Genomic DNA, 72089 nt, shown 5'->3' on the forward strand with positions numbered 1-72089 from the left:
GCAAGATAAGCAAGACAAGCACAGCACTTACACAAATGACTGATGATTGGCTGAGAGATAGTGATGATAAAATTATTGTGGGGGCTGTCTTGTTAGACTTCATTGCAGCTTTTGAAATTATTGATCATAGTCTGCTGCTGGAAGAACTTATGTGTTATGGCTTTACACCCCCTTCTATAATGTGGATAAAGAGTTACTTGTCTAACAGAACACAGGGGGTGTTATTTAATGGAAGCCTATCAAATATAATCCTGTTAGAATCAGGAATTCCCCAGGGTAGCTGTTCAGGCTCCTTGCTTAATTTTGTTTTTACTATCGACATGCCACTGACTTTGAGTAAAGCCAGAGTTTCTATGTATGCGGATGACTCAACACTATACACGTCAGCTACTACAGTGACTGAAATAACTGCAACACTCAACAAAGAGCTGCATTTAGTTTCAGAGTGGGTGGCAAGGAATAAGTTAGCCCTAAATATTTATAAAACTAAAAGCATGTTATTCGGAACAAAACACTCCCCAAACCTCAACTAAATATTGTAATAAATAATGTGGAAATTGAGCAAGTTGAGATGACTAAACTGCTTGGAGTAACACTAGAATGTAAACTGTCATGGTCAAAACATATTGATGCAGTAGTAGCTAAGATGAGATGAGTCTTAACAACACTATCAACAAGGCTGGTCCTACAGGCCCAAGTTTTGTCGCACCTTGACTATTGTTCAGTCGTGTGGTCAGGTGCCACAAAAAAGGACTTGGCTCAGAACAATTGGCTCAGAACAAGGCAGCACGGCTGGCCCTTGGATGTACACAGAGAGCTAATATTAATAATATGCATGTTAATCTCTCCTGGCTGAGAGTGGATGAGAGATTGACTTCACTACTTTTACTTATGAGAGGTATTGAATTGTTGAATTCACCGAGCTGTCTGTCTAAACTACTGGCACACAGCTCAGACACCTATATATACCCCACAATACATGCCACAAGAGGTCTCTTCACAGTCCCCAAGTCCAGAACAGACTATGGGAGGCACACAGTACTACATAGAGCCATGACTACATAGAACTCTATTCCACATCAAGTAACTGACGCAAGCAGTAAAATTAGATTTAAAAAACAGATAAAAAAACACCTTATGGAACATCGGGGACTGTGAAGCAACACAAACATTGGCACAGACACATGCATACACAAACATACGATAACATACGCACTATGGATTTAGTACTGTAGATATGTGGTAGTGGTAGAGTAGGGGTCTGAGAGCACACAGTGTGTTGTGAAATCTGTGAATGTTTTGTAATGTTTTAAAATGAATTAATTTAGCTGGATCCCAGAAAGAGTAGCTGAATGGGATCCATAATATATACAAATATAACCCCCCCCAAAAAAAAAATAGTCTATAAAGTTTTGCATATGCTACACATAAATGAATGAATAGTGTTTTTGTCATTTGTTTCTAGGATATTTTTAAGGACACGTAAATGTGGCTCATTTGGCCAACATCCCTCGTTTATTGATCTGGTTGGATCTGAATGCATATGGATGTCCATTACATTTCTCGAATGTCCAGTAAATTTAAATTTGTGTTTTCCAGTGCCAAATTTTCCTAAAGAAAACTTTGTTTTATGAAGATTTTAGAATATTCACATGAAAAGACATCTTCAATTGGATGAAAACCTTGCTATAGACACCCTAAAGACTCTGGGAAGTGCGCTATTCCAGTGTCACTTTGATTATGCCTGCTCATCATGGTTCACCATCAGGCCCAAACATCTAAAGAATAAGCTACCAACCAAACAAGCTTGTAAGAATTGTACTTTAACCCCCCCCATACTCCTCTGGAGGTTGAGCAGTTTTTCATCTCTATCTCTGTAATGTGTCTGTATCTATGTAATTGTATATGTATTTACGTAAAAATAAAATAGGGACCACAACGGAAATAAGTCCCTGAATGTATTGTGCAATCCTGGTCACTTAAAAAAATCTTGGGTGTATATATATATATATATATATATTTATTTACTGACAAGTAGAATGAATCAATGAATCAATCCAAACTGTGCAGCGCCCAATTGATGAATGGAACTAGGCATCTAAAAAGGTGAATGTCATTCGGAGATTGTCAAGCCAAGCCTTCAGTACTGGGTAAGCCTACAAGGTAGGGAGGGATGTATTTTCTGTTTCTCGAGACTTCCATATTGTGGTCTTGAAAACGCAAACCATGATATTGAAGTGCCCGAAGTCGGTATGCTTTGTTTATTGGTTGTGTGGTGCACTGGCACAGAAAGACATCAAAGTTGATATCCACGTTTACAAACACAGGGTCCCTACAGTTGTCATTTGTGGTCGTAAACATGCTTTGTTAATTATATGAGGGGGGGACGGTGTTCAATGTTTTTAACAGTACAAGATGGTCACGTGAAAATATTTTCAACTTTGAGGAGTGGGGGTGCATTTTTTCTTTTAGGACACCTTGAGTTGGATCAACCCTGTACATTTCGATCTGTCCCTTAGAGACTTACCCAGAAAGACTCACAGATGTAATCGCTGCCAATGATGACTCTAACATCTATTGACTCAAGGATGTGAATCCTTATGTTAATGAGGTATTTCTTTATTTCATTTTCAATACATTTGCAAACGTTTTCACTTTGTCATTATGGGGTATTGTGTGTAGTTTGGTGAGAATGCATTTCATTTAGTCCATTTAGAATTCAGGCCGTAACACAACAAAATGTGGAATAAGTCAAGTGGTATGAATACTTTCTGAAGGCACTGTACACAATGCCAAGGTCACAATGACGTGATTTCTCCACCATCCTATACAACAGGCAGCTTATCATAATTGGCAATTTCATGTCTGATGGCCAATTCTCTAATGTTCTTCAACAGCCCCTTTAACCTTGCTCTCCCCTCACTCCCTTCCGCTCTTTTTCCCTCGGTGTGCAGGTATAGGCGGTGGAGCCCTGAGGGAGCCTGCCTCTGTCACCAGCTCCAGATAAGACTGTTGCCATGGGGACAGAGTCAATGGCTCAGAGAGGGGAGACTCGGGGGCAGACATAAACACTGTTTGATTTCACCAGCTGTGAGACACTGGGAGAGATGCACAGGGGGAATTCACAAAGGAGACAAGCTGTAGATGGGAGCAGGGGGCAATTTCTGTTCTGTCACAAAGTCAGATGAGAGAGGTCAAAGAGAACCAGAGAGGGGAGAGAGACAAAAGACAAGAGGGCTTCTTGATCTCTGCTAACTTCTACAAAAAGCAGGTGGAGAGAGGCTGAGGAAGACAGGGGAGGAGAGAAAGAGATGGGCAGCAGTCAAATAGAGCAAAAAAAATCAAATCAAATCTCATATTGAAACGCTGGCTAACGACAGTGACAAGATATGGAGTGTGTGCGCACAATGACTGTGTTCAAAAGCATCAACATGCTGGATCACAGCTGTAGTGTGACTGACTGATCTAGAAATAATATTTAGTGGTCATCTATAATGAAAGGTGATTTGTAGATCCGTCAGTCTCTACAAGCCTTTAAAGTCGGCTGAAATGGCGAAAGCGGCCAGTGATTCACAGGAGCTCAGGCTGTAAAATGAGTGACTGAGCTAGAGATGACGTCACTTTAAAGAGCACAGGGAGAATGATCAGTTTGAGAGTAAAGTAGCAGCCTGAGGGAGCTTGTGATGCGGGCAGCTTCAGTCTAGGAGATCAGATCAATCAGGAAATGAGACACAGAAAAAAGGTGCTTTATTGAAAACAAAAATATCTCAAAAAAGATTTACAAAATAATGCTTGTTGTCGTAGATGATACAGCATGTGATTATTTTCAATTTTTTCTTGCATTATTATTTATTTTCCTTTTCTTACATTAGCTCTTCTCTTGTATACAAAACAAACATGAATAACATGAAGGTGCTTGCAAGGAGAATGTGAAATACGGTTGGAGATCAACCCTGGTGAGGTGCACTAGTGCGCTTCACTCTCCGTTCTCTCACTTTGTACAAGAACTAAACAAAACATTCTGGAATCTGGAAATCCCCACCGTTATTTTCTTATATACCATGCTGCCCTAACCGAAAACGGACATATAGGAACTGTGCAATAATTAAATTATCGCTCTTTTAGCTTACATCAGCTTTGTTCAGGTGTTTTGCAACTTGAAGATGTTGCAAATGTCATTTATTATGTGAGCAAAAATAATGCTATCGTCAAACTTCATGGCTTAGAGACAGAAAACAGAAAAGAGGATATGGCACAAAAAGAATCCCTCAATCAAAAGTGAAAAAAAGTAGAAAACAAAGGCAACAAACAAATCTCTCAAAAGAGGACCAAACAGACCTTGCACTTGTCTGTAAAAATAACATTATCATTGTTTTTTAAATTACTTTACTACTCTTCTGGGATAAGGCACCGGTCACATAACTGAACCCAGAGCAGTGAGTAACAGAGGAAATTTCACTAGACGACAGAGAACCATGAATAATCTCCATTTACTTCACTGTATTACAGAGGAAATAACAAAACTGAAGCAACAATTATTATGCCCCATTCACTGTTTTCTAGACGGCCATAAATATAAAAAAGTCTACATTTGACATTTTTTTGTCATTTAGCAGACGATCTTATACAGAGTGACTTACAGTAGTGAGTGCATATATTTTCATACGGGTCCCCAGTGGGAATATAGAACCCACAACACTGGCGTTGTAAGCACCATGCTCTACCAACTGAGCCACACGGAACCCTGCAGTCTACTAATCGTATTCTATTACTACGGGCATTTCAGATGATAAATTAATGCATACTAAAGCACAAATAATTAAAGAGGAGAGGGTGCGTACAGAATGCATGCAACTCCTCTTACAATATACAGCCGTCCCCTCATCTGTCATATTTTTTAAATATTCTATATAGGGCTGAAAATCACTGCATGAAAAAATGAGAAAGATGAACTAAAACCCAGTTCTAACTCATTAGTTATCATTATGGTACCGCTATCTGAGAAAGTGAGACAGACCACCACACTGATACATAACATTGCAGACTTAGTTCTAGCCTATGACATCCTGCTGCAATGACAGCATCTACTGACAAAGTTGGCACTGGTACTCAACACACACACACACACACACACACACACACACACACAATGGGTATAATGTTGTGTGATTTGTAGCCATGCTATCCACGTACTGTACCAAATAATATTGTATGTGCCAGAAATACTCTCCCCTTTTTTAAATTTCTCTCTTCCCTTCCTACTTAATCTTTCTTTGGGGAAAGCCTCCCCTCCCCACTTTAGCTAGTAAACACAGATTTGCCCTCTAGTGCAGAATGAAGGCATGTCCACAGTATGGCTAGGCAATTCACACACCTTCCATGATGACGATCAAAATCAAGGGAAAATAACTGAGAAATGACAAACCATGTTGAAAAAGAGAGGGAACTAAGGATATGATGCCAAAATGTATGACAGCTTGAGAGAGAGAGGCAGAACGTGTGAGTATTCTCTTTTGTTGAATAATGTATGAAATCCTCCTGTGATTTCTGCAGCGTTGTCTCTCTTCTCTCTGGTGGCAGAGTCTGTTGGCAGGGTAGCGTGCCTGGTGGTGGTGGTGGGGTCAGACGTACCACTCCCTGCGTGAGATCACGGAGCCGTCCATATGAGAGACATAGTCCCCCTCGGCCCCACTGTCATAGCAGTCATCCGACAAGTAGGGGGAACCGTTGCTCAGCGGGTGTGGTGGGGCAGTGTATCTGGCATGGCTACTCTGGTGGGGGCTGGGGTAGCTACGCAGGTGGTCGTGGTCATGGTGTTCTCCATTTCTCGTCGCCCTCGTGCGGCCATTGGACTGGCGCTCTGGCTCTCTGTGGTTGTGGCTGTTCATGATGGTTGTTGATGTTGGATGCAGGTGGAGGCGCTCGCGGTCCCGCTCGTGGTTGCGTTCGCGGTCGCCCCACTCCTCGCGGTCCTTGTCTACAAAAACGTTATTGGCAGGCTTGGAGGGGTGGAGCTCGTGCTGTGGAGGAGCCTTCTGCATGTCTGAAGGCCCTAGGTACTGCTTGGTGTAGTAGTCCCCACGGAAGGTCTGTCGTTGTCGGAGGTAACAGACCCCGCCCAGCACTAGCAGCAGCAGGAGGAACAAGGCTCCGCCCACAGCTCCGCCCACGATGGTGCCCAGTTGGTTGGCAGGGGGCAGGGCTGCCAGGGTGGGGGAGGTGAAGAGGACCCGTTGCTTGTCTCCCACAGAGGTGGAGGAGGAGGCAGAGCCAGTTAGGACAGGCGCAGGGGTGGTGGAGGGCATGGAGGTGGTGGGAGGATCTAATGGAGGGAGGCAGGGAGGAGGGAAGTAGAGAGTCAGGGAGGGAGGGATGGACAGACAGAAAAGTAGAGAATGTCAATGCCAACTACATCAGCATATTACTGAAAGGGGATAGGTAGACATGAGAAAACTACAAAACAGTTCTACATCTAAAACAACGTGCTCATAACAGCCTCAGGTTTGCATTGACATGTTATCTGAACAAAGTATGTTATTGTTGTTAGATCTCTTGACAGACCACTTGAGGTTAGAAGTAACCTTTAAAACGTATAGATGTGGTAAATTAAGTTTTGATGTTTCGGGATTGAGGTAATGTATACAAATTGACAATAAAGACTAAAAAAAACATGCAGTTTAGAGCATCCAAATGGACGGTAGCCTGATCGGTAGAAAACCAGAGACTGTGAGAGTGAGCATTACACTAATCACAAAAGAATGGAAAGGCAAGGTAAGGCAGAGGGATGTAGATGTTACTAGTTTAGGAACCAGAGATGGGTGATTAGGAACTAAGCCCTCTACAAAGCAAAAACAAATTCTTAAAACAATCATGAATTGAACTCAATGCTGACTAGCTTTTGTCAGTAACACCTTATTTGAAGTGGTATAAGCTGTTCATAATGCCCACATATAACTTATGCTGACAACTTTAGGCACTGCATGACATACACACTGTCAACTGTAAGTCATGGACCCTCAACACTATTTTCCTTGCCATGTAAATCTTTGCAAGAAGGAAGAGAAGACTTGTTCCGTATTGCAGAGATCAGCTTTAGAGGGACAATCAATCACAACATTCTGTAGCTACCGCCATTCAAATCAGGTCAAATTAACTGATGAACACTTTTATGATTATTATGTGCCTGTTATGGGTGCTTATAAAGACTATGGAGAGCTTATGCTGAGCATTTCAAATAAAGAGAAACAGGTCTTTGTCATTGAGAATGTTGTAAGGCACTGATACGTAGGAGGGAAGGGATGTCTAGAATAGAATCAGCACTAATGTTAGGGGACTTGGAGAGATGGGAAGGACTACTAAGACGGTAGGGGACTTGGAGAGATGGGAAGGACTACCAAGACGGTAGGGGACTTGGAGAGATGGGAAGAACTACTAAAATGTCAGGTAGTGGTTCAGGGAAAAGAAATGGGCAAAATGGCGAATCACTCCTTTACAGTTCAGTCAGTTTGAAAAAGTGATTTGGACACTCTCTGTGTTGACTTGATCCAGATCTTCACATGCTCCCTATAATGTTCTTTAGGGCAGATGAACCATGATCAAGCACCTTACATCAACAGATGAGACATGCTGCTCTCCTTATTCCATCCGCTGGTATTTCTGTCCAGACTTGCTGAGTCTGTATTTAACTGCTGTGGTCAGGGTTGCAAAGCTACCGGTAATTTACCAAAGTTACCGGAATCTTCAGTAAATTTGGCAATTAACAGAAAATATATGGCACTATCATAACTTTGGTGATTTATACTTGAATAACTTTATTAAACATGTATAGTATTCATTTATTATATCTGTGTCCATATTGTCCATGAGTAGATAATGTAGATATTTTCTCTTAAACCATATGGTTCAAGAGAAAATAGCTTAATTAATGAAAAAAAGCATCTAATCAACAATGGCATTACTTTGAACTATTTACTTTTTCACATACATACATACTTACATAGTAAAACTAATACATAATGCTGAAACCCTCATATTAAAACATCAAATGTATTCACTAAATTGATGGTTTTTATTTAGCATAATGTTTTACAGCTTTGTCATTCATTTTTGTATTTTGAAATAATCTTATTCAATGATTTAATATAATTTTACATGTGATTAGGCCATGCAGAAGACCAGAGATAATTAGATGCCTGTGATAACCTGAAGTACCCAAAAGGGCCACTAGATGTCTTGTGAGAGATTACATAAAATCCATGAAAGATACCAACATTCTGGTTAAACTTAGAAATGTTCCAGTGATATATACCCTCCCTTTGCAACCCTAGCTGTGGTTGTGATTGGATTAGGACTGCACATGTGTGAAAGGTTTCCCCTAAAAGTGTTCAGTGATGTGGTGAAGTTCATAAAACAGCAACATAAAATAACACTCCAGTCCTGGTTCCAGGTCCGATATCTGTAGAGATATCAGACTCTCAGATCCAACAGAATGACGTTGTCCCGACTCCATGCAGAGAAACTGCACGAACGTGTGGGCGAGCACACACACAAGAGCGAAACACATTACCCAGAAGCGCGCACACAGAGAACACACAAAACCACAGAGCTCCCCCTCAAAGGGAAAAGCAAAAAAATATATATGTTTAATAAATAAGAGTTGAAAAGAGCTGGTGAATATTTTATGAATCTGGGACATCTCAGTCAAGGCTGCACGCCTCTGCCTTTCACTGCGTCACACACACACAGAGACAGAGACAGAGACAGAGAGAGAGAGAAAAAGAGTAACAAAAAAGAGGGATGGAGAGAGATGTACAGTAGTCATACTGAAAGCTTAATTCAGGAAGAGAAGAAAGGTTTATGAGCCGAGGGAGGTGAGGGGGTTAACAAAACCTCAGGGACATGGTGCTCATATTGCACAGAAGAGACAGACACATGCCAGGCCAGGGGAACAACAGGGGACAGGCGACAAAGCCTGGAGTGAGTTAGTGGTCTGAGATGATGATTAGGGATGAGCAGACAGACAGATGGGGTTTGGCCAGAGAACTAGGGAGCTCTCCTCTCCTGTTGAACATCTGGAGACCTAATCAAGACTAATCAGGCTCCAATTAAGACTCTTACATCTGAGGACCAGAAATAATCTGCACTAATACAGCGTGGCAGCTCGCTTCAATTCAAACACTGACACACCCTCAAGCTTAGATGGATTAAGGTTTAGAATGACGAAATGCTGGATGAACCATGTGTGTTTCTGTGTGTGTTTAAATGTGATTCATCCTCGGAAAAATATACCATTGTTTCAAAACCATAAAAAAAATTATAAGTGAAGTGTTTAATAGTGAGAGCCATAGAGACACAGAGATAGTATTGTCCATTGAGATAAATCAAGACTCATCTCCATGGTATTATCTCTACACTGAAAGCTTTAAGTTCTCCCCAAAAGAAACAGGGAGAATGTGTGCAATAGCAATCTGTGTGCATATTCAGCAGCGTTTCCCCTCTCACCTTGTATGCGTATCCGCAGGTCCCTGCTGCGTAGGTTGATGGCATTGGCAACCTCACACCTGTAGACTCCAGAGTCATTCCTTTGGAGGGGCCTCAGAAACAGCAATGTGCTGTTCACTATCTCCACCCCCTCTGGCATGTCCCCGTCCAGTCTGGGATGCACACACACATACAAGAACACAAAATGAAAGACGGACACAATTATACACAAACACTGGTTCAATGTTCAATCTGCAGTGTGAACAAATTTGTGCACACATAAAAACCCGATCGCACACGCTCACAAACCTGATCCATCTGAAGTGGTGGGCTGGTGGGTTTGCCTTGGCTTTGCAGGTCAGCAGGACGCTCTCGCGGCCCACGTGCCAGTCACCATCATAACCTACCACCACAATGTCTGGGGCATCTGCAGAGACAAGACACAGGAGGATTAACATATATAGCAACAGGAAAAGCATAAACCCCCTCCCCACAAAAAGAGAAAAATGGTGTGAAATGACATGTGAATCAGTTAAATCAATCAAATCTGTCTAAATTCCATCATTATAGACATGACTAATCTGTGAATGATTGTGAACAAAAAAGGCAGTCTTGTGGGACTCGTGTTCAATCACGCACGCACACAGACAGAGAGAGACTCACACTCCACATTGAGCTGGTAGGGGATCCTAAAGTCCGTGTGCAGGGCAGGATGGCGCACCACACAGGTGAGGGCTTGACCCTGGACGTGGCGGGTCGGCTGCCACAGGTAGTGCACTTGGGTGCTGGTGGTGCCGTTGGCCTCGTCCTGCATCGTCACCTCTGAATGGCCAAACAGGTCCGTCTCCCAGGAGACTTCGGCAGGGGGGAGGGCCCGCTCAGCGATGCAGGTAGCCACCACCGTCTCATTGCCCTCATCGATCAGAGCCACCGAGCCAGCCGACACATACACCTTGGGCTCCACTGAGAGAGAGGAGAGAGAGAAATGGAGAGAAAGAGCTGTAGTGTTTAGTCAGAGTTCCAGTAGCCTCTAGGGAAGTAGAGTTGAGTTCCTGAGTCTGGGAGAGCTTCCAAACACACACCCTCTTTCAGTCATTCACCAAGCTCTTGTTAATTTCTGTCCACCTCTGCCACTCTCTCCATCTCCCTAGTTTCCCCCCTTTCCTACTATGCAGTAGCAGCTCAGGGATATCCTGTAACCTTTCCAAAAGTGTGTGCGTGTGTGTATATATATATATATAAAGCCATGGCTTTGCCTGGAATGATAGATCTATCCATCTATCCAACCCCAGCCCCTCCCAGGAGATCCCTTAAAATAGAGGGACGTTTCAACTGTGCAACACACATACACACACCGCACGCCTTATTGCCCACCACATTTCTCTAGCTCTAATTATAGCACCCTGTTCTTCTACACCCCTCCCTTGCTCCCTCGTTCCCATTCCTCCACCCCTCCTCTCATTCTTGCAACTGTACCCAACTGTCATACCGTTTACCCCACAGCAAATCTCCATGACACTTCTCACTGCAACACCACTTCATCGACCAACCCTTATTCCAATCTCTCGTTCTCACCACTTTCCTTCCTCACTCTCCCCCTTCTCTTTTTTCCTCTTCCACTTTGTCTTACCACTTTCCCTCCGGCTCAGTGACGTGAGTAGGATGTCTCTCCCCCAGAATATTGGTATGCATTATTCATTCAATTTACAAGAGGCATTTTACTAAGATACAGAATTACATTTCAGAATCTTACAAGCACACTATTAGCCAGACAAACACACACATGCATTTGCAAAAGGTGTGTTGCACACAGACACACATACAAGCAAACACATGCAGCACATTCTTACCAAGTACGCTGACAGTGGTGGAGGCCTGTGTGTTGCCCAGGGGGAAGGTGGCCACCTTGCAGGTGTACACTCCAATGTCTGTGAAGCTCACGTCCTCCAGTACGATGGTGGCGTCATGGGAGGAGGGTGAGCGGAAGGACAGGCGGCGAACGTAGTCCGGGGGGATGGAGATACCGAACACAGGGTTGTACACCGCCACCGTCACTGAGCCTGTGGGCAGCCGGCGCTCCCAGGAACTCTGGGTAAAACTCAGGTTGGCCTCCACCTCCACACTACAGCCCAACGTCACATTCTTCCCCAATACAGCACTCACCTTCTGGGGCACCAACACCTGACTGCCCCCCACACCTGGAGCCAGGGAGAGAAACAAAGAATGAATAGTTTCACCATCAAAGATCAGTTCATTCCAATTATTTCTAAAGAACTACTGTTAGCAGTAAAATTGAGAGAAAAGCAGTGGGGAATATGTTAAATTATTAAGTATAATCCTAACAGTTGTACTTGGGCAGTGAAACATAAGCCTGTAAGTGGGTGTGTGTAATGTGTATGGCTGTATATTCAATATGCCCACTGATGATGGCAATAAAGGACCTCCATCGGTCTCTCAGAATCACATCATTTACCATAATAACAATAAAACTGAAACACATGCACAGCTTGTGAATATGTGTGTGTTAAAGTTTGTGAATAGGTAAGGAGGACATGTGAGGACAACCTGCTAGTACTACAACAACAGCAGCAGGTGCGGTATCTCTTACAAACACACAGGAGTACACATACACGCGGAGCCACGCATAAACCTAGTCATATAATCATGGATGAAACTCAATCACCATTCATTACAGCTGGACTCTCTTTTATAAAGTCCTCAAACCATATATAAGCCCATGACATAAACCAGTGTTCAAGGGTGACCTCACCAACTAGATCTCTTCGTTTCATGCGTGTGTCATCTGAAGATAATCATAGTCTCCTCTCGAGGCACTATCAATAAACATTTATCATGTTGGGTGTAATAGTGTGTGTGTGTGTGTGTGTGTGGTCGGAGAGCGAGATGGTTTTGTGAACAACATTTACTTGAAAGAGCACTGACGTCAGCTCCACTAAGACATTCCCAAACCAAAACACAAGCTTAGTCAGTTCCACCAAACTAAGCATTCACAGACATCTGTGCTGATCTGATCATGAATCCACAGCAACCAACATTTGGTTTTCCATCAACATAATACACAGTCCAGCGTTTGTGTATGTTTGTTCCAAAGATCAGTTTATTCTTGTACAATAGCTGCCTGCCTGCCCTACTCCTGACCTGAATCCAGGAATTAAAAGCAGCCCTTTGTGAAACAAACCACTCGCTCTGTCCCTGTATCCAATCAGAACTAGCCCCTAAAGCTCTGTCATCCCCTCTATTTAACATGGCCTGTCCACACTCACAGCATTAAGATCAGCAGTACTCCAGAGACACAGGCAGAGGGGGAGTGGGGGAGGGAGAAAGGGGGAGAGAGAGAGATGGAGACAGAGGCAGACAGAGACAGAGACCGCAGTACTCCACAGACACAGACAGAGGGAGAGAGTTACGGGAAAGGGCGAGGTAGAGAGAAAGGTGGGAGGAAGAGAAAGGAAGACAGGGAGAAGATATGGCAATGATGAAAGTGCTAGTGGGAGAAGGAACAGTCTAAAGTAAGTAAAGGGTCATATGAAACAGATGAGCCGAAACAAATCTATCACTAAGAGATTCTGCTGTCCAAGAGAGAGAAAAAAAAACTGTGGAAGGAACGAGTCCCAGAAAGATAAATAAACACGAACATCATAATAATACCACCATGCTGCACTCACCACACCACTCAACCACATCACTAATTGCAACAAGCTGCCAGTGGGAAGACGTCATCGTAAATCAAAACCCTCTGCATTGCTTGGCAACCTACTCAAAACATTCTGCCTGTTGTTTTCGAGCCAACAACAACCCCAGCCCAATCTCTCAGCCAACCCAACAGAAGTATTTTCCTGAGTGTCCCCCCAACCTGGAAGCCTGAGACCTGAGCACAGAGAGGATGAAAATTACATTAGAATGCCAGAGGGAGGGAGGAGAGGACCATTCGTTAATAGACAGGGTTTGAGGGCTGAACCCATTTAGTCGACTTGTCGATTGTTTGGTCAATCAATATTTTTTTAGTAGAGCAGTGGCAAATCATTTTTTAAATATGGCACACAAGACCTCTGATACGCACCTGTCTGAGTGGACTAATCAAGTGCGGACGCGGCAGGGTTGGCACAACAGTAGCACATTTACTGTTAATTCCCATTATCTTTCATCTAGTGTAGCACCACGTATTATCAGCATATTCAAAAGAGTTTAAAAAACATATTACCTTCAAGTGTTCTTGTGATCAAGCCATCAATGTTTTGTGATTATTGGTGTCGTAAAAATGTTAGCTAACGGTTTAGCAATTAGCATGTTTGACATTTCTTTTTGATAAGCGGTTTAGCAAAAAAAAAAAAAAAAAACGTCCCATATTAAATCGGCATACGGTCCCCAGTTATTGGCCACCTTACTATTTTGTTCAATTACAAGATATATCCATTTCATTTTGTAAAAACAAAGAGACAACAACCTCGTATGCGAAGTTGACTCGTTGGCTAACCTTCCGGTAAAAAAAGAATAATAATTACGTGATATTAAATTACATGTGCAGTCAAATTTTACAATATGCCTGAATCAGAAGTAAAAAGTTGGATATTAAATTTTTTACAATATACAGCGTCTCACAAAATGTACATTAGCTCAAAATAATTATATCCATTAGCAAAACGTCGCAAAAAGTTATATTCATTCATTTAAATGTTGATCTTGAGGTGATTTAATCCTCTAAGCGCTAGAGTGTCCGACGTTAGGGAACGTCTGATGTTGGGGGGAAATTAGCTACAATGCTGGTTAAGGGCGGCAGGTAGCCTAGTTGTTAGAGCGATGGACCAGTAACCAAAAGGTTGCTGGATTGAATCCCTGAGTTGACAAGGTAAAAATCTGTCATTCTGCCCCTGAGCAAGGCAGTTCCCCGGGAGCTGAAGACGTGGATGTCGATTAAGGCATCCCCCCGCACCTCTCTGATTCAGAGGGGTTGGGTTAAATGCGGAAGACACATTTCAGTTGAAGTCTTTCAGTTGTACAACTGACTAGGTATCCTCCTTTCCCTTAATTTCTGTTAACCTTTTGTAACTAGGGGGCAGTATTTTCATTTTTGGATGAAAAACGTCCCCGTTTTAAAAACGGGATATTTTGTCACGACGAGATGCTCGACTATGTATATAATTGACAGCTTTGGATAGAAAACACTGACGTTTCCAAAACTGCAAAGATATTGTCTGTGAGTGCAACAGAACTGATGTTACAGGCGAAACCCAGATAAAAATTCAACCAGGAAGTGCCCCATATTTTGAAAGCCCTGCATGCCAATGACTCCTTATATGGCTGTGAATGGGCTACGAATGAGCTTACGCTTTCTACGTATTCCCCAAGGTGTCTACAGCATTGTGACGTCTTTTTACACATTTATGTTGAAGAATAGCCGTAAGGGACCACATTGAGCAAGTGGTCACATGATTGCTCCCGCAGAAAATCTTGTGTAAAGTACAGAAGTAGCCATTTTTCCAATCGCTTCTTATGAGAAACCAATTGTCCCGGTGGATATTTTATCGAATAGATATGTGAAAAACACCTTGAGGATTGATTCTAAACAACGTTTGCCATGTTTCTGTCGATATTATGGAGCGTTGGCGTTGTAGTGACCGGTCGATTTCTCAGCCAAACGTGAAGAACAAACGGAGCTATTTCGCCTACAAAAATAATCTTTTTGGAAAAAAGGAACATTTGCTATCTAACTGGGAGTCTCCTGAGTGAAAACATCCGAAGTTCTTCAAAGGTAAATGATTTAATTTGATTGCTTTTCTTATTTTCGTTAAAATGTTGCCTGCTGCTAGCAGATCCTAGCATAGCATTATGATAAACTTACACAAATGCTTGTCTAGCGTTGGCTGTAAAGCATATTTTGAAAATCTGAGATGACAGTGTGATTAACAAAAGGCTAAGCTGTGTCTCAATAGATTTCATTTGTGATTTTCATTAATAGGAACATTTTCTAGGGATATTTATGTCCGCTGCGTTATGCTAATTAGTTTGAGGCGATGATTACGCTCCCGCATGCGGGATGGGTAGTATGCATTAAATTATTATAAATAGTCTTACCGTTGTCATTGTAGGAGTGTAAACGTTGATTGCAGAGCGCACAACCTAGGCTACACTTGTGAGAAAAAGGTTTTGATTTATTTCATTCCATTTATGAGTCGTCAATGTATTAATTGTCTTTTGTTTGGAGCACTCCTTCCAATCTTGAGTAAGGACACGCACCCGATTACACATACAGAAGTAGAACTAGTCAACCTGGCCTTTGCGCAAATGTAGGCCTATACTGTACAGTAAGTGTGCCCATTTGGGGATCTGATACTATTTCTTATTGTATTCACTCACCATCACTGGAGATTCTCAAATATTTTATTATTTGCCTCGAACAGCAATTAACAAAGTCTGTTTTTACAGCCATTGAGAATTACAATAGTTCCTCAACATAGCCTATTTGAAAACTATTTCCAGCTCCCTTCCGATAACCACTCAGTGAGAAAAGGAAAAAATGTCATGATCCGGTAGAAACATCATAAAAATAGGCCTACCTGATTACTTCTTATCCCTTGTCTGTCTGTCCGGAGCTCACTGGTGCTGGAAACTCGGAGGACCCAGAATATTTTATATAATGTTGCAAGTTTGCTAGCACAAGCTTTGGGCCAGACCAAGTTAATATAATAGTTGATACAATGTTTCAAGTTCCTTGCAGTCAGGTCATGCCTAGCCAATGTGATTTATAGGATATTTATTTTCGTCAGGATATTTTCTACCTGCAGGCTGCAATATTTTTATTTGTTGGCTTTATGTAGGCTATTTTTACATATTGACAAATGGCAATAGAAGTTACTTTTAGATTGACATAATTTTCCTTTATAATTTTGATTAACCACATGACATTGACTTTGAGATATGAAGACTAAATTATCAATTAAATTAAACTGTTCCACAAAAATGTGCATATGAAAATGATAACTGGCACCCAGATCAGTAGAAATGGTAGGATAACTTGGAACTCCAAAAGGAAAAAGGTTCCGACCGACCAGAAGAGGTTTTTTTCTTCTGGTTAGTCTATATTGATCTCTGGCTCCCTCTTTAGTTACAAGTATAATCGGGGACAGCCCTATAGGGTTTTATTGGAAAATATATTTTCTGACCGCCCTGCCGTGCCCTAGAGATTAACAGTTGAGTTGTGCCATTTTATAGGGGTGGGATCTCAAGCAAGGACGGGAAACACTCACTTTGTAATCCTTTCCTGAATTCTCGGATGTTTGAATAGCACGTAACGCAACGACTAGGTATGTGAATTTTCCCATTGCTGAAGTGCCCTGCATTGACCACAGTTGACTTTGCAACCTTGGCTCCTAGGTCTACAGGGTGGAACCACAGCATTACGTTTACTGTTGGACAGCTGTTGACTCTTGTTAGGCATGTCAAATATCAGTGGCAGCTGTGTCACTTCTGGGTGGCTCAATAAGGCTAGTTTGTGAGCTGACAGTGATGGAGGTATTTAGCTAGTTACACATAGCGACTGCCAGGAATTCCACAAAAGGGCATTCACTCACTCCAAACAGGTGATGCTTGAAAGATCACAGTGCAACCCAGCAGATACAGAGTTTCATCCACTGAGACCAATCTACAGGATGTGGGTTCTGATGAGCCTATTGTCCAGGAGAAGAGAGAGTGGCTGTATGGGTGCTCACAACTGGAAATGGAACTTTAAGATGGAGATTTTTCTAAATGGGAAGCAGGGGATTTAAATAGCCATATATTGGTAGATGTTAATAACCAGACCACGAGAGAACTGCTCAACCACTAGAGATCTGTTGTTATTTTTAGGCTCCCCTCAAAAGCAGAGAGAGGTATACAGAAAGAAAAGACAGATCATAGTGAAATAGGCCCTCTAATGTAATCACCTAACCATCAGGGGAAAGAGGAAGGCAAAGAAATGCTTAACATAACCGTTTGTGAAAGCTACTCCTTCGATTAATTTTGATACAATCAGCCTTTAAGAACAGCAACAAGCATACAGTTGAAGTCGGAAGTTTACATACACCTTAGCCAAATACATTTAAACTCAGTTATTCACAATTCATGACATTTAATTATAGTAAGAATTCCCTGTCTTAGGTCAGTTAGGATCACCACTATTTTAAGAATGTGAAATGTCAGAATAATAGAAGAGAGAATGATTTATTTCAGCTTTGATTGCTTTCATCACATTCCCAGTGGGTCATAAGTTTACATACACTCAATTACTATTTGGTAGCATTGCCATTAAATTGTTTAATTTGGGTCAAACATTTTGGGTAGCCTTCCACAATAAGTTGGGTGAATTTTGGCCCATTCCTCCTGACAGAGCTGGTAAACGGAGTCAGGTTTGCAGGCCTACTTGCTTGCACACACTTCTTTAGTTCTGCCCACAAATTTTCTATGGGATTGAGGACAGGGCATTGTGATGGCCACTCTAATACCTTGACATTGTTGTCCTTAAGACATTTTGCCACAACTTTGGAAGTATGCTTGGTTTAACTTCCTGACTGATGTCTTGAGATGTTGCTTCAATATATCCACAATATTAACCTTCCTCGTGAGGCCATCTATTTTGTGAAGTGCACCAGTCCCTCCTGCAGCAAAGCACCCCCACAACATGATGCTGCCACCCCCGTGCTTCACTGTTGGGATAGTGTTCTTCGGCTTGCAAGCCTCCCCCTTTTTCCTCCAAACATAACGATGGTCATTATGGCCAAACAGTTCTATTTTTGTTTCATCAGACCAGAAGTCATTTCTCCAAAAAGTTCGATCTTTGTCCCCATGTGCAGTTGCAAACCGTAGTCTGGCTTTTTTATGACGGTTTTGGAGCAGTGGCTTCTTCCTTGCTGAGTGACCTTTCAGGTTATGTCGATATGAGACTTGTTTTAATATGGATATAGATACATTTGTATCATTTTCCTCCAGCATCTTCACAAGGTCCTTTGCTGTTGTTCTGGGATTGATTTGAACTTTTTGTACCAAAGTAGGTTCATATCTAGGAGACAGAACGCGTTTCCTTCCTGAGTGGTATGACGGCTGCGTGGTCCCATGGTGTTTATATTTGCATACTATTGTTTGTACAGATGAACATTGTACCTTCAGGCGTTTGGAAATTGCTCCCAAGGATATACCAGACTTGTAGAGTAAAAAAAAAAATTGAGGTCTTGACTGAATTCTTTTGATTTTCCCACTTGGTTTGAAGGTAGGCCTTGACATACATCCACAGGTACACCTCCAATTGACTCAAATGATATCAATTAGCCTATCAGCAGCTTCTAAAGTCATGACACCATTTTCTGGAATTTTCCAAGCTGTTTAAAGACACAGTCAACTTAGTGTATGTAAACTTCTGACCCACTGGAGTTGTGATACAGTGAATAATAAGTGAAATAATCTGGTTGTAAACAATTGTTGGAAAAATGACTTGTGTCATGCACAAAGTAGATGTCCTAACCGACTTAACAAAACTATAGTTAAGAACAAGAGATTTGTGGAGTGGTTGAAAAATTAGTTTTAATAACTCCATCGTAAGTTTATGTAAACTTCTGACTTCAAATGTACATACTCATTACAGAGAAGAACCTACTGTAGCGCCTCGTCACACACACACAGCGAGGAGTCTGGCTGTCCTGGCAGCAAGGAGACATTGTTCCCAGAGGAGACTCAGGTGATCATTCTCCCTCAATCAGCGCCGGATGGCGCAACTATAGTATGGGATTGGTTGAAGTTCAATGCTAATATCGATGAAAACTCACAAATCAACTTGAATGTTGGTACACAACACACATCCCGCCTCGTCATGAGCCGTCCAAACGTTACAGAGAACCACATACCGGATTTTGACAGCGTCTTTAGCATTGGAGTATTCAGAGTAATTTCTGCATCGACAGTCCAAATTCTAGATATCGGATAAAAATGAGACTTTAGAGTCCATAAAGTGACCATTGGACTTAATTTTAGGATTGACCAAGTTCGTAGATGTAACAGTTTTTATTAAGGGAGTGGCTCCTATTCTGTGATCGGATCTTTATTTCTGAGGCTTCGTATCTGTGAGCGTGCAAAGTCTCACAGTAACTAATGGGAATTTGGGACTTTTGGGATTTGGGATGAAAATGATGAAAATGATGATGAAAATTACAGGCCTCTCTCATCTTTTTAAGTGGGAGAACTTGCACAATTGGTGGCTGACTAAATACTTTTTTGCCCCACTGTATTAGACCGTATGCATAGACTTTTGAGCCCAAGCTCGAAAGAAAAAGCGGAATAAAAATGATGACTGTGCCGTTATACAATACGTAGCCTACGCCTATGGCAGGAAAAAACAAAACTAGACTGAGTTAAGATGTCTTTGGTACAAAACAAATGTGAGTAATCCCCTTTTAGTGTGGACTGTATTATTATGCATACTGGATGGACTGGTTTCCTTATGCTACGCTCCAACATTTCTATCCATGAGTTTGGGAAAGAACGAATAGTTGTAGGCAATGCTATTGGTAAATTGATTGCGCAGGGTGGCTTACAGTTCACCTACAATTAGTATTTGATTTTGAATAGTTTAGTAATAGTAATAAAAAATAATTTCATAATTTTCTACACCTGCATTGCTTGCTGTTTGGGGTTTTAGGCTGGGTTTCTGTACAGCACTTTGAGATATCAGCTGATGTATGAAGGGCTATATAAATATATATATATATATTTTTTTTGATAATTAATTGTGACATTACCTTCAGTTATAGAGAATCTCACCACCATGCAGTTCCATCTCCTCCTCTCTCATTTATTCCTTTCTTGAGCGCGCAGACTGGCTGTCAACAGTTTAGTGAAATATTTAATTGTGACATGTTACTTTTGATGTTCCCAAACAGATTTCCCAAATGAAGCACTGGGTAGCTGCATGAACAAGGTTTGAGAGCCCATGGAATACAGAGTTTGGGCAGAATATACCTGTCGGGCAGCGAGAGCATGCTCCTCAAACGGTGGCTGATGCTTGGAGTGAAAAAAAAGTGTTCTTGTATTTATTTTTCAGCTGTTCATATCAAGCACATGCTCCGCTTTGAAACCAAACTAGCCTACAAAACTGACTGGCGGGAAAGCGCATGGCCTCCATTCGCTATTTGAGTGCATACAGATGATATGTATTTTTCCCCCCTGCCCCTTTGATAATGGGCCATTCTAAATCGAAACATATTTGACATATTAGTAAAGACAAGATTAAATTGAGAATAATCTGATGGGTGAAAATATGATCACATTATTTATTGTGATGGTGTAAGTTAAATTGATGTATTAAACTTCTTTAAATGTATATGTTCCAAAGGCTTGCATCAGCAGCTTGGAGGCCTGGAAAACGTGTTTATATTAGCTACGGTTGTGAGACTGACAGTTTTTTGCATGACAATAACCGGCTGACAAAATGTCATGACCACCACAGCCCTATTTGCACGACAGCCCTAGTTGGCTATTGAATAGAACACAAGGCTAATGTAGTTGGTCAAAGCTGTGTACTGAAAAACCTTGGCAGATCATGGGTGGAGTAGGCATTGTGCTGCTCATGTGAATTTCCTTTCTTTTCGGCTTCAGACCAAAGCCTATCGCCCACTTAAAACATTTAAAAAAGATATATATTAGGGCCATCAACTGTTAGGTGTCCTTCTAGGTTGTGCTATCCGATGTGTGTCTCAGCACTCAGCAGACAGGAGGTGAGTCTCAGAGTTACTACAACAAACTCTGGGTGAACTCAGACATCACGAGAGGTCTCTTGGAGGAGAATACATGAGCTAGGCACTTTGAGAATACTGTAATATCAAATATTTCTCAATTTTCTTTCTCTGTGCATTGTTTGGATGGGCCCGAAAGTAAGCATTTCACGCTTAGTCTACATCTGTTGTTTACAAAGCATGTGACAAATACAGTTGAGTCATTAAAACTGGTTTTTCAATCACTCCCCAAATTTCTTGTTAACAAACTATAGTTTTGGAAAGTACGTTAGGACATCTACTTTGTGCATGACACAAGTAATTTTTCCAACAAATGTTTACAGATGATTTCACTGTATCACAATTCCAGTGGGTCAGAACTTTACATACACAAAGTTGACTGTGCCTTTAAACAGCATAGAAAATTCCAGAAAATGTCATAGCTTTAGAAGCTTCTGATAAGCTAATTAACATAATTTGAGTAAATTGGAGGTGTACCTGTGGATGTATTTCAAGGCCTACCTTCAAACTCAGTGCCTCTTTGCTTGACATCATGGGAAAATCAAAAGAAATCAGCCAAGACCTCAGAAAAAAAAGGTAGACCTCCACAAGTCTGGTTCATCCTTGGGAGCAATTTCCAAACGCCTGAAGGTACCATGTTCATCTGTACAAACAATAGTACGCAAGTATAAACACCATGGGACCACGCAGCTGTCATACCGCTAAGGAAGGGGACACGTTCTGTCTCCAAGAGATGAATGTAATTTGGTGCGAAAAGTCTAAATCAATTCCAGAGCAACCACGTGAAGATACTGGAGGAAACAGGTACAAAATTATCTATATCCACATAACCTGAAAGGCCGCTCAGCAAGGAAGAAGCCACTGCTCCAAAACCATCATAAAAATAGCCAGACTATGATTCGCAACTGCACATGGGGACAAAGATCGTACTTGTTGGAGAAATGTCCTCTGGTCTGATGAAACAAATATAGAACTGTTTGGCCATAATGACCATCGTTATGTTTGGAGGAAAAAGGGAGAGGCTTGCAAGCCGAAGAACACAATCCCAACTGTGAAGCACGGGGGTGGCAGCATCACGTTGTGGGGGTGCTTTGCTGCAGGAGGGACTGGTGCACTTCACAAAATAGATGGCATCATGAGGCAGGAAATTTTTGTGGATATATTGAAGCAACATCTCAAGACATCAGTCAGGAAGTTAAAGCTTGGTCGCAAATGGTCTTCCAAATGGACAATGACCCCAACCATACTTCCAAAGTTGTGGCAAAATGGCTTAAGGACAAAAATGTCAAGGTATTGGAGTGGCCATCGCAAAGCTCTGACCTCAATCCTATAGAAAATATGTGGGCAGAACTGAAAAAGCGTGTACGAGCAAGGAGGCCTACAAACCTGACTCAGTTACAGCAGCTCTGTTAGGAGGAATGGGTCTAAATTTACCCAACTTATTGTGAGAATCTATTGGAAGGCTACCCGGAAAATCGTTTAACCTGGGTCAAACGTTAAAGGCAATGCTACCAAATAGTAATTGAGTGTATGTAAACTTCTGACCCACTGGGAATGTGATGAAAGAAATAAAAGTTGAAATAATTCTTTACTATTATTCTGACAGTCTTATATTATTTCACAGTCTTATAATAAAGTGGTGATCCTAACTGACCTGAGACAGGGACTACTTACTAGGATTAAATGTCAGGAATTGTGAAAAAATTAGTTTAAATGTATTTGGCTAAGGTGTATGTAAACTTCCGACTTCAACTGTAAATATTATTTGATTATTGATGAACATAAGGACAGAATCATTAGTACAGGTATAAAATGGATGTTAATAAGTGTTATAATTTAACTCAACTCCCTCTCCATCGTGGATAAATTGGGCGATTGAGTAGAGTGGCTGTCTTTGTGTTAGTGCTGAGCGATTAGTGCTTTTTGAGGTCGGTTTGGTTTCAGTTCAATTATGAAAAACAATCCCAGTTTGATAGATTTTTTTTATTTTATACATTAAATGCACTATATGGGTTGAATGCTGTAACACAGAATAAAACAATTAATAAAAGTCCCACAATGGTAGTGACTACCTATTACTGCTTATCACTTATTATCCAACATTTATTCACATTGATTTAATAAAATATTTAAGTTGTGAATATTACATTTGTTTAAGGCCTATTTGCAGCTCTATAGGCATCCGCTCTATAGAGTTACTGCCTATGCTGTCTGACAAAATCACTATTTTAGTAGTTCTTAAAAGTAAATACTTTTACGACTGCTGAATACCAACTATGTATTTCCAGGTTGAGATAACACACGAAACTGCTGCTCTCTATCGCGCTCGATCGTGCATTCTTCTGTCTCTTCATGTCTGCACAGACTGGACAAGTAGGGCACAATGGATTATGGTCATTTTAGTGAAGTACCATGTTTTTTGCACTAAACTATGTAGAATATTGGACATTGGAAACTCCAATTCCCTACTACATCGCACAGTTTGGGATTGATCTGATTTATCTCTAGAGAAATTTCTCATTGAACCCACTGAAAACAATTTATGAAATGGAATTAAAATAATTGAATGGATGTTGGTCAATTAGTTGTTTAAAAACCTAAAAACAACTACTATTTTGTGTGGTGTGTGTAAAGTTAGAAGTTAAAGGGTGACATGGTTCGAGAGCCACTTCAGTTAGTGCAGAGAGCAGGAGTTCTAGGCAGAGTGAAAAGACTGGGGCTTTAAAACACACACACACACACACACACACACACACACACACACACACACACGGTTTAGTCATTAATGTGTTTGTGTGCGTGTGTACTTTTACATACAATAACACACAAGGTCAGATCATTACTTTGTGCACAGTAGCAGCTCCAAAGGCATCAGGTTTCACAAATCCCCCTTTTCACATTTCACAGAGAGACACAGAGACACCTCTCAGCTGCCTGAATTCTTTGCACTGGAAAGCACATGGGACTTAAAATAAGTTCCAAAAAGAAAAAAAAGAAATGTCCCAGCGATCTCTAAAGGTGTATGCTTTCCATCTGATACAGTTCAAAATTGTTTGTGCATATATTATGACAACATTTTGTAAAGTTTTTGTTTTTGTCTCCTGCAAGTTTTTTTCTTTTGACTGTCCGTACACACCAATTTTTTCTTGAGGCAATTTAAGTTCGGTAGCCGAAGTCTACATCCTTTGTCAATGATTGGTCAACAGTAGGGGTTCTTCAAGGAAGTGTTTGTTGACGACTAAATGTTTGTGCAAATTTTTCACTTGAGAAATACTGTACCAAGCAGCTTTATTAGATGTAAAATTCTGTGACTGACACCTCATTGGAAAAAACAAATTAATGAGTTATCTTAGATTAAGTCTGACTATTTTGAGGAAGTGTATACTGGCTAAGGCATCTCAAGAGGGACAAACAGTCCTATTGACAATTTTTTTTGCCCTTTATCAAGCAAAAGTATTTTAAGGGAGTATGCGAGGCACAGATGTTGACTTAACCTAGCTGAGTTATACCAGGAGCAAACCGGACCTAGTATGCAGGCCGATTAATTAGGGTCGATTTCAAGTTTTCATAACAATCGGAAATCTGTATTTTTGGGTGCCGATTATTATATTTTTTTAAGCACTTTTTTTATACCTTTTATTTAACTAGGCAAGTCAGTTAACTTCTTGGATATAGGGGGCGTTCTTTTAATTTATGGATAAAAAAACATGCCTGTTTTAAGCGCAATATTTTGTCACGAAAAGATGCTCGACTATGCATATAATTGACAGCTTTGGAAAGAAAACACTCTGACGTTTCCAAAACTGCAAAGATATTATCTGTGAGTGCCACAGAACTCATGCTACAGGCGAAACCAAGATGAAACTTCAAACAGGAAATTAGCAGAATTTTTGAGGCTCTGTTTTCCATTGTCTCCTTATATGGCTGTGAGTGCGCCAGGAATGAGCCTGCCCTTTCTGTCGTTTCCCCAAGTTGTCTGCAGCATTGTGACGTATTTGTAGGCATATATCATTGGAAGATTGACCATACGAGACTACATTTACCAGGGGTCCGCCCGGTGTCCTTTGTCTAAATTGGTGCGTAATCTTCAACTGGAGGCATTTTCCCATGAGATTCAGAAGAAAACACACACTTCCACGAACGATATATCATAGAAGAGATATGTGAAAAACACCTTGAGGATTGATTCTAAACAACGTTTACCATGTTTCAGTCGATATTATGGAGTTAATTTGGAAAAAGGTTCGGCGTTTTGATGACTGAATTTTCGGGTTTTTTTGGTAGCCAAACGTGACGCACCAAACGGAGCGATTTCTCCTAAACAAATAATCTTTTTGGAAAAACTGAACATTTGCTATCTAACTGAGAGTCTCCTCATTGAAAACATCTGAAGTTCTTCAAAGGTAAATGATTTTATTTGAATGATTTTCTGTTTTTTGTGAAAATGTTGCCTGCTGATGCTAACGCTAAATGCTACGCTAGCTATCAATACTGTTACACAAATGCTTGTTTTGCTATGGTTGAGAAGCATATTTAGAAAATCTGAGATGACAGTGTTGTTAACAAAAGGCTAAGCTTGAGAGCTAGCATATTAATTTCATTTCATTTGCGATTTTCATGAATAGTTAACGTTGTGTTATGCTAATGAGCTGCGGGGATAATTACACTCCTGGATATAGTTTTTTTTTGTAGCTAAACGTGATGAACAAAACAGAGCGATTTGTCCTAAACAAATAATCTTTTTGGAAAAACTGAGCATTTGCTATCTAACTGAGAGTCTCCTCATTGAAAACATCTGAAGTTCTTCAAAGGTAAATGATTTTATTTGAATGATTTTCTGTTTTTTGTGAAAATGTTGCCTGCTGATGCTAATGCTAAATGCTACGCTAGCTATCAATACTGTTACACAAATGCTTGTTTTGCTATGGTTGAGAAGCATATTTAGAAAATCTGAGATGACAGTGTTGTTAACAAAAGGCTGAGCTTGAGAGCTAGCATATTTATTTCATTTCATTTGCGATTTTCATGAATAGTTAACGTTGCGTTATGGTAATGAGCTTGAGGCTGTATTCACGATCCCGGATCCGGGATGGCTAGAATCAAGATTAAGAACACATTCTTATTTTCAATGACTGCCTAGGAACTGTGGGTTAACTGCCTTGTTCAGGGGCAGAACGACAGATTTTCACCTTGTCAGCTCAGGGGTTTCAATCTTGCAACCGCACAGTTAACTAGTCCAACACTAACAATTGCACTCCACGAGTAGCCTGCCTGTTACACGAATGCAGTAGAAGCCAAGGTAAATTGCTAGCTAGCATTAAAAACTTGTCTTATAAAAAAACAATCACTAGTTATAACTACTAATCCAGTTTAGCAGGCAATATTAACCAGGTGAAATTGTGTCATTTCTCTTGTGTTCATTGCACGCAGTCAGGGTATATGCAACAGTTTGGGCTGCCTGGCTCATTGCGAACTAATTTGCCAGAATTTTACGTAATTCTGACATACATTGAAGGTTGTGCAATGTAACAAGAATATTTAGACTTAGGGATGCCACCCGTTAGATAAAATAACGAACAGTTCCGTATTTCACTGAAATAATAAACGTTTTGTTTTCGAAATTATAGTTTACGGATTCGATCATATTAAATGACCAAAGGCTCATATGTCTGTGTGTTATGTTATAATTAAGTCTGATTTGATAGAGCAGTCTGACTGAGCAGCAGCAGGCCCGTAATCATTCATTCAAACAGCACTTTCGTGCATTTTGCCAGCAGCTCTTCGCAAGCACAGCGCTGTTTATGACTTCAAGCCTATCAGCCTAATGGCTGGTGTAACCAATGTGAAATGGCTAGCTAGTTAGCTGGGTGTGCGCTAATACGGTATCAAACGTCACTTGCTTTTAGATTTGGAGTAGTTATTCCCCTTGCGCTGCAAGGGCCGCGACTTTTGTGGAGCGATGGGTAACAATGCTTCGAGTGTGGCCGTTGTCGATGTGTTCCTGGTTCGAGCCCAGGTAGGGGCGAGGAGGGGGACGGAAGCTATAATGTTACACTGGCAATACTATAGTGCCTATAAGAACATCCAATAGTCAAAGGTATATGAAATACAAATGGTAGAGTAGAGAGAAATAGTCCTATAAATACAATATTAACTACAACCTAAAACCTCTTACCTTGGAATATTGAAGTCTCATGATAAAAGGAACCACCAACTTTCATATGTTCTCATGTTCTGAGCAAAGAACTTAAACGATAGCTTTTGTACATGGCACACATTTTTACATGGCTCATATTACTTTCTTCTCCAACACTTTGTTTTTGCATTATTTAAACCAAATTGAACATGTTTCATTATTTATTTGAGGCTAAATTGATTTTATTGATGTTTTACATTAAGTTAAAATAAGTGTTAATTCAGTATTGTTGTAATTGTCATTATTACAAATTAAAAAAATATTGTCCGATTAAAATCGGTATCGGCTTTTTTGGTCCTCCAATAAATCGGTATCGGCGTTGAAAAATCATAATCGGTCCACCTCTAATGCAGACTCCTTAACTCTCCAGAGGTGGTTAACTGTGTCTGGTTGAGGGGTCATCCCCCACAGGCCTCCGGTACCAGACAGGGGAGTATGTCGGTCTCTGCTGGGTGATGGAGAAACCAGACCTGCTAATGCTGAGGTTTTGCCATGGCCATGATAACTCAGCACTCAGGCTGTGGTAACCAGCACTCTGCTAATGGAGTCATAAAGCCTTTCTTATGCCATAATAACATTGAGGTAACACTGGAAAACCATTCCATAGCGTTTATATAAAAGGTTGGTCACACGGAGGAAGAGTGGCGTCGGGAGAACGACTCATGGAGTTATCATCACAATAAACTACAGATCGAAGCGCGCCTATAACACCTATAAAGAAGAGTATGCATCTCTTTCCTCCCTTTCAATTCACTCCCCCAACATTCACATTAGCATATCGCCATGACATTCACAGACCCTTATTCTGTATTGAATGAACGACATGTGGTAGAGCCTGAATGGACCTTGAAGAGCAGGCTGTCGCTAATAGGTTGTTTCCTGTCACTCAGTATAGGCCTAATATTTATCACATTCCCTGTCTCTTCCACATCAGACATTGGAGTGAGTGAGAATACAAGGTTCCTAAACCACAGGGCAGACAGGAGAACGGATCTGTGTTGATAGAGCATCAGCAGGATAGCTAGAGACAGACATGTACTACTACTGGGTTGGAGCACTAGGACAGTCAGGAAATCAGTTGTGGATAGTGCACAGGCCTACATAAACAGTCCCATGCTAAGGAGGTAGGGGACACACCCAGCGTGTGAAGCAGTGAAAAATTCACACAGTCCTCTCACGGAGGAAATGTCAGGACCGCACCAAGCCAACATGGCCTGCATGCCTAAAAACACACAATGCTAAGCTCCTATAAGACAATGGACTCCAAGGACACACAACTGTCTAGCATGGAGGGAAAATCCCCTTCAAAACACCATTCCCAGTTCCCATAAACTCCCTCAGACACGAACATTGAACTTATCTGTGGAAAAATCTAGCGCCAAATGATCAGATAAGAGACATATGCTTGCTCAGTAAAGAGTTTAAAGCATGGCTGTTCAATGTCGGTCCTGGAGGGCCAAAACACTTTTGGTTTTTATCCTCTCCTTCTAATAAGGGACTAATTCAGACCTGGGACACCAGGTGAGTGCAATTAACTACCAGTTGGAAATAAAAAACAGTGTTTTGGCCCTCCTGGACCAGAATTGAATAGCTCTGGTTTAAAGATGGAGAAAGAAGAGGGATGCTGAGGCTCTGTCTATCCGTAGGGGACGAAAACAGGGACTTGACGATGACACACTCCCAGGCAAAGGGTTTGTGTGTCAGACCACACCCACATGAATTTGTCTTGGTCAATAGCTACCATGTTGTTTTAGGCACTAGTTTGGAATATATTGCGTAGGGAGACCTTTGTCTATAGATACCACATATCAAGTTTTCATGCAGATCGGTCATTCGGCACCAAATGAGTAGCTTTTTAAACCTGCAATATGTAACTTTTAGGAGACCTGATCAAATTCACATAGCAATGTAAGTTATAGATCTTTCATTCTCATTGAAAGCAAGTCTAAGAAGCGGTCGATCGGTTCTGTGTGCTATTTTTTTATGCTTCCCGTTCTTAAGTTTTGTTTCTGGAACAGCAAGGCAAGAGGGAATATAGTTTTCCAAAGTTTTGTATGTATATAAAAGTTAAGAACTTTTGCGAAAGAGCACAGTATGAAAGATATGGCAAATAGAAAACATTCCGGATGGACATCAGGAATAGATGGGAGAGGTTGAGGAAGAACAAGAGCAAAAACAAACAACTACTGCAAAACAGACTTTGCCCATAAAATGTATATAGTATGTATAAGCTGGAAGTAAAGGCCTAAGCGTTGTTGTTCACTAGTTTACTCCAATTAGGGGAGGGGTGGTAGTGTTAGAAAGTAATAAAGGAAAATATCATTTTAAAAAGATATGTATATATACACATGTATGTATATGTATTTATACGTACATACACTACCGTTCAAAATTTTGGGGTCACAAAAAAAAAATAATAATAATAACTTTTGTCCATTAAAATAACATCAAATTGATCAGAAATACAGTGTAGACATTGTTAATGTTGTAAATGACGATTGTAGCTGGAAACAGCTGATTTTTAATGGATTAAACAAATATATAATAATAATCTGCCGTTTCCAGCTACAATAGTAATTTACAACATTAAGGTCTACACTGTATTTCTGATCAACTTGATGTTATTTTAGTGGACAATTGTTTTTTGATTTTCTTTAAAAAATAAGGACAGTTCTAAGTGACCCCAAACTTTTGAACGGTAGTGTATATATTTGCAAAAAAAAAATATATATATATGGGGGATTGGAAGTGACAATTACATTGATGGAAGCTACAATCTATCTGCTATATTAAAGCTGATCTACCCCCTAAGAAAAAATAAAATAATTCTATGACCCTCAGGCCTTAAGAGTGGTTGATTGGTGGGTCTGGGGGTGAATGAGCTGGTCTGATTGGCTGTGGTTCGAGCTTGTATATAGAGCAGCAGACAGACGCCTGTCGCCAGGAGAGCCACAGTAATTACAAGTGTGTGTGTGTGTGTGTGTGTGTGTGTGTGTGTGTGTCTGAAAGAAAGAGAGAGAGAGCAGAGGGAGAGAGTGGATCCTGTCCCCTTCAAACTACATTTAGCTTTGGATGTGGCACAACACCAGGCAGCATTCTGTGAGTCACAGAGCTTTCCAGTTCCACAACCCTCCCTCTCTCATTCTGGCTCTTCTGGCTCCTTTACTTATCAGCAAATCCTAACTAAAACAAGCTTTGTTGGCAATGCCACAAAGTGACAAGACAAGAGTGAGTCAATGTCGGCAAAGCAAAAAAATTGAAATAGTAATAATAGCCTAACGGTCTCGGATGTGCATCTCGGCTTTAACCGTCCCGGATGTGCATCTCGGCTTTAACCGTCCCGGATGTGCATCTCGGCTTTAACCGTCTCGGATGTGCATCTCGGCTTTAACCGTCTCGGATGTGCATCTCGGTCTCGGATGTGCATCTCGGCTTTAACCGTCTCGGATGTGCATCTCGGCTTTAACCGGATGTGCATCTCGGCTTTAACCGTCTCGGATGTGCATCTCGGCTTTAACCGTCTCGGATGTGCATCTCGGCTTTAACCGTCTCGGATGTGCATCTCGGCTTTAACCGTCTCGGATGTGCATCTCGGCTTTAACCGTCTCGGATGTGATGTGCATCTCGGCTTTAACCGTCTCGGATTTAACCGTCTCGGATGTGCTTTAATCTCGGATGTGCATCTCGGCTTTAACCGTCTCGGATGTGCATCTCGGCTTTTTAACCGTCTCGGATGTGCATCTCGGCTTTAACCGTCTCGGATGTGCATCTCGCTTTAACCGCGGATGTGCATCTCGGCTTTAACCGTCTCGGATGTGCATCTCGGCTTTAACCGTCTCGGATGTGCATCTCGGCTTTAACCGTCTCGGATGTGCATCTCGGTTTTGTGAAAACAAGTTGTTTTGAACTGTGGTTAGTCCTGAGACATACCACCCAATAAACTTTTCCCTCCTCATTCTAAGTTTCAGTTTTGTCTCTGAACAAAGTTATTGTTTGAGTAGTTTGAAAACAGAGGGCTCAAACACAGTATGACCCTCCCTGTTCTTGCAGCCTAGACTGAATTGTTATAAAGTGTTGTTTACTCTGGTCGTTGTGAGTATACAGTATCTCCAGCAGCCTTCCCTCTCTGGCAACCAACAGGCCTTGTGTTAAAGTGTATATGGAGCTCATAGAACGTACCCCATGATCTGCAATAAGCCCTCAATGTAGGCTAAGGTGCTCACACGGCCTGGAATGTCCTCGCTCAACCACCTCAATGTAGATGTTGAAAATCCTCTAGCAAAGACACTAACTAACTTGAGACAGACTACCCATCTATAACTCTGTTCAGGCTAAGTGGTAAAACACAAACATGCTGTGTACACAGATAAACAGTAGGGTTTAGGCTGGTCCTCCGGTGCCAAGATTTCATTAAAGCCTTCCAGGGCAATGGGCAGAAACAAAGACAGGGTGAAGGCTGACAGTGAAACGCCACAGACCCACCGCACAGTGGCCTGGTGGTTGGTCCCTGTCAGAGACTGAGTGCAGAGAAACCACACTGGGTGGGAACAACCTCCACTAGCACTGGGCAGAATATGACATCACAGAGAAAGAAGCCCCATGCAGTCCCAATCAGAGTTCCCCAACAGGAAACAATAGCCGAGCAGTGGGAGATTACACTGGGTCATAATGGCATTAAAAACACGTTGTATAAGGGTAAGAAATGTTACCAAGTGCTGTGCATTCATAATTGAAGGGCTGCTGTTATGGAACAGTGTGTTCACCACTCTGCACAAGCTAGGCTACACACATCAGCACACTGTGCTCAGCCCATCAGCAATACACTAGTCATCCAACATGTCTTCTAGCCTTCTAGTTGCACTGAGAAATAGGCTGGCTTATAATAATAAAACACACCTTCACAGGCTCATAGTGCAGGGAGGAATAGGAAACACGGCTCCACATGCACACATGCTGTGCATGAACCCACCCATCCCTTTGGACACAATGAGAAGTGCCCTTTCTCATTGCGCCACTCTCTTTTCTACACTGCGTGTGGGTGGGAGTTACAGTAAGAGCAACTTTAAAAACAGTCTCACTAGCTGAGGTTAAGTGATTCAGCTCTGGAGCAGAATGGATAGGCCTACAACATCCCCCAGAGGGACTCCACAACCGTCTGGTTACCAATTCCCTGACATCCCCACACATTCCCTTAGCAGTGTAAATTCATGCCCACACATAGACAGCTCATAGACAAGGGGATCTGAAAAAGTAACCTACCTCAAGCCAGAGTGATGCACCAGCTAGATAATTATGTGGAGACGTCATTCACAAGTCTGCCCACAAACCCACGAAGAGTACAGTCGTGTCTCATACAGTCAACTTCAGCTCTACCTGAAAACACTGGTGGTATATTTTAACCCCTAGAGATGCCTTTCCTGTTTCCAGAAATATAAATAATTCAACAACAAAAGTATCATTTAATGTAGGTCTACAGTGAGCTAGATGAAATAAGATCTCAGGAAACGACAGAGTAGGTGGGTGGAATAAAAGGAAAAGAAGAGGAAGGTAGATGTCAGGTTTATCAACCCTCCTGGCCTGTTGTGCTGACTAGGAGTTGCATAAAGAGGAGAGACCAGTCAGTGTAAACTCTCCTCTTTAGCAGGACTGTGGCTGGAGACCAGGGTGAAGAAGTCACTACCTCCAGCTCTGCATCATCAGACCTAACCAACCACAAATGATGAATAACAGATGACAAGTGCTGCTATCTGCCATCGGCATTGCAGGTCATGTACAAAAAAAGGAGGGAGGAAGAGAGAAGGAGGGGAACGGGTTAGAGATGGGACAGAAGAAGAGTCAGTAGAGGAGTGAGCTCTTTCACTCAGGACTGGTTTTTATGGTATAATTACATTTGCATTAAAACATCTCCCAGTCCTAGATTTCCTCAACTGGCTGCACATTTTCTGGCAGAGGTTAAAGATGTCATTTTCCAAGGCTGCTTTTCCTATTAAAATGCCTTTGCAGGTTGATGTGATCAACAATGAGAATAGTCTAGGCCCACTTAAAATGCTGCTTTTTCTCTCTCAATCAAATTTATTTATAAAGCCCTTACATCAGCTGATATCTCAAAGTGCTGTACAGAAATCCAGCCTAAAACCCCAAACAGCAAGCAATGCAGGTGTAGAAGCACGGTGGCTAGGAAAAACTCCCTAAAAAGGCCAAAACCTAGGACGAAACCTAGAGAGGAACCAGGCTATGAGGGGTGGCCAGTCCTCTTCTGGCTGTGCCGGGTGGTGATTATAACAGAACATGGCCAAGATGTTCAAATGTTCATAGATGACCAGCAGGGTCAAATAATATTAATCACAGTAGTTGTGGAGGGTGCAACAGGTCAGCACCTCAGGAGTAAACGTCAGTTGGCTTTTCATAGCCGATCATCAGAGTATCTCTACCTCTCCTGCTGTCTCTCTCTTCATCTTAAAGCACATCGGCAAATATCACTTTCCATAACTACAAAATAGTATAAGAGCGGAAATGAGAGCATATAAAGGAGTCTTCAGAAAGAATTCATACCCCTTGACTTATTCCATATTTTGTTGTGTTACAGACTAAATTCAAAATGGATTAAAACATTTTTTTCCTCATCCATGTACACACAACACCCCATAATAACAAAGTGAAAACTCTTTTTTAATATGTTTTTGCAAATTTATTGAAAACTAAATACAGAAATATCCATCTCATTTACACAAGTATTCCCACCCGAGTCAATGATTTGTAGAAGCACCTTTGGCAGTGACTACAGCTGTAACTCGTTCTGGGTAAGTCGCTAAGAGCATTGCACACCTGGATTGTACAATATTTGGACATGATTATTTTTTTAATTCTTCAAGCTCTGTCAAGTTCGTTGTTGATCATTGCTAGATAGACATTTTCTAGGCCACTCAGGAACATTCAATGTCGTCTTTGAAAGCAACTCCAGTGTATATGTGACCAACCGGCTTGATTCGGTCTTATGTAGCACAATTATAATTTATTTTTACATTGGATAAAATAGACTCAGAGTTAGAAAATGGTATATCATACACTACAGCTGAGGAACAATGGGAACGTAATTCTGCTTTGAAAGTTGACAAACTTGTAACCGAATTTTTGAGAAAATGTCCCTTTAATGTTTTGGCACACATACCGAGGAGCTCTTTGTCTACACCCATTCAGCATCGTTCACATCCTCTTAAGCTTTATCCCCACCCATCTCTTTAAGGAGCACTCTGTCCTAACCACAGTCAAGCGCCCAAGCTAACTGGCTAACATTGGCTAGCTACATCCAGACACAAATGAGAGAACCGCTCACTCTGACCTAGGTAGCTAAACAATTAACCATAATCCCAACTCATGACGTTACTACCCCGCATGAATTTGCAGGTAGGCTATAACTAGCAAAGCAAATGGCTCTGAGATACAAATAATATTACAACACAGATGTCGTGTCTTTGGCATCATTAAATTGAGATTTGATTTGATAAAATAACATTCTCTGTACTTATTATTACGTGATTAAACTAATCATGTAAATGTAATTCATTAAGAAGTTGGGGCACCAAGGAAAATCTTCAGATTACAAAGTTAATTTTCCTAATATAAAACTCTTCAGATATTTTAATATCTGATCAATTAGTCTTCTAATTAATTAATTATTCTTTACCTTACGTTAGTCTCATTTCAAATGTCGTAAATTGATGGTTTTCTGCACGAACCCAGCCTTTACACCAATTGTCTTAAATAATTTATTTACTAACTAACTAACTAATCACAGAAATGCATAAACAAACAAACAGTACATACAGTGCGGCAAAAAAGTATTTAGTCAGCCACCAATTGTGCAAGTTCTCCATTTAAAAAGATGAGGCCTGTAATTTTCATCATAGGTACACTTCAACTATGACAGGCAAAATGAGACGAAAAAAAAAATCCAGAAAATCACATTGTAGGATTTTTTATGAATTTATTTGCAAATTATGGTGGAAAATAAGTATTTGGTCAATAACAAAAGTTTCTCAATACTTTGTTACATACCCTTTGTTGGCAATGACAGAGGTCAAACGTTTTCTGTAAGTCTTCACAAGGTTTTCACACACTGTTGCTGGTATTTTGGCCCATTCCTCCATGCAGATCTCCTCTAGAGCAGTGATGTTTTGAGAATGTAACACGGACTTTCAACTCCCTCCAAAGATTTTCTATGGGGTTGAGATCTGGAGACTGGCTAGGCCACTCCAGGACCTTGAAATGCTTCTTACGAAGCCACTCCTTTGTTGCCCAGGTGGTGTGTTTGGGATCATTGTCATGCTGAAAGACCCAGCCACGTTTCATCTTCAATGCCCTTGCTGATGGAAGGAGGTTTTCACTCAAAATCTCACGATACATGGCCCCATTCATTCTTTCCTTTACACGGATCAGTCGTCCTGGTTCCTTTGCAGAAAAACAGCCCCAAAGCATGATGTTTCCACCCTCATGCTTTTCACAGTAGGTATGGTGTTCTTTGGATGCAACTCAGCATTCTTTGTCCTCCAAACACGACGAGTTGAGTTTACCAAAAAGTTATATTTTGGTTTCATCTGACCATATGACATTCTCCCTATCTTCAAAGTTGTTTTCATTTCAAGATAAAGTGTACTGTTAGCCAGCTAACGTTAGAGTGTAATTACATTACATTAAAGTGTAATGTTAGCCAGCTAACGTTTGACAAAATTAGAAATGTGTAAAATCTGACATTTTTTGCTAGCTAGACTATCTTACCCATATACGCTACCGTTCAAAAGTTGGGGTCACTCAGAAATGTTCTTGTTTTTGAGCAAAAAGCACATTTTTTGTCCATTAAAATAACATAAAATTGATCAGAAATACAGTTGTAGCTGGAAACGGCAGATTTTTTATGGAATATCTACATAGGCATACAGAGGCCCATTATCAGCAACCATCACTCCTGTGTTCCAATGGCACGTTGTGTTAGCTAATCCAAGTTTATAATTTTAAAAAGGCTAATTGATCATTAGAGAACCCTTTTGTGATTATGTTAGTAGGCCTGAAAACTATTGTGCTGATTAAAGAAGCAATAAAACGGGCCTTCTTTAGACTAGTTCAGTATCTGGAGAATCAGCATTTGTGGGTTCGATTACAGGCTCAAAATGGCCAGAAACAAAGTACTTCTTTCTGAAACTCGTCAGTCTATTCTTGTTCTGAGAAATTAAGGCTATTCCATGCGAGAAATTGCCAGGAAACTGAAGATCTCGTACAACGCTGTGTACTACTCGCTTCACAGAACAGAGCAAACTGGCTTTAACCAGAATAGAAGGAGTATGAGGCCCCGGTGCACAACTGAGCAAGAGGTCAAGTACATTAGTGTCTAGTTTAAGAAACAGATGCCTCAAGTCCTCAACTGGCAGCTTCATTAAACAGTACCCACAAAACACCAATCTCAACATCAACAGTGAAGAGGCGACACCGGGTTGCTGGCCTTCTCGGCAGAGTTGCAAAGAAAAAAACATCTCAGACTGTCCAATAAAAATAAAAGATTAAGATGGGCAAAAGAACACAGACACTGGACAAATGAAAACAATTTCTAAGTGACCCCAAACTTTTGAACGGTGATGTACATGAATGGACGCTTCTCCCTCTGTCACGGATGCCATGGTTGCCCTTAGTTTGAAGATGTAATCTCCATCTCCTTAGCTATAATACTCTAATTCCACTGATTTCAAAACTCTGTCCTCCAGAAAGTGGAGAACACTTATGCAGTTTTACTTCATGATATCTTTAAAAAAAACAGCATTAGAAAGGATTACCTACTACACATACTGAACAGCTCAACCAATTAGGCTTGTAATTTAACAATAGTATTCGTATTTACAGATGGCATACATGTTTGTTATTAAGGGACATGAAAGTTTACATGTTCTAGAAGGCATTTCTGCCAAAAAATGCATTTTGATAAAAATAAAAAGTAGTTAAAAATGGCTCTCATGTAAAGTAGTGACGCGCAACATACACCTAGTTTCCTGAAACGAGTTACATATTTGTGTTGAAGGAGATTGTCCTGCTGAAGGTGAATTTGTATCCCAGTGTCTGTTGAAAAGCAGACAACTAGGTTTTCGCCTGTGTTTAGCTCTATTCCATGTATTTGTATCCTAAAAAAAACTCCCTAGTACTTGCCGATGACAAGCATTCCCATAACATGATGCAGCCACCACCATGCTTGAAAATATGAAGAGCGGTCCTAAGTGATGTGTTGTATTTGCCCCAAATATAATGCTTTGTATTTGGGACATAAAGTTAACTTTGTCTAGTTTTTGCAGTCATACTTTAGTGCCTTATTTCAAATGGGATACATGTTTTGGAATATTTTTTATTCTGTACAGGCTTCCTTCTTTTCACTCTGTCATTTAGGTAAGTATTGTGGAGTAACTACAATGTTGATCCATCCTCGGTTTTCACCTATCACAGCCAATAAAATCTAACTGTATTAAAGAGCTAATGGTGCCGGAGGAGATGGCTGCCGTTTTACAGTGTTTTTCCACATTATTTTGTACAAAGTGTTTCTGCCACCATCTCTTATGACAGAAAATAGCTTCTAGATATCAGGACAGCAATTACTCAACTCATACTGGAAGAAGATTTTTTCTTTAACGAGTTGGACGTGAAGGATTTACTTCTGACACCCGACAAGGCCCAAATCCCTGTGGTTCGCATGAGAAAGATATCGGGGACATAGGTCGGGGTGCCTTGTAAGTAAGGATCTGACGGCGAGTGGGTAATCTGCCTCCACCATCAGTCCTATTAGCCAATGTACAATCATTGGATAACAAAAATGACAAACTACAATCACGAATATCCTACCAACGGGACATTAAAAACTGTAATATTTTATGTTTCACAGAGTTGTGGCTGAACAACGACATGAATAACATACAGCTGGTGGTGTTTTCGCTGCATCGGCAAGATAGAACAGCCGCCTCCGGTAAGACAAGGGGTGGTGGTCTGTGTATATTGTAAACAATAGCTGATGCACGAAATCTAATAGTAAGGACGACTTGAGGTTTTGCTCACCTGAGGTAGAGTATCTCGTGATAAGCTGTAGACCACACTATTTATCAAGAGAGTTCTCATCTATATTCTTCGTAGCTGTCCATTTACCACCACAAACTGATGCTGGCACCCAGACTGCACTCAATGAGCTGTATACAGACATAAGCAAACAGGAAAACGCTCACCCAGAGGCAGCCTCCTAGTGGCAGGGACTTTAATGCAGGGAAACTTAAATCAGTTTTACTTCTACTAGCATGTTAAATGTGCATACAGAGGAGCCAAACAAATCTAGACTACCTGTACTCCACACACAGAGACACGTACAAACCTCTCCCTCGCCCTCCATTTGGCAAATCTCACCATAATTCCATCCTCTTGATTCCTGCTTACAAGCAAAAATTAAAGCAGGAAGCACCAGTGACTCAGTCAATAAAGAAGAAGTGGTCAGATGACGCAGATGCTAAGCTACAGGACTGTTTTGCTAGCACAGACTGGAATATGTTCCGAGATTCTTCCGATGACATTGAGGAGTACACCACATCAGTCACTGGCTTCATCAGTAAGTACATCAATGAAGTCGTCCCCACAGTGACTGTAGGTACATACCCCAACCAGAAGCCATGGATTACATGTAACATCCACACTGAGCTAAAGGGTAGAGCTGCCGCTTTCAAGGAGCGGGACTCTAACCCGGATGCTTATAAGAAATTCTGATATGCCCTCCGACTAACCATCAAACAAGCAAAGCGTCAATACAGTACTAAGATTGAGTCGTACTACACAGGCTCAGACGCTCGTCAGATGTGGCAGGGCTTGCAAGCTATTAGACTACAAAAGGGAAGCACATCCGCATGCTGCCCAGTGACACGAGCCTACCAGATGAGATAAATTACTTCGATGCTCGCTTTGAGGCAAGCAACACTGAAGCAGGCATGAGAGCATCAGCTGTTCCGGGTGACTATGTGATCACGCTTTCTGTAGCTGATGTGAGTAAGACCTTTAATTAGGTCAACATTCACAAGGCCGCAGGGCCAGACGGATTACCAGGACGTGCATTCCGAACATGCGCTGACCAACTGGCAAGTGCCTTCACTGATATTTTCAACCTGTCCCTGACTGAGTCTGTAATACCAACATGTTTCAAGCAGACGACCATAGTCCCTCTGCCCAAGAACACTAAGGTAACCTGCCTAAATGACTAAAGACCCGTAGCACTCACGTCTGTAGCCATAAAGTGCTTTGAAAGGCTGGTCATGGCTCAGCTCAACACCATTTTCCCAGAAACTCTGGACCCACTCCAATTTGCATACTGCCTCAACAGATGATGCAATCTCTATTCCTCTCCACACTGCCCTTTCCCACCTGGACAAAAGGAACACCTACATGAGAATGCTATTCATTGACTACAGCTCAGCATTCAACATTTTTTGTTTTAATTTTAATTAAACATGTAAAAATGACTAAAAACAATTACAGTTTCACATTATGGGGTATTGTATGTAGGACAGTGACATCTCAATTTAATCCATTTTAAATTCAGGCTGTAACAACAAAATGTGGAAAAAGTAAAGCGGTGTCAATACTTTCTGAAGGTACTGTATAATGCCACTGTACAAGGTCAAATACAGAGTGGGAGGGGTACATTTCTCAGTTTCAGTCTCCTTTTGAGTTAAAAACTGCATCTGGTAGTACTCTGATAATAAACTCCTTTCAAGAGAGGGAGGGGACACATTAGAAAAAGATAGGCTATGTCCGGCTGGGAGGTCAGGGTCTCATCACTCAAACAAAAACAGACATCAACATGGCCCATCATATTCTCTTCATTCAGCCACAAAACACAAGCATTTAAACCTAGCATCAATCTAATCCTCTAAAGAGCTAACAAAAGACAGATCCTACAAAGCTTGTGCTGGGTCACTGCTTTAGACAGCCTGCCCAGTGAACCCCCACACCCCCTCCCTAATGCACGAGCACATGCGCACACACACACTGGAAGAACGACTGCCCCCTCTCATTGAAGCCACAGACGTTCAAGGCCGACCGCGGCAGTACTGCAGGCATTGCTTTCAGAAAACAGGTCCCCCATCATGTAAAAAACACAATTAATAGAAGACAATCATGGTACCAATAATTGCTTCTATTACACCGGATGTATGCCCTTGAACTGATTATTTTACAAAATCGCACACAGAATAAGTTATCAGGATAATTTAGTTGCTAATGGCAGCCTGCAGTTTCAAAGGCGGAATTCAACTTGTGATACTCAATGAGAGGGGCAGCACTCAGGTAGCCTGCAACATCACTTCCTGGAGTAACTCAAACTGTGCATGTTATGTCTCCATAAAGACAACATCTTAAACAACTTCCTTGGCTTCAAATGCGCTATATAGGGCTCTACTCAATCTGTAAAACTAAAGTGTTACAGATTCCGCAATATAAGTTTAAAGGGTATTTCTGAATGAGCAGACATATGCAGCGTTTACCATGAATACAGTCTCCGCTAAAGCGGGAACATTACCTTTAAATTTCAATCACGCTGTAAAGCTGAACTTCCACACTGCAGACTGAATCTTCACATAGGAATTAAAAGGCATCGCCCGATCGATGGCTTTGTGCATTCATATTTAATGAGTATGTTTACATGCACGCTAATAATTCTATATTAAACTGATTATAACAGTAGGCAGATTATGCAACAGTCATGTAAACACCTTACTCTGCTTATCTTAAATCGGCATAAGGTCAAAATCAAAGTAAGCATACGCTGATTAAAACACCTGGTTTTCTGAGCTCTTTCAAATTATTATTATTAGGACATGTAAACACCTTAATTGGCGTACCAGCAGTATATTTGATCTGCGCATGTGCTAGCACCAGCTGAGCGAGCCTCCTTCTTTAGTGTGAGTGAAGTAAGTTCGTAACCACAATGTATGTGTCTTAGAAGTAGTTCACATACAAACGTTATATGTCTAAACTCAGAATAAAATATTCTTCCTAAAAAAATAACATGTTCGCTGTGGTAGAACGTTCATTTTGACTGCCGATTTTAGTTGACTGGCAAGTGCTATCAGGTAGTCTGATTTCAGAAGTCCATGTAAAAAGGATTATTCGGGAAATCGTTCTTCTTGCAAAGCATGTAAACATTTTAATCAAACTATAATATTAATTTGACTATCCGCAATAATCCCATTATTGTGTGCATGTAAAGTCACTCAGTCATTGACACACACACACACTTTCAGCATATCCAACAATTACTTGTTCACAAAAAGAGTCCCTTCAGATGATTAAGAACAACACGTTTTTAATTAAATACTATCAATCAATATACTGAAATTACCTCAATGCTGCAATGTTTCTACAATGGAACTTCTGATTCTAGCTAAAAATGCTTACCACACACACACACACGAGATATTATTATACTGAGCCAGGTTGAGTGTGTGCGTTTAACTGTCGTGAAGGTCGGCCCTCCCCAGAGAAAGAATGAGCATGCTTAAGCTGCTTCCCTCCCTCCCATTGCCCCTCTCCTCCTCTCTCTCAGGGTGAAGGTCGGGTCAGATGCAACAGCGCAGAGTTAAAAGCAGAGGCGAGTGAGTGAGGCTGAAGAGGAGGATGAGGAGAAGCAGGCTTGCTGAGTTTACACTTTAGTCAATCTTGACATGACATTGTAGTGGCATTGAGCGAAGACCTGGGGATCACCAGAGAATACCAATGTGTTAGCCAGGTGTCCCTGTGTGTTTGTGTACGTGCTTTACATAAAACCCCGAGAAGAGCGGTTTCTGAACAAACATCTGACATGAGGCAGAAAATCACAGACACATACAGTAGGCCTACACATAGTGTCAAATGGATAACACAAAAGCAGCAGATTCTAACAAAATGCACAAGTCAGGCCTGACGCAAATCTCAAATCTCTCAGAATGTCTGGCCAGTTTCTCATTATTGAATGAAGGAATGTGGTATCGTCCCATTTGAGCCACAGCGGAGGCAGCAGCAGCACAGTGGGAGTTGGATAGGTTTAACACAGGTAAGAAGTGGAGCATTAATGAGTTCAACACAGGCAGCCCTGCCTCTGCGTTTCCCGCTCTCTCTTTCAGTCAGAGTCGACCACAGTCCCATGTTTGATGGCTTTGATGTAGAGAGGCAGCAGGAGTAGAGCAGTGGGAGAGTGGGTGTGTGGGGGCCTTTACCTGATCAAAGTGAGGCTTTGGGTTTTGGATTGATACAATCCCACCCTCTTCATGTGGACCACCCTGATCCCGTGACCCAACCATTAGAGTACTGTCAAGTAGAGGTCGACCGATTATGAATTTTCAACGCCGATACCGAGTATTGGAGGACAAAAAAAGCCGATTTATTTGTAATAATGACAATTACAATAATACTGAATGAACACTAATTTTAACTTAACCTCTTCGATAGGGGGGCGGCAGGGTGGTTAGAGCGTTGGACTAGTAACCGGAAGGTTGCAAGTTCAAACCCCCGAGCTGACAAGGTACAAATCTGTCGTTCTGCCCCTGAACAGGCAGTTAACCCACTGTTCCTAGGCCGTCATTGAAAATAAGAATTTGTTCTTAACTGATCTTGCCTAGTTAAATAAAGGTAAAATAAAAAAATAAAAAATATAGGGGGCGCTATTTTAATTTTTGGATGAAAAACATTCCCGTTTTAAGCGCAATATTTTGTCACGAAAAGATGCTCGACTATGCATATAATTGGCAGCTTTGGAAAGAAAACACTAAGGTTTCCAAAACTGCAAAGATATTATCTGTGAGTGCCACAGAACTCATGCTACAGGCGAAACCAAGATGAAACTTCAACCAGGAAATGGGCAGAATTTTTGAAGCTCTGTTTCCCATTGTCTCCTTATATGGCTGTGAATGCGCCGGGAATGAGCCTGCCCTTTCTATCGTTTCTCCAAGGTGTCTGCAGCATTGTGACGTATTTGTAGGCATATCATTGGAAGATTGGCCATAAGAGACTACATTTGCCAGGTGTCCGCCCGGTGTCCTTTGTCTAAATTGGTGCGTAATCTACAAGCTGCACGCAGTCATCCAGTGATTGAGAGGAGAGAGGAGGCTTTCAACAAACGATATATCATGAAGATATATGTGAAAAACACCTTGAGGATTGATTCTAAACAACGTTTACTATGTTTCAGTCGATATTATGGAGTTAATTTGGAAAAAAGTTCGGCGTTTTGAAGACTGAATTTTCGTTTTTTTTTGGTAGCCAAACGTGACGCACCAAACGGAGCAATTTCTCCTAAACAAATAATCTTTCAAGAAAAACTTAACATTTGCTATCTAACTGAGAGTCTCCTCATTGAAAACATCTGAAGTTCTTCAAAGGTAATGATTTTATTTGAATGATTTTCTGGCTTTTGTGAAAATGTTGTCTGCTGATGCTAACGCTAAATGCTACGCTAGCCTCGCTTGCTGTTACACAAATGCTTATTTTGCAATGGTTGAGAAGCATATTTTGAAAATCTGAGATGACAGTGTTGTTAACAAAAGGCTAAGCTTGAGATTGTAACACTCTTGACATGTTAGCGAGTTATAACATTTAAATTACTCTTTTTTTATCATCAATAAAGTACCTGAAAACAGGGGAGAAATAATCACGAGAGTGATACGGTATTGTTTTCTCAATTCAACTTTTAGTTCAATGAGAAAAGACCGCGATTTCCCCAGGAATATGGGTGGAGACCAGAGCAATCGATCTCCGGCTCATAGATTAAGAGCATTTCGTAGATCACAGATTAACACTTTTAGGCACCACAAAATAAAGTAATAAATATAACGTTTACACATTACTCTCACAATTCATACCCTTTGACAGATTTTTTACTTTAACACAATTATATGAATGTTATCAATCTCTATCAACTAATACTGAATGTATCTTTTTAACCTTAGATGTTTTAAGATCCTCACATACTATGAACTTACTAATACTTTTTAATGTATAACAGGCTATGAATATTTCCTTTAACCTGTCACACCAGCAGAGCCTAGCATAGCATTGTGCCAAGATAAACTTAAACAAATACTTGTCTAGCGTTGGCTGTAACGCATATTTTGAAAATCTGAGATGACAGTGTTGTTAACAAAAGGCTAAGCTTGTGTTTGAATATATTTATTTCATTTCATTTGCAATTTTCATGAATAGGAAAAGTTGCGTTATGGTAATGCGCTTGAGGCTATGATTACGCTCCCGGATACGGGATTGCTAGTCGCTAACATAATACATCAATAAAATCAATTTAGCCTCAAATAAATAATGAAACATGTTCAATTTGGTATAAATAATGCAAAAAAAGTGTTGAAGAAAGTAAAAGTGCAATGCAGTGGGGCAAAAAAGTATTTAGTCAGCAACCAATTGTGCAAGTTCTCCACTTAAAAAGATGAGAGGCCTGTAATTTTCATCATCGGTACACTTCAACTATGACAGGCAAAATGAGAAGAAAAAAAATCCAGAAAATCACATTGTAGGATGTTTATTAATTAATTTGCAAATTATGGTGGAAAATAAGTATTTGGTCAATAACAAAAGTTTCTCAATACTTTGTTATATACCCTTTGTTGGCAATGACAGAGGTCAAACGTTTTCTGTAAGTCTTCACAAGGTTTTCACACACTGTTGCTGGTATTTTGGCCCATTCCTCCATGCAGATCTCCTCTAGAGCAGTGATGTTTTGGGGCTGTTGCTGGGCAACACAAACTTTCAACTCCCTCCAAAGATTTTCTATGAGGTTGAGATCTGGAGACTGGCTAGGCCACTCCAGGACCTTGAAATGCTTCCTACGAAGCCACTCCTTCGTTGCCCAGGTGGTGTGTTTGGGATCATTGTCATGCTGAAAGACCCAGCCACGTTTCATCTTCAATGCCCTTGCTGATGGAAAGAGGTTTTCACTCAAAATCTCACGATACATGGCCCCATTCATTCTTTCCTTTACACGGATCAGTCGTCCTGTCCCTTTGCAGAAAAACAGCTCTAAAGCATGATGTTTCCACCCCCATGCTTCACAGTAGGTATGGTGTTCTTTGGATGCAACTCAGCATTCTTTGTCCTCCAAACACGACGAGTTGAGTTTTTACCAAAAAGTTATATTTTGGTTTCATCTGACCATGACATTCTCCCAATCTTCTTCTGGATCATCCAAATGCTCTCTTGCAAACTTCAGATGGGCCTGGACATGTACTGGCTTAAGCAGGGGGACACGTCTGGCTCTGCAGGATTTGAGTCCCTGGTGGCGTAGTGTGTTACTGATGGTAGGCTTTGTTACTTTGGTCCCAGCTCTCTGCAGGTCATTCACTAGGTCCCCCCGTGTGGTTCTGGGATTTTTGCTCGCCATTCTTGTGATCATTTTGACCCCACGGGGTGAGATCTTGCGTGGAGCCCCAGATCGAGGGAGATTATCAGTGGTCTTGTATGTCTTCCATTTCCTAATAATTGCTCCCACAGTTGATTTCTTCTTACCAAGCTGCTTACCTATTGCAGATTCAGTCTTCCCAGCCTGGTGCAGGTCTACAATTTTGTTTCTGGGGTCCTTTGACAGCTCTTTGGTCTTGGCCATAGTGGAGTTTGGAGTGTGACTGTTTGAGGTTGTGGACAGGTGTCTTTTATACTGATAACAAGTTCAAGCAGGTGCCATTAATACAGGTAACGAGTGGAGGACAGAGGAGCCTCTTAAAGAAGAAGTTACAAGTCTGTGAGAGCCAGAAATCTTGCTTGTTTGTCTGGGCTCGAACCAGGAACACATCTACAACAGCCAACCTCGAAGCAGCGTTACCCATGCAGAGCAAGGGGAACAACCACTCCAAGTCTCAGAGCGAGTGACGTATGAAACGCTATTAGCGCGCACCCCGCTAACTAGCTAGCCATTTCACATCATTTACACCAGCCTAATCTCGGGAGTTGATAGGCTTGAAGTCAGAAACAGCAGAGCTGCTGGCAAAACGCATGAAAGTGCTGTTTGAATGAATGCTTATGAGCCTGCTGGTGCCTACCATCACTCAGTCAGACTGCTCCATCAGACGTAATTATAACATGATAACACACACAAATGCGAACCATTAATAATGGTTGAATCCGGAAACTATCATCTCGAAAACAAGACGTTTATTCTTTCAGTGAAATACGGAACCGTTCCGTATTTTATCTAACTGGTGGCATCCATCAGTCTAAATATTCCTGTTACATTGCACAACCTTCAATGTTATGCCATGATTACGTACGTAAAATTCTGGGAAATTAGTTTGCAAATCAGTTAAGAACAAATTCTTATTTACAACGACGGCCTAGGAACAGTGGGTTAACTGCCTTGTTCAGGGGCAGAACGACAGATTTGTATCTTGTCAGCTAGGGGATTCGAACTTGCAACCTTTCGGTTACTAGCACAACGCTCTAACCACTGGGCAGGGTAGCTTAAATTGCATTGTTAATTAGGGCTTGTAAGTAAACATTTCCCGGTAAGGTCTACCTACTTGTTTATTTGTCTCATGCGCCGATTACAAGTTTGATTTGATGTGAAGAGAACATGATTTATTCAGCATCCCTTTCTCCTTTGTAGCCCCTGGCCTGGCCTGCACAGCCTAACATAAACACAATGCTCTCATAGCATTATTACAGGTCAATAGGGCTGGCACAATAATCGTATAATCATGTAACCGACAATTATGTAAAATAACCGTTGACTAAAATGAGTAATCTGCATACATAATCATTTTAAGAGCAAAATGGCACGGTTGGGAGGAAAAGCTTCATTTCCAAAAGTTCCAAGTGGTCAAAAAACATTTGTTTTGAGACAGGGGTGTCACTAAAGCTGTTTTGTATTCATTAGGTAGGCCTATGTTGTAGCTCATTTCAAAGATGCATTACAAGCTCAAAACATTTTAACAAAAATTACAATTATGTCAATAACTGTGGTCATTTGCATGACAATTAATCATTACCCCAAATTCCATAACAGTCACAACCTTACAGGTCAAACAATACAATTCCATCTAACATTGTGTCTGTTTGTCTTATTATGCCAGTGCTGTCAAATATACACTGCTCAAAAAAATAAAGGGAACACTAAAATAACACATCCTAGAACTGAATGAATGAAATATTCTTATGAAATACTTTTTTCTTTACATAGTTGAAAGTGCTGACAAAAAAAATCACGCAAAAATTAGCAATGGAAATCAAATTTATCAACCCATGGAGGTCTGGATTTGGAGTCACACTTAAAGTGGAAAACCACACTACAGGCTGATCCAACTTTGATGTAATGTCCTTAAAACAAGTCAAAATGAGGCTCAGTAGTGTGTGTGGCCTCCACGTGCCAGTATGACCTCCCTACAACGCCTGGGCATGCTCCTGATGAGGTGGCGGATGGTCTCCTGAGGGATCTCCTCCCAGACCTGGACTAAAGCATCCGCCAACTCCTGGACAGTCTGTGGTGCAAAGTGGCGTTGGTGGATGGAGCGAGACATGATGTCCCAGATGTGCTCAATTGGATTCAGGTCTCGGGAACGGGCGAGCCAGTCCATAGCATCAATGCCTTCCTCTTGCAGGAACTGCTGACACACTCCAGCCACATGAGGTCTAGCATAGTCTTGCATTAGGAGGAACCCAGGGCCAACCGCACCAGCATATGGTCTCACAAGGGGTCTGAGGATCTCATCCCGGTACCTAATGGCAGTCAGGCTACCTCTGGCGAGCACATGGAGGGCTGTGCGGCCCCCAAAGAAATGCCACCCCACACCATGACTGACCCACCCCCAAACCGGTCATGCTGGAGGATGTTGCAGGCAGCAGAATGTTCTCCACGGTATCTCCAGACTGTCACGTCTGTCACATGTGCTCAGTGTGAACCTGCTTTCATCTGTGAAGAGCACAGGGCGCCAGTGGCGAATTTGACGATCTTGGTGTTCTCTGGAAAATGCCAAACGTCCTGCACGGTGTTGGGCTGTAAGCACATATCCTTCCTGTTTGGCCCTGTCTGGGGGTGTCCTCGGATGGGGCCACAGTGTCTCCTGACCCCTCCTGTCTCAGCCTCCAGTATTTATGCTGCAGTAGTTAATGTGTCGGGGGGCTAGGGTCAGTTTGTTATATCTGGAGTACCCCTCCTGTCCTGTTCGGTGTCCTGTGTGAATCTAAGTGTGCGTTCTCTAATTCTCTCTCTCGGAGGGCCTGAGCCCTAGGACCATGCCCCAGGACTACCTGACATGATGACTCCTTGCTGTCCCCAGTCCACCTGGTCGTGCTGCTGCTCCAGTTTCAACTGTTCTGCCTTACTATTATACGACCATGCTGGTCATTTATGAACATTTGAACATCTTGGCCATGTTCTGTTATAATCTCCACCCGGCACAGCCAGAAGAGGACTGGCCACCCCACATAGCCTGGTTCCTCTCTAGGTTTCTTCCTAGGTTTTGGCCTTTCTAGGGAGTTTTTCCTAGCCACCGTGCTTCTACACCTGCATTGCTTGCTGTTTGGGGTTTTAGGCTGGGTTTCTGTACAGCACTTTGAGATATCAGCTGATGTACGAAGGGTTATATAAATACATTTGATTTGATTTGAACCCCCACCTGTGGACGTCGGGCCCTCATACCACCCTCATGGAGTCTGTTTCTGACCGTTTGAGCAGACACATGCACATTTGTGGCCTGCTGGATGTAATTTTGCAGGGCTCTGGCAGTCCTCCTCCTGCTCCTCCTTGCACAAAGGTGGAGGTAGCGGTCCTGCTGCTGGGTTGTTGCCCTCCTACGGCCTCCTCCACATCTCCTGATGTACTGGCCTGTCTCCTGGTAGCGCCTCCATGCTCTGGACACTACGCTGACAGACACAGCAAACCTTCTTGCCACAGCTCGTATTGATGTGCCATCCTGGATGAGCTGCACTACCTGAGCCACTTGTGTGGGTTGTAGACTCCGTCTCATGCTACCACTAGAGTGAAAGCACCGCCAGCATTCAAAAGTGACCAAAACATCAGCCAGGAAGCATAGGAACTGTAAAGTGGTCTGTGGTTATCACCTGCAGAACCACTCCTTTATTGGGGGTGTTTTGCTAATTGCCTATAATTTCCACCTGTTGTCTATTCCGTTTGCACAACAGCATGTGAAATGTATTGTCAATCAGTGTTGCTTCCTAAGTGGACAGTTTGATTTCACAGAAGTGTGATTGACTTGGAGTTACATTATGTTGTTTAAGTGTTCCCTTTATTTTTTTGAGCAGTGTACAAATATTTTGCAGAGACAACGGTGATGCATTGAGAAGGTGGGTGTTGGTTCAGTAAAAGCATTGAGCTACTTTCAATTCCCAAGTCACATCAGTGCCTTCATCGATCGAAGGCCACAAGTAGGAAGACATACTGACAGAAGAGGAAGGAGCCAAGACATAGATAGAAGCTGACTACAGAATAAAGGGTAGAGGAGGAAATGAGAAGGAGAGAATCCTCCTACACTCTTAGAAATAACCCTTTTTGGTTCCACATAGGACCCTTTTGGCTTCATGCAGAACTCTCTGTGGAAAGGGTCCTACATGGAACCAAAAGGGGTTCTTCAAATGGTTATCCTGTGGGGCAGCGGGGGGATTCTAGATAGCTCCTTTTTTCTAAGAGTGTAGAACAGAGGGAACAGAGACACAGCAGTCACCAGTGATGTTAGAGGAATGCCGGCAGTAATCCCCCGCTCCCCTGTGGTATTTTAACTGTTTCTCCTCTTCCCCTGTTGCCATCAGTCAGTCTGAACACAGCAGCTAATGGCCATGCATGGGCCACCTGGGGGGCTGTGTTCCACCTTACCGGACCCAAGGTCTCACACTGGCTGGAGACGCCTCTCTGTGTCTGTGTGTGTCTGTGTGTGTGTGTGTGTGTGTAGAGCGAGAGACAGCGAGAGAGAGAGACCATATTGATCTCTAAACAGGGTCGACTGCATTATTTTTTTAAATCAGCACTACATAAATAATTGACTTTTAACCAGACAGACAACAGAAACAGCTAGAGTCTCATGAAAAGCCCTGCTAAACCAGGCAACAATAACAACATGGCCCACCATTTCTAATGTAAGAGACGTGAGATAAATTACCACAGAACTAGCCTACCGACCATCGTGTCTATATTGGAGCATCGTTGATCTCCCTAAAGAGACTTTTATGGATTCACCAATTCCTGGGAAGTCGACAGCCATCTTTATAGCACCTGCTGTACAGCATAATAATATTAACTAAAATAATGAACTGACAACAAAAAGTGCATCTCAATCAGTTCAGGACAGGTGAAACAGATTTAACTGCACAGACACACCTACCCCAAATCAATCAACTAAAACTAATGTTCACTTGCCTGACAGCAAACGTTTCAATGCTAGCGACAGGTGCTGCATATGGCACACCAATTGGACCAATTTGCCATGCGTTTATTTCATCTTCTGTCATGGCTAGCGAGACCACCTTTAGACTATTGTTTGATCGTCGTCAGTGTAGTAAATGGAGACAGATGTCCACAAACAAACTCAATATCAAGCACTGTATTACCCACAATTGACTGTAACCAGCAAAAGGTGACCATCATGTTGATGCCTTCTGGACCGGTCTGCAGAATCTACCACTTCCTACTACATACATCAGATAATCCCCAGTTAACAAAAATATTTGTCAAACAGCTATTTTTCCAGTGTCAATTGACGAGACGATAACTGACCAAAATTTAGACCCCCAATTTTTTTTTCAACTAAATTAAAATGTTTTTTTCATTTTGGTTGACGATAAACGAGATGAAACTAAATCATCTCTGTGACTAAAATCTTACAAGTAAATGGACTGGACAAGAGTTTTTGGAGAGATTGATAGCTTTTCAGTGTTATTTGTTTAGTCCAATCAAAAGCATGCATAAGATTAGTAGAATTGTAAAGGCTTTCTCTTTGTAATGTTGCAATGCTGTTATTGGATGACAGAACTTTGAGTACAATATAGCCACAGTATGTCAAGGGGCAGGGCTCCAGAATGTGGCCATTTAGTTGCATTTTGCGATCTTTTGACTTGGCTGTGCAAGTTACATTTTTTGTTGGTCATAGTGTGAGCTAAACATTTATTACATGGTCACCTCACTAACAAGTTAGAAAACATCCTATTTTTTGGCAGCTAAAACTGATTTGGTCAAAGTGCATTATCCTCATGATTCCTGTAATGAAAGAGTCTGCCCAGCCCGGGCCTGTTTCGCTGGAGCCTGCTGCTCTGGGATAGAGTAAAAAGGCTTCTGGCTGTATAACATTTCAAAATCAAATTGCGGGAAATATATATAGTAGCTTTGGACCCCAAACTGATCCAAAATGTAACATGCATCAGTCAGAAAATCGAATCAAACGGTACGAATCGCCAATTCACTAACATTATATATTACTTTCTTTCTACCTTCCTGAAAATTCCTCATATTTTGTGACAAATGATGTGTCCTTTCCTTCAGTGTCAAACTGCATGTAATGTTGTTGACAATCATTGATCTATAAGTCATTTTCCATGCCGAACAACCGGAGGGAATATCAGTAGCCTAGTCAAACTGTGCACTGTACCCAGGTTCGCATGCTGACCAACAAGAGCTAGGCGGCCTCTTACTGATCTTGCACATCTGCATGGCACCATTCAGCATTCAAATGCTAAAATGGCTTGCGCGATATTAGGCTTTATTAGCTGAGTGACAACCTTGCAATTTAATTGGTTATTGTGAACTATGCACTGTTGAAAATGGTATTTTACTGGAATAAAAGTAAGCTACCAGAGACAACTCTGATGTGGCTATAGGCTATCTGCTGAAGAGATTTTATTTTGATAGCTAAGGTTCACCATCAGCGATAGGTTTGGTAGTTTTGCTTTAAACAATCAGTGTACATGCTCTTTTTTTCCCTTTTTAAAAATAATTTAACTAGGCAACTCAGTTAAGAACACATTCTTATTTTCAATGATGGCCTAGGAACGGTGGGTTAACTGCCTTGTTCAGGGGCAGAACAACAGATTTTTACCTTGTCAGCTCAGGGATTCAATCTTGCAACCTTACGGTTAACTAGTCCAACACTAACCACCTGCCTCACGAGGAGCCTGCCTGTTTCGTGAATGTAGTAAGAAGCCAAGGTAAATTGCTAACTAGCATTAAACTTATCTTATAAAAAATCAATCAATAGTAATCACAAGTTATAACTACACATGGTTGATGATATTACTAGTTTATCTAGCGTGTCCTGCGTTGCATATAATCGATGCAGTGCGCATTCGCGAAAAAGGACTCGTTGCTCCAACGTGTACCTAACCATAAACATCAATGCCTTTCTTAAAATCAATACACAGAAGTATATATTTATAAACCGGCATATTTAGCTAAAAGAAATCCAGGTTAGCAGGCAATATTATCCAGGTGAAATTGTGTCACTTCTCTTGCGTTCATTGTACGCAGAGTCAGGGTATATGCAACAGTTTAGGCCGCCTAGCTCATTGTGAACTAATTTGCCAGAATGTTACGTAATTATGACATAACATTGAAGGTTGTGCAATGTAACAGGAATATTTAGACTTAGGGATGCCACCCGTTAGATAAAACATGTAACGGTTCCGTATTTCACTGAAAGAATAAACATTTTGTTTTTGAGATGATAGGTCATTAATATGGTCGAATCCGGAAACTAAGGCTCATATTTTTGTGTGTTGTTATGTTATAATTAAGTCTGTGATTTGATAGAGCAGTCTGACTGAGCAGTAGTAGGCAGCAGCAGGCTCGTAAGCATTCATTCAAACAGTACTTTTGTGCATTTGCCAGCAGCTATTGCGCTGTTTATGACTTCAAGCCTAATCAACTCCCGAGATTATGCTGGTGTAACCGATGTTAAATGGCTAGCTAGTTAGCGGGGTGCGCGCTAATAGCGTTTCAAAAGTCACTCGCTTTGAGACTTGGAGTAGTTGTTCCCCTTGCTCTGCATGGGTAATGCTGCTTCGAGGGTGGCTGTTGTCGATGTGTTCCTGGTTCAAGCCCAGGTAGCAGCGAGGAGAGGGATGGAAGCTATACTGTTACACTGGCAATACTAAAGTGCCTATAAGAACATCCAATAGTCAAAGGTATATGAAATACAAATCGTATAGAGAGAAATAGTCCTATAATTCCTATAATAACTACAACTTAAAACTTCTTACCAGGGAATATTGAAGACTCATGTTAAAAGGAACCACCAGCTTTCATATGTTCTCATGTTCTGAGCAAGGAACTGAAATGTTAACTTTCTTACATAGCACATATTGCACTTTTACTTTCTTCTCCAACACTTTGTTTTTGCATTATTTAAACCAAATTGAATATGTTTCATTATTTTTTTGAGGCTACATTTATTTTATTGGTGTATTATATTAAGTTAAAATAAGTGTTCATTCAGTATTGTTGTAATTGTCATTATTACGAATAAATAAAAATTGGCCGATTAATCGGTATCGTTTTTTTGGGGTCCTCCAATAATCGGTATCGGATTTGAAAAATCATAATTGGTCGACCTCTACTCCAGAGCACACGTTTCACTGCTCCAGAGTCCAATGGCAGGCATTACACCACTCCTGCTGACACTTGGCATTACGCATGTTGATCTTAGGCTTGTGTGCGGCTGCTCGGCCATGGAAACCCATTTCATGAAGCTCCCGACTAACAGTTCTTGTAGAGACATTACACACTACGCGCTTCAGCACTCCGCGGTCACATTCTTTGAGCTTGTGTGGCCTACCATTTTGCGGCTGAGCCGTTGTTGCTCCTGGACATTTCCACTTCACAATAACAGCAATTACAGTTGACCCAGGCAACTCCAGCAGGGCAGAAATTTAAACTGACTTGTTGGAAAGGTGGCATCTATTGATGTTGCCACGTTGAAAGTCACTGAGCTCTTCAGAACGAACCATTCTACAGCCAATGTTTGTCTATGGAGATTGCATGGCTGTGTGCTCGATTTAATACACCTGTAAACCACTAATTTGAAGAGGTGTCCACATACTATTTCAGTCCAAATCAAGCACTTACATTGCCACAGAAAAAAATTGGTGCGATCAAATCATAGGCTGGTGCCACAAACTGAAAATGTGGTACAAGTGCCACCAGGGGAACATTTTTGTCTGGAGCCCTGTCATGGGGTGTGATTTTTAACCTGCTGCAGAGTAATGTGTTCTTCTGCCAATTTGACTGTTGGGAAGAGAATCATGCGATAGGAAGTTATGTAGAAAAATGTGTTGGTAGAACATGGCTATGTATGTTTGTGCACATGAAAATCTGTGATTTATCTTTTCTATAGGTTAATGAGGCAATAAAAATGTGATATGACTAAAATTAAATGGCATTTACTTAAGTAAAATGGCCCACTGTCATTTTGACAATAACTAGACTAAATCATAATTAAAATGGCAAAAATGTTACTAAGACAATGACATTTTTGTCAAAAGACTAAATATCAAAAATAATGCCAAAATGAACAATGATATTCCCTAGTTCCTATTTCTAGGACACAGACACCACGGAAGGTGTTTTCATCAATGCGGGTGTACTTACATACATTAGCATTGCTTTCAATTGTATTTGGTTGCACAAAAACATTCCGTGGAAACCAGAAGTTAAAGGTAGACTCGGCGAGATGACGTATATGCAGAAAGTAAACAACAACATAGTGGGTCAATTTACACAACAACTAAGAGAGTTGAAGCCTGTGGCTTTCACATAGATACTATTTGACTGTCTGAGCGCTAAGTGTTGCATCTAGCTCAATCTCAATATCACCTGTGCTGCTCGTGGCAATGGAATTTAGTGGACTCTACCTTTAAATACAATTCCATTTCAACGTACTGTGCTGGTGGGCAGGATGGTTGGTCATTAAGCAGGATGGGCAATTCAGACAAAATATCTAAAAGATTGTTTAATAATACAGACTTCCCAAACGTGGGTCTGTTGTAGACGCACTTCCTCTCCGCTTATCTCATGTAAAAATAAAAAGTCCTGCACGTGCACCGTGTGTGGACAAAAAAGGAATAACTTGTGGGGGACTTTTATTTTGCCATGAGGTAAGCAGAGAGGAATACTGACCAGCAGTTCCACCCACCGGCACAGAAGTTGGAATGGAATTGTATTTAACTTCTGGCTTCCAACGGACTGTTTTTGTGCAACGCAACACAATTGAAAGCAACACTACTGTAGCTATGTATACTGAACAAAAATATAAATGCAACATGTAAAGTGTTGGTCCCATGTTTCATGAGCTGAAATAAAAGATCCCAGAAATGTTCCATATGAACAAAAAGCTTATTTTCTGTCAAATTTTGTGCACAAATTAGTTTACATATCAAGAAGCTGATTCAACAGCATTATCCTTGTGTTGGGGGTCACTAAAAAAAACTCTAAAATGTGCCATTTTGTCACACAACACAATGCCACAGATGTCTCAAGTTTTGAGGGAGCATGCAATTGGCATGCTGACCGCAGGAATGTCCACCAGAGCTGTTGCCAGAGAATTGAATTGAGACCAGCCACCCGGACAGCAAATGAAACTAAGGAGTATTTATGTCTGTAATAACGCCCTTCTATGGGGAAAAACTCATTCTGATTGGCTGCGCCTGGCTCCCCAGTGGGTGGTCCTGGTTCCCAAGTGGGTGGGCCTATGCCTACACCCCTGCCCAGTCATGTGAAATCCATAGATTAGGCCCTAATTTATTTATTTGAATCGACTGATTTCCTTATATAAAATGTAACTAAATAAAATTGAAATCTGAAATCGTTGCGTTTATATTTTTGTTCAGTAGAAACACCTGTGTTGCTAAAAGCACATAACACCACAGGTGAGTGTCTCCTACCATAAATGTCCTATTATGGAATTTATGTTAGGAGCAGCCAGGGGTCTCCTTGCTGTAGCGCCCACAGTCCCCACTCTCCAAAACGAGTCTCCAAAAGAGGCCTAGTTTGGAGCGATGTAAATAAAATTGTGAATCATAACTTCAACTAAATACAACAACCAAGTATTGGCTGTTTGGATCAGACGTCTTCAGTTTAGTTAGTAAAGGTGAGTGCAGTTGCTGTGCGACCGTGTTGCTCTTCAAAGTTGTCTCACCACTGAAGAGCACCTCACTGTTGCTCCTCAGTAGTTTCCTGTGAATAATGCCTACAATGAATAATGTTTCCATGGCAGCCGCGGATCACACAATCATCGGCAGCGGCACCATTCCAACACTAAACTTCTCAACAAAAGGACACCTGCCTTGCCCTTGCACAGTCCTTAATGGTAAAGTCAACCTTTCTTATAGAAACAACAGTCCACATCTAAAATGAACTACTAAAACAAATGTTGTTCAGACTGTAGAGGAGCCCCATACAAGTAGTCAGAGTCGCGCGAAACACTCGGCTTTCTGGCTCGCTCTCGTTGGCTGCACTCAGAACTTCTCCAAATATTTTACATTCGTTAATGTTACCGAGCGAGCGAGCATAATGGATAGCATACCTGTCAAGCTGTACAGAAGAAAAATAAATACAGCATGCTGTCTCTTATGAAGCGGGTAATTCCTGAGGCAAGGCAGGAACATTTTGAAAGTAGATCCGTCTTTCACCGAACACGTTTGTCTGTCCGCCGGACCATGAAACCTCCTCAGCAACAACTCCTAACTGCGATTGGACTGTACCACTAGAGCAGCGATAAGGGGAGCTCACCTGATTCCAGCGATACAGTCAAATGAGAGGCAATCTTCCACCACACCACCCCAGAAAGACGTTGTTAGATTACGTCATCCTTATTGCAAATATTGATTTAAATTGTGTTGCTCCATGACATATTTAGGCTACTGAGTATGAAATAAAGCATGCGTACTGTGTTTTAACCGGGTTTAATTTCCCCGTGATAAGTGAAAAACAACACATGATTATAATAAATTCACTGAAGAATGAATTAAGCTTTTCTTAAGATCAATATGATTGACATGTGTTGAGTAACACTCTGGCGTTGACACATATTCTCACCAAGTGGAGGTTTTATTCAGACACATTGCTGTGTACAGCATGGAGAATGCAGCACAATGAGTGTAGTGCATGTGTCAGTGTGTTTGTGTCCACAATCATCCATTGCTGTAGGCCTATCGCTGCACCCCATGTACGAATTAATTCCTCTTCTATGCATGTTTCACCTCTCTCTGAAGGCAAGTTAATACAGGACCAGTATCAACCTTAACCCCCTGTACCCCACTGGTAATCCCCCACCATATCCTATCTCCAAAAACCCAATCTGTGTATCCGACCCCCTGCCGCTGTTCAACAACTAGAGCACCACCCCATCCCAAGTCTAATTGGGGCGTTCACAAATTAACTAGCTAATCCTTGCAAACAGCAATTATGGGGGGGCGCCCCTCCTGTTGGCTGGAAGCTAACCAGGTCAGTGCTTTAATTTGAGTCTCATATTATGTCTTCTCAAGAGCCACCAGGGACACAATTACTCTCATGCCACCCTATTCATCCACACCCTGGCACAGTGTGAGGCAACCCAGGGTGTGTGTGTTGGGATGTGTTCTGCACGTCTTTCCGTCTGATTGATGAGATGGGGGAAAAATATATCTTAGAGTGCCCTAGCCATTGTGAATGCTACGAATACTTTTCTGAGCACACCATTGATAGAGACTTTTTAAAGAAATCACAATGTCTGGGTATTAGAATCTCAGAGATACCTCGTCAGATTAGTGATGAAATTACATTCATATTGGGGCTACAAAGAGCTCAGACACTGCTATCCTAGTATATGAGAAAAGAGAGCATGTGATCATTCACAACAAGCAATGATCTAGCAACAGGTTACTTGGCTATATACCAGTCAGCCAGACCCAGAGTCATTACACCTTGCACAGAGGCAGGCTTACAGATGGTACAGAGTCCTATTGTTAGGGAGTCTTGGACAGTTTTGATGGTGGAGGGGGTGGAACAAATACTGTACATGCTTCATTTGTTTCATTTTATGATCATTGTATGATCTATGGTTACACCCAATGATTTATATACACATCATTGGTTACACCACACTCATGACCTCATCAAAATAAAATGACTTCAAAGTTTTCCAAAACTCTCCCACAACCCCTCACCACGGGGCAGTGAGTGGCTGTCATAACATGAGCGTCCTGTTTGTCGGTGGCCCCAGCAGCAGAGCCCTGGGAGTCCTTGCATCGATGTGCCTGAGAGCAGGGGCATTCACTCAGCTCTGGACAAGCCCTTGTCATCTGCCAATGTTTAGATCAACTGAGACCTGAAACTCGACACTGTATTGTATTTCAATCTATTTATCTTTTAAAGGTGCTGCATGGTCATTTCAACGTCTGCATTTATGGTGATTTACCTTCTGCTCTCACCTACCTATCAACCAAGCATGTAAATGCAGAGGTATACGTAGCCTTCCACGTTGTCAGAACATTTGAGAGGCGCACGGCAATATGGTACAGAGCTCAGTTTGGCCTCTGTGTGCCTCCGGAGGCTTCGCAATTGCGTCACACCATCTTACGGCGCCTCCAACCACATTTTCAGATCAAGCATAAATAGTCTCTTAGCTGTCTCAAACTCCTTTTTTATTCTATCATCCCTCAGGTGTCTTCACTTTTTCCTACATAGCTTTTCCCACTGATGCAATATCTTCATTCACACAGTGATGATGTGATATTAGGATTTCATAATGCAGTCATGTACACTATATCTAAAATATAATGTATTTCATTATTGTGTGTTTACAGTGCAGTGTGTTTATTTATTCACCAACTGACAATATCCAAAGAGAAGCTGGCCTTGCCAGTAACTGTCAATCTCAGATGATCTACCACATAAACTCCATTAATAAGTCTATAGAACTTGTTTATGTGTGACTGAAAATCAGTAGGGTGTCATATTTCTATTTGCCTGTAGCCCTCTATATCATTATAGAGACATAGACATCTATGGCCTGTGAATAATCTGGAACCAGATTGGATATTGTCAGTTACTGCAGTCCTCTCCTACTGATCTTCCCATTTCACAAGTGTTTCCCCTAATTACCACAAACACACGCACCCAACAGACTTTACACTGGACAGCCTGAATAGGTCATACAGCATACACACACACACACGCTTGTACACATACACACTCACAAATGGCAACAGAACCTGCACAGTTAAGGTCCTGTCCTGTTAATCTTAGATGAATGCTTTGCACTCTGCTCCACGTTAAAATACATCTGCATATCTTTAGCAAGGAAATTAATGGTTTGTTTTGAGAGAGGCAGCATAATTATTTAAAGAAAGGTAGAGAAGTAAAACCATTAGCACTTCCATTGTCAGACAAGAGGGCACATTTTTTTTCTCACAAATTCTCATGTGGAACCACAATACAACTGTTATAATACATAATTAATTAAATGAAGCAGTTAATTGAAGCCGAGGGCAACAGAGGAGGAAAAGGAGCTGTGTAACAGAACTTTCACTTTGAACAATAACCATGATGACAACATGTTTGATGTAGGATATGAGGAGACTGTTTAAAAATGTGTTGTGCTGTTGTCCTATGGCATGGACAACAAACATCTCTCCGTGTTCACATTGTTCTCTTTCACAGAGTACTTTGTCTCTCTGAGGAATGTTATGTAATCCTCAAGTGCTCTTCAGTGAGGGCCAGGGGGGATTGGAGTGGGGCTGGTGAATGTGCTGGCATAGTGAAGATCAAATAAGTGCAAGTCCCCCTCTTTCTGTCTTCTTTATCCTCTTATTCTGTGGGTCTCCTCCTCCCCTCTGTGTTTACCCACATGAATCTCTCTCTCTTTCCTGTCCTGTCTCATACACAAGTGTCTGTCTGGGTTGTGGCCAGGTCTGGGACTATGAAGCACAATAAGTCATGATGGAAATTGAGGGAACTACACTCAAGCATCCAGTTTCCCAGGCCAGGGTCAGTGGATGGATGGATGGATGCATGCATGTTTGTCTGTAGTCTGTCTGTATAGCTAAGGGTCTTTCAATGGACTACATGTTTTCCCAGGGACAAGGATATTCTGTACAGTACTCTGTTCGGACCGGGTTACTTTTGGAGTTCTAGACCATTTAATTCTGCTTTTTCCATGAAGGCTAAACCAAAGAGAATTTAAAGACTTCCTCCATGTATGCCAGTTGGCCTGATGTAATGTCATTGGCCTCCCCCCCATGTATGCTATGTCATGTCATATCTGGACCACCTATTGAGACGTGCCATTTGTTATGTACATCAGGTGTTAAATTAGGACTTTAATTGTGGCTAAAGCCTTACACAATTACAGTCAGGGAAAAGACCATGGATTTAGTTTACCCCCGATTCAAATTGTCAGAGCTTTTCAAACCTCACCAGCACTCTAATATCAAGATGAGCTCACATCCCAGAGCATCAAGTTGTATGCTTCAATGAATAGGAAAGATAGGCACCATTTGAAAGAGATACATTCTGACTGAGTGAGGGAAAGACCACTATTTAAGGTGAGCGCATGTTAATAAAACCACCATAAAGTTGTGCATTCCTTCACTAGGGCCTAGCCTTCAACTGGATTTCTGCTTTATTCTTCCCAAGATTACCACTCATCATGCATGAGTAGATTCATAGTCGAGAGCTGCACAGCTAGGACCATATTTGAACCTACATCGACATCTGCAGGCCATAATAGAGAATTCACACTGGTAACTATGACACTGGTAACTATGACACTGGTAACTATGACACTGGTAACACATCTTGCATACTGCTCTTTATTGGGTGCCCGATTCAAACTTGAGAAAAGACTTAACATGGACTTAAGTCAATAAATCATGGACTTAAGACATAATTTGTTGACTTAAAGGAAATATTCATCCATTTTATCTCAATGCCCCGATTGCATAAGAAATTGATACCAGACCAAGTTTCACTCCAGACCAAATCCTATGCTATTCTATTGGTATGTTACGTACTAGTAACAAATATAATCAAAAATCATTCAATCAGAAATCCTTTTTTATTTACACTGAACAAAAACATAAACGCAACATGTAAGTGTTGGTCCCATGTTTCCTGAGCTGAAATGAAAGATCCCAGAAATGTTCCATACGTACAAGAAGCTTATTTCTCTCAAATGTTGTGCAAAAATGTGTTTACAAAACTACCTTCATCCTTCCATTCATTTTTTAAAACCAGTACCAGTTACCTTCAGACAACTCACATGACACTTTTGGGGGTTGTAGAGCAAAACGGGGAACACCCTCGTGTTCGTGAGAGTTTGTAGATCAAATAAAAATTTATTTGACACATGCGCCGAATACAACAGGGGTAGTCCTTACCGTGAAATGCTTACTTACAAGCCCTTAACCAACAATGCAGTTCGAGAAAGAAATAAACTAGAGTAGATCAAACCATTCAGACTATACAGACTTTTTCATGTTCTCATTGTCTGACAAACACCGCTCTAGCTCTGCCACTTTTCATCGCAGATGCGGAAGTGTGATATCGGCGGCTGCGGGAGATTGAGTCGCATCCAATGCAAAAAAACAGATCTTTAGCTTGAACTGACAGATTTGATGGGGATTTTTTTACTATGTTACTTAGATTGACGCACCGTTGCGTCAATCGACTCTAGGGGGTTAAACAGCATTATCATTACACACAGGTGCACCTTGTCCTGGGGACAATAAAAGGCCACTCTAAAATGTGCAGTTTTGTCACACAACACAATGCCACAGATATATCAAGTTTTAACTGCAGGAATGTCCACCAGAGCTGTTGTTATAGAGAATTTGGCAGTCAACCGTCTCAGGGAAGCTCATCTGCATGCTCTTAGACTTCACCAGTGTCTTGACCTGAATGCAGTTTGAGGTTGTAACAGGCTTCAGTGGGCAAATGCTCACCTTCGATGGCAACTAGCACGCTGGAGATGTGTGCTCTTCATGGATAAATCCCTGTTTAAACAGTAACGGGCAAATGGCAAACAATGTGTATGGTATCGTGTGGGCGAGCCGTTTGCTGATGTCAACATTGTAAACAGAATGCCCCATGGTGGCGGTGGGGTTATGGTGTGGGCAGGTATAAGCCACGGACAATGAACACAATTGCATTTTATCAATGGCAATTTGAATGCATAGAGATACTGTGACGAGATCCTGAAGCCCATTGTCGTGCCATTCGTCCGCCGCCATGACCTCATTTAGCATGTCGCAAGGATCTGTCACACAATTCTTGGAAGCTGAAAATGTCCCAGTTCTTCAATGGCCTGCATACTCACCAGACATGTCACCCATTGAGCATGTTTGGGACGCACTGGATAAAGGTGTACAACAGCCTGTTCCAGTTCCCGCCAATATCCAGCAACTTCGGACAGTCATTGAAGAGGAGTGTGACAACATTCCAAGGGCCACAATCAGCAGCCTGATCAACTCTATGCAAAGGAGATGTGTCGTGCTGCATGAGGCAAATGGCAATCTCAACCACACTGCACACTGCCCTAACCCATCTGGACAAGAGGAATACCTATGTGAGAATGCTGTTCATCGACTACAGCTCAGCATTTAACACCATAGTGCCCTCCAAGCTCGTCATCAAGTTCGAGACCCTGGGTCTCGACCCCACCCTGTGCAACTGGGTACTGGACTTCCTGACGGGCCGCCCCCAGGTGGTGAGGGTAGGCAACAACATCTCCACCCCGCTGATCCTCAACACTGGGGCCCCACAAGGGTGCGTTCTGAGCCCTCTCCTGTACTCCCTGTTCACCCACGACTGCTTGGCCACGCACGCCTCCAACTCAATCATCAAGTTTGCGGACGACACAACAGTGGTAGGCTTGATAACCAACAACTACGAGATGGCCTACAGGGAGGAGGTGAGGGTCCTCGGAGTGTGGTGTCAGGAAAATAACCTCACACTCAACGTCAACAAAACTAAGGAGATGATTGTGGACTTCAGGAAACAGCAGAGGGAACACCCCCCTATCCACATCGATGGAACAGTAGTGGAGAGGGTAGTAAGCTTTAAGTTCCTCTGCGTACACATCACAGACAAACTGAATTGGTCCACCCACACACAGCATCGTGAAGAAGGCGCAGCAGCGCCTCTTCAACCTCAGGAGGCTGAAGAAATTCAGCTTGTCACCAAAAGCACTCACAAACTTCTACAGATGCACAATCGAGAGCATCCTGTTGGGCTGTATCACCGCCTGGTATGGCAACTGCTCCACCCACAACCGTAAGGCTCTCCAGAGGGTAGTGAGGTCTGCACAACGCATCACCGGGGGCAAACTACCTGCCCTCCAGGACACCTACACCACCCGATGTCACAGGAAGGCCATAAAGATCATCAAGGACAACAACCACCCGAGCCACTGCCTGTTCACCCCGCTATCATCCAGAAGGAGAGGTCAGTACAGGTGCATCAAAGCTGGGACCGAGAGACTGAAATACAGCTTCTATCTCAAGGCCATCAGACTGTTAAACAGCCACCACTAACATTGACTGGCTGCTGCCAACAACTGACTCAACTCCAGCCACTTTAATAATGGGAATTGATGGGAAATGATGTAAAATAATACACTAGCCACTTTAAACAATGCTACCTAATATAATGTTTACATACCCTACATTATTCATCTCATATGTATACGTATATACTGTACTCTATATCATCTACTGCATCTTTATGTAATACATGTATCACTAGCCACTTTAACTATGCCACTTTGTTTACATACTCATCTCATATGTATCTCATATGTATACGTATATACTGTACTCTATATCATCTACTGCATCTTTATGTAATACATGTATCACTAGCCACTTTAACTATGCCACTTTGTTTTTACATATCTCATATGTATACGTATATCTCTATATCATCTATGCATCTTTATGTATACATGTATCACTAGCCACTTTAATATGCCACCATACTCATCTACTGCACTCAATACCATCTACTGTATCTTGCCTATGCCGCTCTGTACCATCACTCATTCATGTATCTTTATGTACATATTCTTTATCCCCTTACACTTGTGTCTATAAGGTAGTAGTTTTGGAATTGTTAGCCAGATTACTTGTTGGTTATTACTGCATTGTCGGAACTAGAAGCACAAGCATTTCGCTACACTCGCATTAACATCTGCTAACCATGTGTATGTGACAAATACATTTTGATATGATTTGGTTACACCAGATACTGACAGGTTTTCCGATCCACTCCCCTACCCTTTTTTTATTCGTTTTCTGTGACCAACAGATGCATATCTGTATTCCCAGTCATGTGAAATCCATAGATCAGGGTCTAATGTATTTATTTCAATTGTCTGATTTCCTTGTATGAAATGTAACTCAGTAAAATCTTTGAAATTGTTGTTTTTATATTTTTGTTCAGTATACATTTAAAGTGACAACATAACTGATACAGATACACAAACAAGTTCAGACTGCAATAAAAAATGTCACATGCACTTTTTTGCCTCCTTTAGAGTCATAACCAATACTTGTATTTTCAGCACGTATCAACCCCCTTGTAAAAAGTATGTACATGCATTTTAGTACATGATGTAAAAAAGACAGCGTTGAAGCTGTAATCTCAAATTGGACTTTCTGCTTAAATGCACACAAGCTCATGACAGCAATATTCACAATAGCAGTATAGGTGCTATGATTTGATTCCAAGGAATTTGAGTAACAACCTTTTGATCATTGTCATACCAAGGAAATCAAATCCACTCTATAACCAGATCACCATTCGAGGTCTGTTTCACACTAGTCTTCCATACAGGCAGCATCAATCCATATTGCCCAGTACAGAGTCCCATTATAAACAGCATGATGTGGACAACAGTGTAAATGCCTCAAAGGTGTGAGAATGGATGTAAAAATCTAAAGTTAATGCATTCGCAGATATGCCTATGGGATGTCTACTTTCTCCCCCATGGCAGCAGGTAGCGTGATCCTTTGGCTGTCATTTAGGTTCTTCTCTGCCTCCAGAGAGCTGTCTGATCTTCTCTACATGCGACTGCGCCACCTGGAGGCTGCTCTGTGCTGTCACAGACACCCGGGGCCTCACTTATAAAACTGTGCGGAGGATAAAGTGCTTATGCACAAAAATATTCTGATTTATAACACAGTTCCCTGTTTCCCTTTATAAATCACAATCAACTCGGAATTTGGCGTGAGTGAGCGAGCATCTTGTCCCACCCTTTTAACGCCCATAGTTGCCTATAAATCTTTCACATGTAAATAGCACTTTTCAGTATTGCTCAAAGCATGCCATTCCATGAGCGCAGCATTTATTTTTCACCTCGAATCAATGAGCCCAATCAGTCCTCCATGACAACAAAATCATAAACAACAGAGTAGGGCTGGCTAATAAGTCCTTAGTTTTGGGGTTATGCTCAGGTAAAACAATTTGGCTAATCTATATATTTCCAAGTCCTATTCTTGAAGATCAAGAGGTATAACATTTATTGGAATGAGTGGAATTATATGATAAACTGTGGTTTTTAATGTAAAAAATATAATTTAATGGTGTTATTATATTGTAATGAAACAGGCAGGGAGCAGGTCTCAAACCCTTGACCTCTAGCCCGAAGTCCAGCGTGCCGTCAACTGTGCCCCAAAAACATGCTCAAGCGGAGTCGATATCCACGCTTATGAACCCAGAGTTGTTACAATATGTAGTAGAAAGCTATGGGTTAGAAGAAGCCTACATAACCAACACATAAAATTTAACATTAGCTGGCCAAATATGGCCAGTGCGTCTCCCCAGTCCGGTACGTCCTGTGCCAGCTCCCTGCACTGGCCCTGAAGTGCGTGTCACCAGTCCGGTGCCACCTGTACCGGCTCCACACACTAGGCCTCCAGTGCGGATTCACAGTCCAGAGCTTCCTGCAACGGTTCACAGTCCAGAGCTTCCGGCGACGGTACACAGTCCAGAGCTTCCGGCGACGGTTCCCAGTCAGGAAACTCTAGCGACGGTCAACGGTCCGGAACCTCCAGCTACGTTCAACGGTCCAGAACCTCCAGCAACGGTCAATGGTCCGGAGCTTCCAGGCAAGGCGTCCAGTCCCGCTCCAGGGCAGGAGCCTTCCTCTGCACCGGTGTCCAATCTAAGCACGGCATCCAGTTCCGCTCCATGGCAGGAGCCCTCCTCTGCGCCGGTGCCCAGTCCAGACACGGCGTCCAGTCCCGCTCCAAGGCCGGAGCCTTCCTCTGCGCCGGTGCCCAGTCCAGGAACGGTGTCCAGTCCCGCTCCAGGGCAGGAGCCTTCCTCTGCACCGATGCCCAGTCCAGGCACGGTGTCCAGTCCCGCTTCAGGGCAGGAGCCTTCCTCTGCGCCGATGCTCAGTCCAGGCACGGCATTCAGCCCGGTGCCATTCCTGGATCCGGGGTCTGGGCGGGGGCTACGACCTGCACTGGAGCCGCCACCGCCACTAATCACCCCCCCCCCTACCCTCCCCATTTGGTTTCAGCCCTGCCCATAGAGAGCCCTTGGTTCCAGCCCTTGGTTCTCTATGGTGAAGTAGGTCAGGGTGTGACTAGGGGGTGTTCTAGTATGTCTATTTCTATGTTGGTGCTAATATGGTTCCCAATTAGAGTCAACTGTTTATCGTTGCCTCTGATTGGGGATCATATTTAGGTAGCCATTTCCCCACCTGTGTTTTGTGGGATATTGTTTGTGTTTAGTCATGTTTCGCTGTTTCTTTATTGTTTTGTTTGTTTCACGAGATTAATAATATGTGGAACTATACTCATGCTGTGCCTTGGTCCGCTCATTACGACGATCGTGACAACAACAATACACACAAATCGAAAGTAAAAGAATGGAGTTAAGAAATATATACATTTTAGGACGAAAAATGTCAGAGTGGCATTGACTAAAATACAGTAGAATAGAATACAGTATATACATATGAAATGAGTAAAGCAGTATGTAAACATTATAAAAGTGACTAGTGTTCCATTATTAGTGACCACTGATTCCATGCCTATGTACAGTTGAAGTCAGAAGTTTACAAGCACTTAGGTTGGAGTCATTCAAACTCATTTTTCAACCACTCCACAAATGTCTTGTTAACAAACTATAGTTTTGGCAAGTCGGTTAGGACTTTGTGCATCTACTTTGTGCATGACACAAGTAATTTTTCTAACAATTGTTTGCAGACAGATTATTTCACTTATAATTCACTGTATCACAATTCCAGTGGGTCAAAAGTTTACATACACTAAATTGACTGTGTCTTTAAACAGCTTGGAAAATTCCAGAAAATGGTGTCATGGCTTTAGAAGCTTCTGATAATTGGCTAATTCGGCTAATTGACATCATTTGAGTCAATTGGAGGTGTACCTGTGGATGTACTTCAAGGCCTACCTTCAAACTCAGTGCCTCTTTGCTTGACATCATGAGAAAATCAAAAGAAATCAGCCAAGACCTCAGAAGAAAAATTGTAGACCTCCACAAGCCTGGTTCATCCTTGGGAGCAATTTCCAAACGCCTGAAGGTACCACGTTCATCTGTACAAACAATAGTATACAAGTATAAACACTATGGGACCACGCAGCCATCATACGGCTCAGGAAGCAGCCGCATCTCTCCTAGAGATGAATGTACTTTGATAGGAAAAGAGCAAATCAATCCCAGAACAGCAAAGGACCTTGTGAAGATGCTTTAGGAAACAGGTACAAAAGTATCTATATCCACAGTAAAACAAATCCTATATCGACATAATCTGAAAGGCTGCTCAGGCAAGGAAGAAGTCACTGCTCCAAAACCGCCATTAAAAAAAGCCAGACTATGGTTTGCAACTGCACATGGGGCAAAGATCATACTTGTTGGAGAAATGTCCTCTGGTCTGATGAAACAAAAATAGAACTGTTTGTTCATAATGACCATCGTTATGTTTTGAGGAAAAAGGGGGAGGCTTGCAAGCCAAAGAACAAGCCTCCCCCAACTGTGAAGCACGGGGGCGGCAGCATCATGTTGTGGGGGTGCTTTGCTGCAGGAGGGACTGGTGCACTTCACAAAATAGATGGCAGCATGAGGACGGAAAATTACGTGGATATATTGAAGCAACATCTCAAGACATCAGTCAGGAAGTTAAAGCTTGGTCGCAAATGGGTCTTCCAAACGGACAATGACCCCAACCATACTTCCAAAGTTGTGGCAAAATGGCTTAAGGACAACAAAGTCAAGGTATTGGAGTGGCCATCACAAAGCCCTGACCTCAATCCTATAGAAAATTTGTGGGCAAAACTGAAAAAGCATGTGTGAGCAAGGAGGCCTACAAACCTGACTCAGTTACAGCAGCTCTGTCAGGAGGAATGGGCCAAAATTCACCCAACTTATTGTGGGATGCTTGTGGAAGGCTACCCGAAACGTCTGACCCAAGTTAAACAATTTAAAGGCAATGCTACCAAATACTAATTGACCTTATGTAAACTTCTGACCCACTGGGAATGTGATGAAAGAAATAAAAGCTGAAATAAATCATTCTCTCTATGAGTATTCTGCCATTTCACGTTCTTAAAATAAAGTTGGGATCCTAACTGACCTAAGACAGGGAATTTTTACGAGTATTGAATGTCAGGAATTGTGAAAAACTGAGTTTAAATGTATTTGGCTAAGGTGTATGTAAACTCCCGACTTCAATTGTATATTGGGCAGCAGCCTCTAAGGTGCAGAGTTGAGTAAATCAAATCAAATCAAATGTATTTATATAGCCCTTCGTACATCAGCTGATATCTCAAAGTGCTGTACAGAAACCCAGCCTAGAACCCCAAACAGCAAGCAATGCAGGTGTAGAAGCACGGTGGCTAGGAAAAACTTCCTAGAAAGACCAAAACCTAGGAAGAAACCTAGAGAGAAACCAGGCTATGTGGGGTGGCCAGTCCTCTTCTGGCTGTGCCGGGTGGAGATTATAAGAGAACATGGCCAAGATGTTCAAATGTTCATAAATGACCAGCATGGTCAAATAATAATTAATCACAGGCAGAACAGTTGAAACTGGAGCAGCAGCATGGCCAGGTGGACTGGGGACAGCAAGGAGTCATCATGCCCGGTAGTCCTGAGGCATGGTCCTAGGGCTCAGGTCCTACGAGAGAGAGAAAGAAAGAGAGAAAGAGAGAATTAGAGAGAGCATACATAAATTCACACAGGACACCGGATAGGACAGCAGAAGTACTCCAGATATAACAAACTGACCCTAGCCCCCCGACACATAAACTACTGCAGCATAAATACTGGAGGCTGAGACAGGAGGGGTCAGGAGACACTGTGGCCCCATCCGATGACACCCCTGGACAGGGCCAAACAGGAAGGATATAACCCCACCCACTTTGCCAAAGCCCAGCCCCCACACCACTAGAGGGATATCTTCAACCACCAACTTACCATCCTGAGACAAGCCCGAGTATAGCCCACAAAGATCTCCGCCACGGCACAACCCAAGGTGGGGCGCCAACCCAGACAGGAAGATCACATCAGTGACTCAACCCACTCAAGTGACGCACCCCTCCTAGGGACGGTATGAAAGAGCCCTAGTAAGCCAGTGACTCAGCCCCTGTAATAGGGTTAGAGGCAGAGAAACCCAGTGAAAAGAGGGGAACCGGCCAGGCAGAGACAGCAAGGGCGGTTCGTTGCTCCAGAGCCTTTCCGTTCACCTTCACACTCCTGGGCCAGACTACACTCAATCATATGACCCACTGAAGAGATGAGTCTTCAGGAAAGATTTAAAGGTTGAGACCAAGTTTGCGTCTCTCACATGGGTAGGCAGACCATTCCATAAAAATGGAGCTCTATAGGAGAAAGCCCTGCCTCCAGCTGTTTGCTTAGAAATTCTAGGGACAATTAGGAGGCGTGCATCTTGTGACCGTAGCGTACGTCTAGGTATGTACGGCAGGACCAAATCAGAGAGATAGGTAGGAGCAAGCCCATGTAATGCTTTGTAGGTTAGCAGTAAAACCTTGAAATCAGCCCTTGCCTTGACAGGAAGCCAGTGTAGGGAGGCTAGCACTGGAGTAATATGATCAAATTTTTGGGTTCTAGTCAGGATTCTAGCAGCCGTATTTAGCACTAACTGAAGTTTATTTAGTGCTTTATCCGGGTAGCCGGAAAGTAGAGCATTGCAGTAGTCTCCACTGAGGTCCCATCGATGTGGATAGGGGTGTACGCTCTCTGCTGTTTCCTGAAGTCCACGAAAAGCTCCTTTTGTTTTTTTGTGTGCAAATGTACAATATATTCATATTGGTATACTTACCCATTCTTTTGACCGGTTGCAAAGGAGGCCCTCGACATAAGAAGAATGGAGGCAATTGTTGGTAAGATTAACATTGTTTGGTGCTCCCTAGCGGCACAGCGTTCTAAGGCACTAAGTTCTAAGGCTTCATTACAGACCTACGTTCGATCCCAGGCGGTGTCATAACCGGGCTTGACCGGGAGTCCTATAGGGCGGCGCACAATTGGCCCAGCGTCATCCGGGTTAGGGGAGGGTTTGGGCTTTACTTGGGGGCTTTACTTGACTCATCGTGCTCTAGCGACTCCTTGTGGTGGGCTGGGCGCCCGCAGGGTGACTTTAATCGTCAGTTAAGCGTTGTTTCCTCCGACACATTGGTGCAGCTGGCTTCCTGATTAAGCGGGCGGGTGTTAAGAAGTGCGGTTTGGCGACCTTTGCCTTTCTCTCAAGCCTGTTGGTGAGTTGCAGCGATGAGACAAGATCGTAAATGGATCGCAATTGGATATCAAGAAAATGGGGAGAAACAGGTGTTAAAACACAAAAAATTATAAAAAATGAAATAATAGGTTAACTTTGTTTATCTAATGTTTTTCTGTGTTGTCTTATGTGACCTATGTTAGCAGATGATTGAGAATGGCTTATAATTGTCTGTCTCTTGTGTTTGTCTTTATTTTCTAAAAGGTTACGTGGTGGAGAAAATGGCTGCAACAAAAAAGTGGATCTGAAGATCATTCAGCTTTGACTTAACTAAGATATGGTTAGAGCATTGGACTAGTAACCGGAAGGACTAGTAACTGGACTAGTAACTAGTAACCGGAAGTTTTCAAGTTTCAAGTTCAAACCCCCGAGCTGACAAAGTACAAATCTGTCGTTCTGCCCCTGAACAGGCTAAGTTAACCCACTGTTCCTAGGCCGTCACTGAAAATAAGAATTTGTTCTTAACTGACTTGCCTAGTTAAATAAAGGTAAAATAAATAAAAATATGAACTCAAAGGGATTAACACAAGTATAAGCTTATTATGTATTGTTTGATGATATACAGTGCCTTGCGAAAGTATTCGGCCCCCTTGAACTTTGCGACCTTTTGCCACATTTCAGGCTTCAAACATAAAGATATAAAACTGTATTTTTTTGTGAAGAATCAACAACAAGTGGGACACAATCATGAAGTGGAACGACATTTATTGGATATTTCAAACTTTTTTAACAAATCAAAAACGGAAAAATTGGGCGTGCAAACCGGTTGTGATACAGCCTGGAATCGAACTAGGGTCGGTAGTGAAATGCAGTACCTTTGACCGCTGCGCCACTCGGGAGCCAGAGTAAACAGTGCATTCGGAAAGTATC

At 41.9% G+C, this 72089-nt stretch overlaps 1 protein-coding gene across 1 annotated transcript; it reads right to left on the bottom strand.

The window, feature by feature from the left end:
* Positions 1 to 3725: 3725 nt before the first annotated feature.
* Positions 3726 to 57263, bottom strand: LOC112259094 (nectin-3-like protein; the record flags this gene model as incomplete). Its single annotated transcript, XM_024433857.1, has 6 exons — positions 3726 to 6322; positions 9502 to 9653; positions 9790 to 9907; positions 10144 to 10443; positions 11331 to 11678; positions 57209 to 57263. Coding segments are annotated over 6 exons (1674 nt in total), but the record flags the coding sequence as incomplete, so codon positions are not given.
* Positions 57264 to 72089: the final 14826 nt, after the last annotated feature.

Source organism: Oncorhynchus tshawytscha, linkage group LG09 (genome assembly GCF_018296145.1).
Source record: "Oncorhynchus tshawytscha isolate Ot180627B linkage group LG09, Otsh_v2.0, whole genome shotgun sequence".
Taxonomy (NCBI): Eukaryota; Metazoa; Chordata; class Actinopteri; order Salmoniformes; family Salmonidae; genus Oncorhynchus; species Oncorhynchus tshawytscha.